This window comes from Urtica dioica, chromosome 5, assembly GCF_054948205.1.
Source record: "Urtica dioica subsp. dioica isolate 48M chromosome 5, U.dioica_male_clone48M_v1_H2, whole genome shotgun sequence".
NCBI lineage: Eukaryota > Viridiplantae > Streptophyta > Magnoliopsida > Rosales > Urticaceae > Urtica > Urtica dioica.
Window position 1 is genome coordinate 42,195,958 of NC_142760.1, and position 69,833 is coordinate 42,265,790.

A 69,833-nucleotide genomic window follows, 5' to 3' on the forward strand; every position below is an offset into this window, starting at 1 on the left:
AAGTGGTGTTGTGAGTTCTACATTTGTTTGAAGATGCACTTGTTTTTTTTTCTTCTTTCTATTTTCATGTAATATGATCTGAATGGACCAGAGGATTTGCCGATTCTTCTCTGTTCTTTTTAAGTGTAATCAAGTTGAACGTAATTATCTACCTTAAATTTCTAAGAAAAAAAAATATCTACCTTAAATTGGGTCTTTTATTTATTTTGATGGGAAGCTAACAAATATATATTCTCGAGTTTGGTCAAAATTCACTTTTTGTGCTTGTAATTTCAGTGTCAAATAATTAACCCCCGACTCTGTGATAAGGATGTGAAATATATATACCATGCATGAACCAATTTTATCATTATATTTTATCATGCAAAAAGCATAAATCCTGACTAATTTACATTTTTTAATGAATGAAAAAGAAAATCGACGGCTTGATGATATTTCACAAAATCCGTTACGCAAGTATTGTATTAATGAATTTCGACAAAATTACTGAGAGGATATATTTGTATTTTCACATGTTGTCTTTTTGTACATATCTCTCCTATTGTCACAAGTACAAAAAATAGCATTGTGTGTGATTTTTTTCGCACATAAAAGTCAAAAGTCGCACCAAATGATACCTTTAGGTGCGACTTTTCCGCACCTAAAAGTCTTGGGTGCGAAAAATCGCACCCAAAAGTCTTGACTTTCGGGTGCGACATTTAGGTGCGACTTTCCGCACCTAAAGTCGCATCTAAAAAGTCACAAAAAAAAATGGCGACAATTATCCACAGCCACACGGCCAGAGAATACACACACGGCCAAATCCAAAACCGAAACCAAATCATCAACAAATCCGAAAATAATCCATCATCAACTAAATCCAGCAACAAATCACTTCAACACATCACAAAAAAAAAAACCGAAATCCCAAAAATTCAATACCCAAAACATACGGCCAAGTGACACCCAAGAAATTACACGACCAAAACAAACTCAAATCCACATGAATAATCTAAAAATCTCATTTCACAATTTCGAGTCCAATTCTAATCATAATTCTAGCACAAATCGAGTCTAATGCATAGAGAAAATCAGGAACCAACCCACAAAGATAAAAGCCCTAAATTAACTTAACCCTAATTCTTTGAATTCCAACCTGGGTGAGAGATTCTCACCTCCTTTTTGGTGGATTTGAACTCTCTGGCGCTAACCCTCTCCTTCACTGGCGTCCTCTCTAGCTCGCGGCGACTCGCACTTCCCAGCAGTGGCTCTTCTCCCCGGCCAAGACGCGAATTAAAGGAATAGGAAAGCAAATATTGAGCAAAGAATTGGGAGGGTTTCCTTGGGATTGGGAGGGAACAAGACTCTCCAAAGCTTGTAAAATCTTGTATTTTTCAGGCGCGTATCATTACCAATATAATAATCTTTTGCTGAAGAACATAACCATTATTACGTATTCATTGTTATTACTGAAGTTTTAACCACTATATCATTATCAATATAATGTTTACAAGGAGTTTTTCTTATATTTCTAACACTAGATGATCCTTATAGTTATAATATGTACTTAATTAAAGTTATACTTATCCCGACATATGTGTTTTGCCTTGCATGAGAAAGATGTTCCTCTCTTGTATTTTTGTGTCATTAGATCTAAATTTATTAGAATGTTTAGTAGAAGTAGAAAAAAAAATAGATAATTAACTAGTCTTCCATTATCAATTTTGCTACCTGTTGAAAAATTCATTGGACACCCATTAAAGATGTGGTCCAAGTGATATTAATCCTAATTGAACGGCAATCATCCTTGCTATGTGAAGCTCTCTCTACTCTCGCCCTCTGATCATCGTCATCATGGTGGGCGGGAAGAAAAAGATCACTCCTGTGAAGCTCGTGAGAGAGCAGTTCATACGCTTCTTCTATAAGAGAGTCTTCTCAGGTCACGCTGAACTCGTGAAGATTCGGGCGTCTCATTTGAACAAAAAAAGAGAGACTCTTCTGAAATCTGCTCACGGCAAGATTTCCAAGATGAGAAGACAATCAACAATCATCAGTGCTGCAACGCGCATATATATATATATATATATATATATATTATATATATATATATATATGGAACTTATATATATATACATATGGAACTTATTATGTTATTTTGACAATGTTTTAACAATGTTGGACTATAATTCACTCAAAAATTCAGTTATAACAACAGAAGTTCATTTATTAAAAAAAAATAATAAAAAAAATCAATCTCTCTCTCTCTCTCTCCCCGTGATTCAGAAAAAGAAAAACAAAACAAAATAAAAAAAACATCTTGAAGACATCGGAGCAAACAAGAAGACTATAAAAGTGTTCCGTTCGGTGTTTCAATAGCACAAATCCGAAGAGACAAAGAGGTAAAACGATTTGATGAATCCATCTTGATCTCTCTTTTTTTTTTTTTTTTTTTTTACAAATAAAGTATCCAGATTTTAGGAAGTTGATATTCAATGTTCTGGTACAAAAGGGCAGAGCTCACCCCATTTCAAGAAGTCTTATCTTGTAAAAAAACACATGAGATTTTCTTAAAGAAGAACATTCGGCTCCAAAACAAATCTTCATAAACGATCCTCCTGAATGCGCTACTGTAGGGTCGTTGTTTTTGGCTGAATCCCCTGATTCTGATTCCGACTTTCCGAGAACACCGAGGAAAGAAAACATAATGAACACGACGATGGTGGAAGATTGATTTTAGATACATGCAAGCTTGAAATAAATGGTTTATTTTAATGGTTTTATATCTAATATTTTTAGTCTTTTTATTTTGCTCAATCATTTTAAAAGAAGTGTAAATAATATTATGAATTTGAAAAATCTTGACCGTCCATTTTAATTCTAAGGGCTAAAGTAGTGACGGAGATATAACTTTGTAATATTGAATATTTTTCCCGCAAATTTTAAAGAATGAGTATTAAACTGCAACAAATCGTAACTTTTAAGTATTTTTGCCGCCAATAACTCAAAGATGAAATTGAGAATCAAAGAATTTTTTGATAAAAATTGAACTTACCTAATGTCGCATGGCATTACACTATTGGCTTTATTATAAAGGGTTATTGAGTTATATAACCACACGACTATAGTGAATTGAGATATAGCCAACCTTTGGTTAATTTTTTGTAAATAGTCAAGTGGACTTATTAACAGATTAGTAAAAGACTTATTTAACCCAGCCAAACATGTAAAAAATAGGTAGTTAATAGGCTGCCATGTATGCAAGTTGGCTATTTACAAAGTATTTACTAAAGGTTGGCTAATTTACAATTCTTATAGTTTAGGTGGCTTGTGTAGCCAATTTTTTGTTATTATAACACATATGCATTTTATGAACTATTTACGGCAAAACATTCTATCGATCTTGATATTTTCACACCAGAAACTTAATAAAGTTTCAAAAGGCGGTAAGATCGGAAAGTGCTTTTGGCCCTATTTTTCAATTCATCATGACAAGTTTTTGGAATTATGAAGTCAACAAATAATTGAAGTCAATCGGTAAATTATATATGAGATGTACTCAATTTGTATTTCTATTCGTAGCCATTCATATCTCGGAGTGTCGCACTAGATATATTTATATCTTTTTTTAGGAAAAAAAACTCAGTACCATCTATTAGAAAGTGAGCATAACATCCGCAAATACAGCTTTAGACCTTCTTGATTCAAAGAATAATAAAGATCTAAATCGAAAAAGATCTACCGCTAGCGCTTACGCCAGATACAGATAAGCCCAATTTGTGCACAAGAGGCACAATAAGAATGGAACATAAATTAAGCTCTTTTCAGGTAACCTTCAATGGATGGTGGAGACCAACATAATGACATGTCTTCAGGCTTTATAGGAATAAGTCTAAGAGAACTTTCTGAGCGGAAAAGTGGACGACGGTTAACCTGTCTCCAATCCAAAACATAACACAATAGTACCAACTTAACTTCCTAAGATGAACGGGATAATGGAAAAACATAAAACAAAAACAAATGCAAAACCCAAGGGTATTATCCACAATATGAACCCAAGTCCAGGTCTACTACCACACGGAACCCAAGTTCCCCACGAACCCTCATAAGGCGAAGACCACCAGAGAGCGAGAACCAACGCCGCTAGAGACCACATGAAGTCGAGAGTCATAGCTTCCGTGAGTCTAACGAGGTTGGCAAACGGGAGCTCGCCGAGACCCTCAACAGCGGTGACTCAGACCCACGACGCAGTGAACACCCGACACGCAACGTCAACAAAATCGCGAAAATCGACAAGGGAGATGACGGGAGCTAACGCAGAGGTTCTTGCGGGACGAGAGCCAAGGCCAAGGAGCGAGGTGGCGCGTGGACCCACGTGGCAAATCTTGAAACAGTGGAGGCGCATGAGCTTTGCGGCGTCCCGAGAAGCGGATAGACGGAGGACCATGATGATGACACCGAATGGAGAAGAAAGAAAATCTCTAAAAGCGACAAGAGACGTCGTGAGGAATCCAGGGTGTAGGGTTTTTAGAGGGAAAAAGGGGTTTCAGGAAAAAAATAATATTCTCTATTTATGTGTTATTTTTATTAGTATGTCTTAACAAATTTATTTTCCTGGGTCAGATTTTAAGCTATAATCCTAGAAAAAAAAAACCTCTAGATCTAAATCTTTTCAATATACAAAGTTACAAAATCTCTCCATAAAAGTTAAAACATGAACATTTAAATTTGGGAAAATATCATGAGTATCCCTCGTGTTTAATCGAAATACGAGATTTATCTCCTCTATTTCTAGAAATATCAGACATATCCCTTCAGTTTAATATAAATGACATATACATCCCCTAAAAAAATATTATATTACAAATATCACCCTTTTTCGTTTATTTTTTACAAAAAAATAATTTGAACTCACCAAAATACCCTTAATGAAATAGTTTTTTATTTTCTATTCTATATACAAAAAAATTAAATTAAAATATTTCTTTATAAAAAGTTAAGGATTTTTTTTTATAAAGAGAGATTTTGATTTTTTTTTTAATAAAATAGTAAATAAATATTTATTCTATTAAGGGTATTTTGGGGAGTTCAAATTATTTTTTTGTAAAAAATAAACGAAAATGGTGATATTAAGGAGGAACCTTGGGAATGAAATGAGCACATATGAGCCTTGGTTACATAATGTAACTTACATTCATGCATTAATTCGCACGTAACAATTCAAAACATATGTATAAGATTAATTAAGTAACACGTTAATGTTACAAAAGAAACTAATTATATTATGTTTCGAAATTAGCTGTCACGACCCGCAGGACACCCGTCGTCCTCGGAACGCGACCTTTCCCATAACATTTTCATAAACCATTTATATTTTCAAATGGAATGAACATAAAACATTTTCAAACGTTTTTTACAAAACGTTTATTAAAAAACAGCGGAAATAAAATTAATTTACATATAAGGAATAACAAGGGTTCCTAGAGCTAGTCCGCTAAAAACCGGTAAAATTTTTCGTTTTTAGAAGAGTTACAAAAATACGGACTACTCTAGCTTGCTATTCGTAAGCACGGGCCCAAAATCGTGCTTACCGAGTAAAGTGTTCGGATCATTGTGCAATGTCCTAGTCAAATGCCTAGTGGCATGATCAAAGCCGATGATCGTAAGCTATGTCCTCCATCACGATGTCGAATGAAACTATCCATGAAATCGTGCGCCGTGTGAAACGTAGATAAGGACATGGAAGACATCATTGCCGACTTTACAGACATTCCATCAAACATGATTGAACAGAAGTTGATTCGCCGTTCTTAACCAAAATTTAGGGTCAAGTGTTTGGGGGACCCGGTATTAATAGGGCCGGCCTCCGGCCGGAACTACCATTATAGAGGACTACGGAAAAAAGCTCTCTTAGTCTTCATGAATACTTTCATTGATTTCATGCTAAGTTTCATATTGGCTCTTTTCAAATGCATTTGAATCGATGAGTGGAATCCTCTAACTATTACTAGAGAGCCTTTCAGTGAAGTTAACGCTAGATTTAATTGATACAATTCTTCTTTATTTCCGGTCCTCTCAATTTTGTTTCAAAACATAAAAAAGTTTCAGGCCAATTATCTAGACGTTATTATGTTATAAAAGTTCTTTAAAAAACCATATAAAAACTTTCACGAGCGCATAAGCTCAGTTTTAAAAACCTGATACTCATTTCCCAAAAAAAAAAACCACTTCCTATGCCACAGGTTGTCATGAGATCTACCTTGACTAACACTCTTGCTTCGCCTGAGCTTTTCCTTTATCTACAAGGAGAATGATTTATGGGGTGAGTCACACCGACTCAGTAAACAGGATATCTAACCTAGCACTACATGAGATGCATGGTTGCAGATAATAAAATGCAGATGATAGATTCAGAGGAATAAAGAAGTTTCATTATTCAATCATGATAACAAAATCTCATTCAATCAACATAGACATATTCAGTTTTAGAACCCCGTTCTAAAACAATCAAACACATAATCATATAGGAATCCGGCTAACAACCGTCTTCCTAGAAACCCATCCATCTCACTCATACCGGCGCCTTACATCAGTGGACTGGCCAATCAACACTTTAGTCCGCAGCCGTTCATGAGAGATGAGTAAACCATTCTGAGAACTTGAGCCTAGCCCTCAGAAGGCCGAAGTTTTAATGTCTGGGATCAACTAGCACATGTAGGAGGGCCTTGACACGCGTATGGTAGAGAGGAGCAAACCCTCACCAATCCCTGGTTAGTCCAGGGTTCATATTTCCCTCAGGACAGGTAAGCCACCCGTCGACTTACCTGAAGCCACCCGTCGAATTCTCACTAAAGGGCCTTTGGGGATGCCATCGCTACATTGCCGACAAGAGTTCATTATGTTTTACAGGAGCTGTCTACAGCCTACCTGCCTATCCTATTACAGGAGGAGATCTTATCGGGATAAAGCCCGTCATTAACATTATTAGTTTCATTGTATGGCTCTTTAAGTATTTTAGAAGGAGTTGTCAACAGCTGTGAGGCTGGACCTTCTCCTAGAACAGTCCATCTCGGGGTTGAATCCGGAGGACACCGTCTTTCCTCCTCTTGTTGTCATCCTCATCAGGACAAAGGTTAAAAACCTATTACAGAAGCTCAACATAGTTTTAAAGGCTTCAAGGTTCTTAACTTGCTAATCGTTTAACCCTACCCTTTTATCATCTTATTAGTTAGTGGCCGAAGCCTTATTCGGTCATCTTGTCTAACTGAGGGTTTCTCTTTGCTTTAGGATTAAACGAATAAACATAAACAATTACTCTACTAGGCACCATTCCCCTTTTGGCGCCTCAAACTTAAATCCCACTTACCCGGAATAGTTCGTCGGAGAACTCGATGGATTCCGGAGTTTTCTTACTTTACACGCTTTCCGAGACTTTACACGTCTTGAAGCGCTAACACGTTCCGAAGCGTCGAGAAACTAAAACCCAAAATTGAGATCTCATTAGTCAATGATTCGAGAGGTGATGTCAAGCTTAAGGTTTGTTATCAGGATTCACTGCGAGTCGATTCAGGGGTTCGAGAATTTAATTCACTTATTTCTCGGCTTTTCGGAATTTAAACTTATTCAAGACTCGTACGAATTCGTACCAGAGAACGAGTACGAAATAAAATCCAAATCATTGATTAACGAGTCTTAAATAAATTAAACGAATAATCCGAAAAATCATACAAACCGAGAATTCCAAAGCGTCATAAATTATTTATTTAAATACAGGATATACATCACATAACCAAATCCAAGAGTATTTAAACGCTATAAGCGATTTAAAAAACTCACGAGTTTATCGAGATTTAACTACGATAACTCTTTTCTCGAAAATTCCAAATTACGGCTTCGCTGCCTTCGACTCTGCCGGTTCTCGTTCGTCCCGACCTGATCTGTGACTGAGCTGTGAAATTCAGAAAACGAACCCCGAGTCAATTCACAAAATCCAACTCCATACTCGAAAACTTAGAACCCGAAACGAACAACTAACACAATTCTCAACTCGTCACAAAATTCCCAAACTTGTCAACAAACCAAGTAACTTGTCACAAAATCCACATTTCAATTCTAACCCTCAAGTCATCATCCCCGAGGCTCAGAATTGCATCACCCAAGCTTAGCAACGATAACCATTTTACAACTCATAACAGAACTTTCAGCCGAGAACACATACAAATACCCACACACACACGGCCAAACTAAACCAAAACAAAACTCGTCAACGCTCTCAAATTCATCACAGCCTCGATATAACAACATCAACAAAACAAATTCACCTCAAACCAGAATCTCAAAACATTACACAGCCACAAGCAAGAGGCATTTAGAACAAAAACCCCATTCGGCCAAAATCAAATTCATGAGCAAAATCAACAAAAATCCAAAACTCATCACATCAATATCATCATTAAGCAGCAACCACTCCGGAAAAACAACTCAAGATCACCAAACCACGCTCAGAAGCAAAACCCCCAAATCAATTTCATGAAACCCTAACATCACGAAATTAATTTTGGGTTTTGATTTCTTACCCAATTTTTTCATGGATTTGGACTCTCCGGGGTGTATCCTCTCTCTCCCGGCGCTCGCTTCCCGTTCGGCCGGCCACAGCGTGCTCGCGGCGGTGCTCGCTCCTTCTCAGCCCGCGCGTCCAGTGACTTCGGGTCTCGGTCTCGGTGGTTGTCGGCCGAGCTCTTCCTCCGCGAGCTCACTCCCTCGCTCTCTTCCTCTCTCTCGCTCGCTCGGCCGTTCTCTCTCTCTCTCTCTCTCTCTCGGCTCTCTCTCTCTCTCTCCCGTGTTTTCTTCTTCTCTCTTTTTTTTTTTTTTTTTTTTTTTTTTTCTCTTCGTGGGTTTGTTCACTCTTTTAGGCTGGTGGGTTTTATTTTCTTCGGCTAAGGCTTAATGAAGAAGGTAATTGATGAGGATAAATGAAGAGTTGGCAAGATAAGAACAAGTCTCACCAGGACACATTTGTGATGACGAGGCAAGTAAAATTGATTCCTAAATTTGCCAAAGAATCCTCAAAAATATCTATTTCTTACAAAACCTTCCAAACATCTTTCCTTCTGTTGCAATTAACTCCTGAAAAAAATTGTTACAACCACATCCTTTTCATATAATTATTTAATTAAATCCATAACCGAACGGATTATAATTACAAAAAATTGGCTACGTAAGCCACCTAAACTATAAGAATTGTAAATTAGCCAACCTTTGATAAATAATCTGTAAATAACCAACTTGCATATGTGGCAGCCTATTAACTACCTAAAATATATGTTTGGTTGTGTTAAATAAGGCTTTTATTAATTTGTTAATAAGTTTATTTGGCTATTTACAAGAAATTAACCAAATGTGGGCTATATCTCAATCCACTATATCCGTGTGGCTATATAACTTAATAACCCTTGTAATTATATGATTCGAATTGAGAATTTTCTCGTTCGTTCTCGATTAATTAAAATATATTTAAGGTTTCTCGGAATTAATTCTCGTCCTTGAGAATTTATTTTCTTAAATTAAATTCCTGAATATTTCCTCGAAAAATAATTTATTATTCGAGACGAACCCGATAAATCCTTTATTTATTCCGAGATTTTCCATTACCTTAAAATATTTTAAATTAACTCGATAAACTTCAACGTCCATAATTCATTCAAATCGAGAGAGATATAATCTCATTTATTTATTTCCGAGAGAGAGAATCATAGAGAGATGACATTCATGCAGCTGGGTTGTGCGGTTCTCACATTAGCAAAGAAAAGTTAAATCATATATATATATATATATATATATATATATATGGATATATATAAATTACTTATCTCATTTCAATATTAAATTTATTATTTTATTATTTATTAAAATAACTAACATACTAAGAAATTAATAGGGACTAGAAGACTTTTTTAGTCCAAGAATTAACTTAGCGACCACACAACATGCACTATTTGTTTCGTAAAGGAAAAATGCATTTTTGCGGAGAAGGAAGAAATCAGATGACGATAATAGTGTGTATATATTTAAGTAGTATTTGTTGCAATTAACTAATTTTTTATTTTTATTTTTTAAGATTTAGTTCAAATTTTATTTGATTAGGGAAATAACCCATCAACTAAAGTTAATTAAATTAATTGTTCAATGAATTCAATTAATTTTAATTTGATGGACTATTTTTATTAATAAAATGATACTTGGACTATTTTTATTAATAAAATGATACTTGGACTATTTTTAAAAAAGAGGCTGGATTATTGGATTATTGACCTAATTATCTCTTATATATTTGTCCTAAATCACGTAACATGTTGACTTTGACCAGAATATAAATAGATTTTGCCCCCCCAAAAAAACCCTTCATTTCGACATTGTTCAAATACAAATCCGCAGATAACACGAATTCCGGGAAGTTTTTTTCTCCGAGGCTCACGGAACTAACCATGTCCGTACGAATGGCTTCGAGCTCTTCTTTCTCATCCTCTCTTGACTCTTTCACTTTCTATAAATCCTTGGACCTCTCAGAGATTCTCTCCACACATTCCGACGAGAATTCGAAGCTTTCAAAGCACTGGAATCGCCGATCACACGAAGTTTCTACCTTTTTCGTTAATCTCCGGCGATGTACGCCTCACGCTCTTCTTCTCTGGTTTTACTTTCTCTGCTTCATTTGATTGTCGCGCTGGTCTCTGCTCAGGGTTCATGGCAGACTCTTTCAGGTATGGTTTCGACTCGAATTTTTAGAATATTTTTTTTCGTCTATTTTGTTTCGTAGCTGAGAAAAAAGTTGCAATTCTGTGATGTGATTGTGGCTCTGAATCTCTGTATTGTAAGTTTTTGGTTGCTTTTTTGAATCTCTGTGCTTGGCGGTATTTTGTATGATTTGTTTATTAGGTTAGAATGAAAAACTCGGTTCAGAAAATACCTGTTTTGTGTTTGGTTGATGATACAAGAAAATGAAACTGACAACTTTTTATATTGATATTAGGTTGAACCTGAGCTTTATGTGTGATTCAATTCAAGCTGTGTTTGAATAGGCAGTGCTTTTTGAAATACATATTTCGCTTTTTTATTTTTGCTGACTTTTTTGAACGGTTCATTTTGACCACATAAATTGCTAGGCCTTTTTTTTTCTCTCAGAGTACGAGTAAAGCTAAATGATATGTAGCTGATCAATATTCAATATGACCTTGGAATCCAAAAAATAAAAAAAATCTTCTTGCTGTTTTGATATGATGGTTATACTAGTGAATTTTCAGCGTCAAAGCTTGCTTGATTTTTCCAGGGTCTCATTATTATGAAATGAAAATAGTTTCGCGACAATTCTTGTTTTCGATTTGCGAAGAGAATATGGTCCCGTTTTCTTCGGCTTTTGATGCCTCTAATTTTTTTTTAATTTTTTTTATCATTTACAGGGAAAGCACCTTTGGTCATAGCCCGCGGTGGATTTTCTGGGTTATTTCCCGACTCGAGTTTCGCTGCTTACAATCTAGCATTGCAAGTTAGCTTACCTAATACGGTCTTATGGTGCGATGTCCAACTAACAAAAGACGCTAAAGGAGTCTGTTTGCCAAGTGTCAAGCTCGATAATAGTACCGAAATTAGAACTTACTTCCCCAAAAGGAATAAGGAGTACGACGTGAACGGGGTTTCAACCAGTGGATGGTTTTCCGTCGATTTCACTAGCGACGAGCTGTCAAATATTGGTGGTAAGCATTGACTAGTCGGGGAATCGTGTCTCGTTACTTTTGCCCTTTTTTATGATGCTTTGTGTCAATTGAAATTAGTGGTGTTTTTTTTTTTTTTTTTTTTTTTAATAACTTGTCTTAACAAATTTTGTTTTGTTTCACGGGACAGTTGAGCAAGGAATATATACTCGATCCAATAGATTTGATGGCAATTTCTTCTCGATTATCTCTCCCGAAGACATTTTGAAGGACCTGAAAAAGCCCGCCATGTGGTTGAACGTTGAGGTATGTGATAGACGATGCATTTTGATCAGCCGGTTTATGTGAACTTGTAACGTTTGTTTCGTACGCAGAATCCAATACGAATATTAATTTGAAAGAATTCGTTGCGTGTTCTTATTATTATTTTTTTTTTCAGCACGATGCGTTCTTCACTCAACACAATTTGAGTATGCGAAGCTACATACTTTCTCAATCTCGGAGTATGGTTATCAATTACATCTCATCTCCAGAGGTGGGTTTCTTGAATAGTATTAAATCAAGCATTCCAAAGACAACAAAGCTGGTCTTTCGGTTTCTTGAAAAGGATCAGATTGAGCCTTCAACGAAGCAAACATATGATTCTCTCTCGAAGAATCTCACGTTCATCAAGACCTTTGCCTCTGGAATACTTGTTCCTAAAGACTACATATGGCCTGTTGATTCATCGGCATATTTGCTACCTCATACCTCTCTGGTTTCGGACGCTCACAAGCAAGGATTAGAGATATTTGGATCTAATTTTATTAATGACTTCCCGTTAAGCTTTAACTATAGCTTTGACCCAATTGAAGAGTACCTAAACTTTGTTGACAATGGTGAATTCAGCGTTGATGGTTTTCTCTCTGATTTCCCATTGACCGCATCGGCGGCCATAGGTAATTTCTATTTCGTCATAATTATGCAAAACTTACCTAATCTGAAATGTCTTATATTCTGTCAATCTATTGCACTACTGCAGATTGTTACGCTCACCTACCAAAAAACGCTCCAAAAACACAAGGTATATTTCCTTATTATTTCTGTAAGAAAATTGGGGAGTTTGACACAAAAAAACATTGTTATCTCATATATTTTTATGGCCTGTAAATTATTATCCAGCAAAGCCTTTGGTTATCTCGAAATTCGGATCAAGCGGAGATTACCCTGGTTGCACAGACTTAGCGTACACAAAAGCAATTCAAGATGGCGTTGAGGTGCTCGATTGTCCAGTTCAGTTGTCAAGTGATGGCATTCCATTTTGCATGAGTTCTATTAATCTCAAAGAGAGCACAAACGCCGATAAATCCCAGTTTAAAAAGCTGGAGATGAAAGTGCCCGAGAACAAGGCCGGAACTGGAATATACGCATTTAGTTTGAAATGGAATGAAATCCAAACCTTGAAACGTAAGTTCAAATTATTTTAACATCTTTTTTACCCTGGTTTCTGTCCTGCCTATTTTATTTTTTTTTACAAAGAAGTAGCCTTCGTATATATCTCTACACAATGTTTTCAAATGAATCTGAAGATATGAAGTTGTACCCTCTTTTTTTTTTTTTTTTTTTTTTTTTAACATTTGTTAGCTCAGAAATGCTAAATCTAGGCTTGGATATGAAGTACACATAGGAGCTATTATATTTTTATTTTCTCCTTCTTCATATGCAAAGATGCAAAGTATTCGGCATTGGCCATGAACGAAGAGAAACTTATATAAAACCTGAGAGAAGTTTTATTAAAGTACTCTCTTTAATATTTGACTCAAATCACTAAATCTGCAGGTCTGAGAAATTGTATATAAAACCCTGTAGTCATTCGTTACTTTTTTACATTGCAGCTGTTATAGCAAGCCCCTCATCAAGATACACAATCCTCCGAAACCCGAAGAATATCAATGCCGGAAAATTTATCACATTGTCCGAATTTTTAGACTTGACCAAGAAAACCGCCTCTCTTTCTGGCATCTTGATCGGCGTAGAGGTGAGACGAAATGCATGATTTTTCTAGCTAAAGCAATTAAATCCACTCTTTGAAGAAAAAAAAAATACTAAAACATTATAATGATTGTTGTATCTTTCAGAACGCCACGTATCTTGCTCAAAAGCAAGGCTTGAGCGTCACCGACGCTGTCATCGCCGCCCTGAACAAAGCCGGGCCCACCAACCGTAAAGTCTTGATTCAGTCTTCCAACAAAAACATTCTAGAGAAATTCAAGGGAAAAGGCTACGAGCTCGTGTACAAGATCGACGAGGAGATTCGTGACATCAACGAGCCCACGTTGAAGGACATCGCTGGCTTTGCGAATTCCGTGGTCCTTACCAAGAGCTCGGTCTTTCCAGACAATCTGTTGTACTTGACCGGTGCCACGAAGGTGGTGTCGAAGCTTCAATCGCACAAGCTCGCAGTTTACGTGGAAACCTTCAGCAACGAGTTCGTGTCTCAGCCGTGGGACTTCTTCTCCGACGGCACCGTGGAGGTCAACAGCCATGTCAGCATAGCCAACGTCGACGGTGTCATCACCGACTTCCCTAAAACATCGGCGAGATACAAAAGTAAGTAACACATTCCTTACCTTGCGTTTCAAATTCAGTACACAAACTTTTCGGCTAGTTTGGGACCCGGATTTTATGACCGAAAATGTGAGGGGAAATCAAAATTCTTTTTTTTTTGTGTGTGCTCGGAAGTCAAGGAAATTTCGAGGGAAAATCTTTAGTATCAAAACATCCCCACAACCTATGCGAATTTGCTCAGATTTTCATGTTCTAGACTTTCCATGAAAAAAAAAAAAAAACTCCCGATTTTACTTATACACTTTCCTTCAATCCAAATTAACTACACTAAATGTAACAAAAAGGAGGTGAATGGACTGGTTTTTTGGTGGACTCATTAGTCCAAAAGGAGGGGAATTCTTTGGATTTGGAGCGGAGAGCTTTACAACTAATTTTCGGTAATTAGTTAAAAATCAACTGACGATTCTTCGTTGTTGTCATAACTCAGGAAACCGATGCTTGGGAAAGGGAGACAATGTGCCTTCTTACATGAGCCCGGTCGAGCCCGGGAGCCTAATTCAGATCATCACTCCTAATTTCATGCCGCCTGCCGAGGCTCCGTCCCCGATCCTCGAAGAGGGCGACGTTAACGAGGGACCCTTACCTTCGTCCCGTTCGTTACTCGAGTAAATTTTTTTTTTTTTTAATTTTTTTTTATACAACAAATTATAGTAGAGGTAACTTGTAAAAGAAGAAAGAATGAATGTAATAGGCAAAAGTCACAAGGTCATGCATCTATTTAACATTGTGATTGTAACATTTGCTTTTGCTAGCACATTGTAATTGGTAACATATCAATAAGCGTTCAAAGCCTTATTATTTACTCTAGTAAGGCTAAGCCTTGTTGTATATGTGTTCTTATTGAATAAAGATAAGACGAAATTACCTTCACTATATAGACCATTTAACTTTATTCCAAGTATATCGTCATAATTAATTTTAATTTAATTAAGGAATATTGATTTTTCATTTTACATTTATTTGTTTGCTCATGAGTTGAACATCTTTACTTCGTCCAAACTCAAATTCGCCGGCTTCCATGCGGGTTCTTCAACCCCTTAGTTTTATGTCTTTGGCCTTAGATCTTCCTCGTCGCAGCCGAATCCCAAACCTCGGCCGATTTCACATATGATTTTTAGGCTGTGAAATGATGAAGGATAATGTTGCCCAAATTTATAAGGAGAAATGGTGGCAATAATACTCAATGTTTGATCAAAATACTACTTATATACTCAAAAGTTGTTTTTTTTCTTTGATAAAAATACCACATGCTACGTTATAATGGGTCCGTTACTACTCGGACCATTAAGTTCAAACAGAAATTTTAACGACAAAGTATTTACGTGTAACTGAATTTGAAACTTTGAGTATTTTTGCCCAACAAAAAAAAAAGAATGAGTATATAAGTAGTGTTTTGTCTAAACATTAAGTATTTTTGTCACCATTTCCCCAATTTTAAATAAAATCAGTAATTTGGACAAATAAAATCATATTCCACAATTGTGTCATGTTATCGAGTGAGGCTGATTTTGCTTCAATTATTGTAATTTTGTTTGTAATTGACTTTATTAGTTTGTCTTGGTTAATTTACTCTCGCAAATAAAGGATTTTGGAAAAATCATACTCCGCAATCGTCTCGATGAGTATTCCTAGTAGGCACACCCTCACGGTTCCTTAAAATCATCAAAAAATTTGTTGCTCACCGCGGCTCAACCATAAAATCCTAACGCTAGAGCAACAAGTTGATTCGGGTGTTTAGTAAAAAAGAGATTATTAAGTAGCCTAATCTCAAGCAGAGAAAGTATTAGTCGTCTTCACTTTAGAATTGTTGTTGAGTCACGAACCTTTGTTATCAAACAAGTGATACATCCTCAGTTAATTGATGTCAATTCAACACAAAATAATGAAAAGAAAGGTATATTATGACCCCAAAAACACTAGATAAAAGTCAAGATTTTTTTTTTTTTTTAATTTTAGCAAGATTTTTCCTTTAATGACACCCTTTAAAAAAGTATAAATAAGTTATTAAAATGTATATGTTTTCACGTGTTGATCTTAATTGATTAAAAAAAAAGGATATTTCATTCTATGAAAAAAAAATTGAGATATTACAAATTTATAATCTGAATACAGTCTTACTCCAAAAAAATAATGTAGCGATCATCATGGCACTATTTGTGGATAATGAAGATAACAAAACAAGATATAATAGAGCTTATCCCTTAATCTTATCAACTTTGTAGCTTAAAATGCTAAGACAGATAAACATGATAAAGAGGGCACTATTTGGTGTATTAAGTTTATTGATTTTTTTTTTTTTTTAATGGAATTAGGTTGTTATAACTTTTGTTTTATTATTATTTTTTATTAATAGACAATGAACTCATATCGTAATTTCAACATTTATACCACATTAGATAAACATTGAGTTTCTAAGTGTCATAATAAGAAAATAACCACAATAATTGAATATTTTGGAAGCTAAAACCATATCTTTCATAAAAATATTGAAAGTATTGCCAAAAAAAAAAAAAACAGAAAAAAAGAGAAATCAAATACAACTACTTTTCAAATGTTTAATTAGAGCCTAATACTATGACAGTCTTAACTGCTCTGTCGCGCTCGCCAATCGCTCCCTATAAATAGAATTTGCCCCCAAATTTTTTTTTTCTTTTCACATATCCGTTTGCCCAAAAAAAAAAAAAAAACGAAAAACAACGCAGACACACGAATTCCGGGGAAAATAAATCTCCCGAGGATCACGGATCGAACCATGTCCGTACGAAATACTCTTTCTCTTTCTATATCTATGGACCTCAGAAAATCTCCGGACGTACTTTTTCGGAGGAGAATCGAAGCTTCAAAGCACTGGAATCGCCGATCGCGAGATTTCTACGTTTTCGTCATTCTCCGGCAATGTTCGCCTCACGCGCTTCTTCTCTGGTTTTGGTTTCACTTCTTCATTTGGTTTTTGTCGCTTCGGTCTCTGCTCAGGGCTCGGGAGCCAAGAGTTCATGGCGTTGGCGGACTCTTTCAGGTCTGGTTTCGATTCTCAATCCGAATCATTGATTATTATTATTTTTCTCTTAATTCCGTTTGGTTGCTATTGAAATAACCTAGAGTCGTTACTCTGTGATGAGGTCATGCTTTTTTTTCCAGCTGAAATGTTTATACCTTTATTGCTATGAGGTCTGTTTGGTTTGGTTTGGTTTGCTTTTGCTTGCTAATATATAAGTTTTGAATGAAAGTAATGTTGAGAAAAGTTAAGAAAATGATATGCAAATTTTGATATTGATGTTCGGTTGATCATGACCTTTATGTGACAATTCAATTCTAGTTAAATTTGTGTGGAATCGGAAGGACTTTTGAAATATGTACTTGGACTATTTTTCTCATTGAATATGTAGTTGATCAGTATTCAATATGACATCGGAAAGAATCCAAACTGTCTGTCCTTTAAAATAAAATCTTGTCGCTGTATCAGCTTTCTTACCGAATGATTGGCCCGTATATATCAGAAATTTATGATCGTGAATTTTGTGTATCAAAGCTTGCTTTATTTTTTTTTTCCTGGATCTCATAATATATATGTCATGAAATGAAAACGGCTAAATAGAATATGGTCCGGTTTTCTTCGGCATTTGATGTCTCTATTTTTTTTTTTTTTTTTTTTATTTTTAGGGAAAACACCTTTGGTCATAGCCCGTGGTGGATATTCGGGGATATTTCCCGACTCGAGTTTTGCTGCTTACAATCTAGCATTGCAAGTTAGCTTACCTAATACGGTCTTATGGTGTGATGTCCAACTAACAAAAGACGCTAAAGGAATCTGCTTGCCAAGTGTCAAGCTGGAAAATAGTACCGGCATTGTGGAACTTTACCGAACTAGGATCGCAGAATATAAGCTTAATGGAGTTCCGACCAAAGGATATTTTTCATTTGATTTCACTAGCGACGAGCTGTCGAATATTGGTGGTAAGCAAGCATTAAGTTTTTGGGGGAACTGTGTCTTGTAAATTTTATTGTCTTATATATATTCATATTAAAATAACTTATCTTACTAAACCTTTGTTATGTTCCTCATACCAGTTCAGCAAGGAATATATTCTCGATCCAATAGATTTGATGGCAATTTCTTCTCAATTGTTACTCCTGAAGATATTTTTAAAGAGCTGAAAAAGCCCGCCATGTGGTTGAACATTGAGGTATGTGATAACGTTTGTTTCGTACACAGAATCCAATATGAATATCAATTTGAAAAAAAAAAATTGTTGTGTGTTCTAATTCTTTTCAGCACGATGCGTTCTTCACTCAACACAATCTGAGTATGCGAAGCTATGTACTTTCTCAAACTCGGAGTATGGTCATCAATTACATATCGTCTCCAGAGGTGAACTTCTTAAACAGTATTAAATCAAGAATTCCGAAGACAACAAAGCTAGTCTTTCGGTTTCTTGAAAAGGATCAGATTGAGCCTTCCACGAAGCAAACATATGGTTCTCTCTCAAAGAATCTCGCATTCGTCAAGACCTTTGCCTCTGGAATACTTGTTCCTAAAGACTACATATGGCCTGTTGATTCGTCAGCATATTTGCTACCTCATACCTCTCTGGTTTCGGACGCTCACAAACAAGGATTAGAAATATTTGGATCTAATTTTGTGAATGACTTCCCGTTAAGCTATAACTATAGCTTTGATCCAATCGAAGAGTACCTTAACTTCGTTGACAATCGTAAATTCAGCGTCGATGGTTTTCTCTCCGATTTCCCATTAACCGCGTCGGCGGCCATAGGTAATTTCTATTTCATCATATTTATATAAAAGTCACCTAACTAGATAAGCTAAACGTCAGGAAATTAATAAGAAAGACCTTACTTTCTCTCATTAAATTTTGTCCAGCTTCTGACATTCCCTATACACTGCAGATTGTTTCTCTCACCTATCAAAAACCGCTCCAAAACAAGGTATATTTCTATCTTATTTCTGTAAGAAAATTGGGGTATGGATGTTCGAAATTTTCCAAAGTTTGACGGACTCTATATTTCATTGTTAATTCATTTCTTTCTATGGGTTATTAACTATGATCCAGCCAAGCCTCTGGTTATCTCAAAATTCGGATCGAGCGGAGATTTCCCTGGTTGCACAGACTTGGCGTACACAAAAGCAATTCAAGATGGTGTGGAGGTGCTTGATTGTCCTGTTCAGTTTTCGAGTGATGGAATTCCATTTTGCTCGAGCTCTATAAATCTCAAAGATAGCACAAACGCTGATCAATCTCCGTTTAAAAACCGGGTGAAGCGTGTTTCCATCAACAACGTGACTGAAACTGGAATATATGCACATAGCTTGACATGGAAGGAAATTCAAACCCTGAAGCGTAAGTTCAAATTATTTAATACTCGAGCAGCTCAAAATTATTTACGCCTTTTGATGTCCCATCTATTTTATCTTTTGCAAAGAGATAGCCATCGTGCAAAGAGGTAGCTCAAAACATTTTAGGATTCCATTTTAGGAAAATTTCATTTACCGAAAATCAGATCACTGAGAGTGGTATTAAACCATGCAGCGACAATGCATATGAGCCAACACCTTATACTAGGCCTATATACAAAGTATATCTAGGGGATATTATATTCTAATTTTTATGTGTAACAAGACACATATTTGAAGGGAGGTTATTTTATCGCTAGCTTATGTGCAGATAGAAGCAAGCCCTTTTATATTGTATATCCTGTTTCTAGACTTCTTGTCTTCTTGTTATGCAAATATGGAGTATAGAAACAAATATTTGGCATTAGCCAATAACTAGGAGCGTGATGATCCCACATTTTTACAGAGAAGCTATAATCTTTACTTTTGACGGGCGAAATCAACTTTTTTATTCAATAACTGTCGCTTATTCTTTAAGTTGAAGCCCTAAATCTGTAATTATGAGAAATTATACATAAAACCCTGTAGTCATTGATTTTTTTTTTTTACTTTGCAGCTGTATTAGCAAGCCCCTCATCAAAGTACACGATGCTCCGAAACCCAAAGAATCTCAATGCCGGAAAATTTATAACATTGTCCGAGTTCTTAGACTTGACAAAGAAAACCGCGTCTCTCTCTGGCATCTTGATCGGCGTAGAGGTGAGACTAATTTTGTATTCAGTGAAATGCCTGGCTTTTCTAGCATAAGCATTGAATTAACACTCTGTGAAATCCTTGTCTCTTTCAGAACGCCACGTATCTCGCTCAAAATCAAGGCTTGAGCGTCACCGACGCTGTCATCGCCGCCCTCAACAAAGCCGGGCCCGTAAACCGTAAAGTCTTGATTCAGTCTTCCAACAAAAACGTTCTAGAGAAATTCAAGGGAAAAGGCTACGAGCTCGTGTACAAGATCGACGAGGAGATCCGCGACATTGACGAACCCACCTTGAAGGACATCGCTGGGTTTGCGAATTCCGTGGTCGTTACCAAGAGCTCGGTCTTTCCAGACAATCTGTTGTACTTGACCGGTGCCACGAAGGTGGTGTCGAAGCTTCAATCGCACAAGCTCGCAGTTTACGTGGAAACCTTCAGCAACGAGTTCGTGTCTCAGCCGTGGGACTTCTTCTCCGACGGCACCGTGGAGGTCAACACCCATGTCAGCATAGGCAACGTCGACGGTGTCATCACCGACTTCCCTAAAACATCGGCGAGATACAAAAGTAAGTGAAATACTACTTTACCTTTTAAATCAAATTCAGTACCACAATATATTTTTGTTTTTTGGCTGTGTTTGGGACCCGCGTTTTTACGATGAAAAAGAAATTATGAGGGGAAAGGGAATGGATTCCTTTGTTATCTAAATGCATCACACTTTGTGAATTTGCATGGATTTTCACATTCCACACATTTTCAAGGAATATGATATCCAAATTATAGGTACACACTATTTCATTTTCCCTTGAATTTTCCTCGATCCAAACAACACAAGAAAATACATATTTTCCCCTCACATTTTCCAGTTTCCGAAACATTCCCTAACGTCTAGGTAAAAGTTCGATAATTAGATAGCATAAGATAGATTTATGGCTCACTTTTTCATTGAAGCTTTGAATAGTTTAAACAACAAACATAATAGTTCAACTCCATAGCATTGGTACTAGACTGGTTTTGTTGGGCTCTTGAGTCCGAAAATAGGGGAATATTTGTGGACTTACCACGTCATTCTTTCTGACATACAAAAAAAAAAAAAAAAAAAAAAAAACGATCAACGACCTCTTCTTTTCACCACGATCAACGACATCTTTCAATCCGATAAAATAGCGAATGTCTTCGGTATTTCTTACGGTATACATTTTTATTCGACTTATTTTCTTTGCTCTTTACAAAACCGCTTACTTCGTCGAGTTTTTTTTCTACAAAAAAAAAGTACGTAAATGAAAAACCGACTTACAATGCTTTGATGTCCCGTGATTAACTCAGGAAACCGGTGCTTGGGCAAAGGAGACAATGTGCCTTCTTACATGAGCCCGGTCGAGCCCGGGAGCCTAATCCAAGCCATCACTCCTAATTTCATGCCGCCTGCCGAGGCCCCGTCCCCGATCCTCGAAGAGGGCGACGTCAACGAGGGGCCCTTACCTCCCGTCTCCGCCAAGGGCCCACCTTCCATCACCAAGTCCGCGGCGGGCCCGCCTCACAGCCCAAGATAATTTCGACCCGTTGTTCACTCGATTAAAATGTTTTTTTTCGGGATTATAACAAAACTATGACCATTCAAAACTCTTTTGACCAAAATTCATTAATTACTTCTGATTTTAAAACTATGATTACTTATTGACAAGTTTTTCAATAAATAAAGGTGCTATAGTTTTGGAATTAAAAACAATTAATGGATTTTTGTCAAAAAAGAAAAAAAGAATGGTTATAGCTTTGGAATTATGTTTTTATTTTATTTTATTTTATTTTAAACGCCTATAACATGCCTTATTTAATTGTAATAAAGGTAACTTAAAAGGGTAAAGAAGATTGTTATAGGCAAAGGACATGAATGTATTACATCTAATTTTTTTTTCTTCTTTTATAAACATGTCAATAAGCATCAAAGGTTTGTAACTTCTTTCTTCTATTTGTATGGTGGCCATGTGCGGAGAGTGAGGGAGACTATGCCTTGTTGAGTATTACTAGTATATGTTCTTAATAAATACAGATACAGTTTAAATAAAGAGAACCATTTTATTAGGGAAACTTGATAAAGCAAGCTTGATAAAGCATGTGATTTGAAAACCAAACCATGTTTTGGTTCCCTTAGGAAAATCAAACATCTCACCATGTAAAATGTCCAAATTACCCTTAAATGATTTTTTTTTTTCAAAATCAATCCTTCACTCACTCACTCCCCTTCCCTTCCCTTCCCTCACGTGTGGTTTTTCAATTCTGAAACAAAAAAAACGCACAGCCCTCCCATACCTTCCCTTTTCAATTCAAAACCCAAAAAAAAAAACCCGCTCATCCCGTCCCAAACCCCCACGCACGGCCAACCTCCACGCACGGCAAACCCCCACGCACGAATGGGTAAGTTTCGATCCCTAATTCGACGATATTTTGTAAGAGATTTGTTTGATTTCCTGAAAAAAAGAGTTTGAGTTCGTCATGTTGGATCCAGAAAAAAGTTCGAAATTGTTGTCTGTAATTTCGAACTTTATAGCTGTTATTTCGATTGCATTTCGAAGGTTACGATGCCCACGCCCTAAGCCTTCTATGTAGTTAAACAGTTGAGAGAAGAAAAATGGGTAAGTTTCGATCCCTAATTCGATGATATTTTGTAAGAGAGATGTTTGATTTCCTGAGAAAAAGAGTTTGAGTTCGTCATGTTGGATCCAGAAAAAAGTTCAAAATTGTTGTCTGTAATTTCGAAGTTTATAGCTGTTATTTCGATTTCATTTCGAACTTTTTAACTTGAAATTGTTGTCTGTAATTTCGAAGTTTATAGCTGTTATTTCGATTTCATTTTGAACTTTTTAACTTGAAATTGTTGTCTGTAATTTCGAAGTTTATAGCTGTTATTTCGATTTCATTTCGAACTTTTTAACTTGAAATTGTTGTCTGTAGTTTCGAAGTTTATAGCTGTCATTTCGATTTCATTTCGAACTTTTTAACTTGAAATTGTTGTCTGTAGTTTCGAAGTTTATAGCTGTTATTTCGATTTCATTTCGAACTTTTTAACTTCTACAGATTTGACTTCTAATGTATACTTTTTAACTTCTTAACGGGTTCAAACGTTAATATATGTTGTTTATTTGATGGTACTTGGGTGAACAAAGGTACAAAATGGGAGTATACTAATGAATCGCGATTCGAACTGCGTGCACTCGCGAAAGACGTATCTCGGGCGGAGCTATTAATCGCTATGTACGAAGCTTTTTGTGTCGATGAGTCGTTATACGATTTGAAACTTGAAGCTGCGTATGTTTGGGCTGGAAGGGGTGATGAAAATTACTTTGATAGTGTTGGAGACTAGTTTTTTGGATGAAAATTGGGTTTGTAATGTTTCTTGATAATTACTTTGGCAGTTTTGGAGACTAGTTTTTTGGATGATATTTTGGTTTGTAATGTATACATGAATAACCCGAAATGTCTGAAATCCTTGACAAAAAATAACTGAAATGTCTGAAATCTATTACAAAAATGAACTGAAATGTCTGAAATCCAGCACATAAACTAACTGAAAACTCTGAAATCAAACACATAAAATAACTGAAATGTCTGAAATTCATCACATAAACAAACTGAAAACTCTGAAATCCTTGACAAAAAATTACTGAAATGTCTGAAATCCATTACAAAAATGAACTGAAATGTCTTAAATCAAGCACATAAACTAACTGAAAACTCTGAAATCAAACTCATAAATAACTGAAATGTCTGAAATCCATTACAAAAATTAACTGAAATGTCAGAAATCCTCAGCTTGGAGTGACCAGAATTCTCTAACATAAATGACGTCACACTAGCGTCCGATGCCAAAATGAGAGGAGGCATTGGTCTTCCAGCCCAAACATACGCAGCTTCAAGTTTCAAATCGTATAACGACTCATCGACACAAAAAGCTTCGTACATAGCGATTAATAGCTCCGCCCGAGATATGTCTTTCGCGAGTGCACGCAGTTCGAATCGCGATTCATTAGTATATTCCCATTTTGTACCTTTGTTCACCCAAGTACCATCAAATAAACAACATATATTAACGTTTGAACCCGTTAAGAAGTTAAAAAGTATACATTAGAAGTCAAATCTGTAGAAGTTAAAAAGTTCGAAATGAAATCGAAATAACAGCTATAAACTTCGAAACTACAGACAACAATTTCAAGTTAAAAAGTTCGAAATGAAATCGAAATAACAGCTATAAACTTCGAAACTACAGACAACAATTTCAAGTTAAAAAGTTCGAATGAAATCGAAATAACAGCTATAAACTTCGAAATTACAGACAACAATTTCAAGTTAAAAAGTTCGAAATGAAATCGAAATAACAGCTATAAACTTCGAAATTACAGACAACAATTTCGAACTTTTTTCTGGATCCAACATGACGAACTCAAACTCTTTTTCTCAGGAAATCAAACATCTCTCTTACAAAATATCATCGAATTAGGGATCGAAACTTACCCATTTTTCTTCTCTCAACTGTTTAACTACATAGAAGGCTCAAAAAATTTGAGTTTAAACGAATTAGGGCGTGGACATCGTAACCTTCGAAATGCAATCGAAATAACAACTATAAAGTTCGAAATTACAGACAACAATTTCGAACTTTTTTCTGGATCCAACATGACGAACTCAAACTCTTTTTTTCAGGAAATCAAACAAATCTCTTACAAAATATCGTCGAATTAGGGATCGAAACTTACCCATTCGTGCGTGGGGGTTTGCCGTGCGTGGGGGTTTGGGACGGGATGAGCGGGTTTTTTTTTTTGGGTTTTGAATTGAAAAGGGAAGGTATGGGAGGGCTGTGCGTTTTTTTTTGTTTCAGAATTGAAAAACCACACGTGAGGGAAGGGAAGGGAAGGGGAGTGAGTGAGTGAAGGATTGATTTTGAAAATAAAATCATTTAAGGGTAATTTGGACATTTTACATGGTGAGATGCTTGGTTTTCCTAAGGGAACCAAAACATGGTTTGGTTTTCAAATCACATGCTTTATCAAGTTTCCCTTTTATTATGTCTCCTTATTGCATGTTGTCATTGTATCAAATTAGAGTATAAAAGGCCAGGCCATGTAACGATTTTATATGTTTCTTTCTGACAATTTCTATTGTCGTTTTTTCATATATGTCTCTTTCTGACAATTGCTATTGTCGTTTTATCATAATAGAGAAAAGGCCACGTGAGCTATACCTATATTATTGCTTATCCTAACTTTTCATTCTCCTTTTTTTATTAATAAAATTAATTTAACTTGTACTCTATTAATCTATGATCGTCAAATAATAAAAAATATCTTCATATTTTTGTATTGTTACTCTAAAATCTTTAATAAATAATAGTTTAGTCTCGTCTACTTGTACTAAATTTTTTAAAAAAATGACGGTCTTATTTATGAACTGCATTTTTTTAGATTTAATGAAGATAAAATGATAAATACATCACTTAAATTTATGCAAGACTATGTACATCAACTCATAACTATGTATTACCTAATTTTATTTTGAATGTTACATTTTCTTTTATATATACATCATTTTATTTTTCTGGCAACTCCAGCCGATCTTTTCATTTGGGATTCACTAATTGAGCTGTCGCATTATCTTATATTTAGTTCCATAATAGTTCTTTTGTACATTTCGTAAAGTATTCTCTATCTTAATCGTTTTTTTTTTTTTTTTTTTTTTTAAATTTGCCTTCTGTCTGCAACATATGAGTTACTTTTAGACATGGTCCAATTAAAAAATTCAAATACATATTTATAGAAAATAGTGTTAGTGTTACGTATTACAGTTGTTTATTCTTTTTCCATGTAGCGCCGGTACAGAGACATAAATATTAGAGTTCTCATTATTTCTCTTTCATCTCTCTCTCTCTCTACTCTATACTCTATAGTCAGACCTTGGAAAGTCTCTCTGCACATTTTCCTATAAAAATCAAAGCTTGGAATCTTTGGAATCGCCGGAGAAGAAGATTTCCGTTTCACTCTCCGGCAATGCACTACTCGCGCGCTTCGATGGTTTCACTTTTTTTGCTTTCTTTGATCGTTTCTTCAGTCTCTGCTCAGAGTTCTGGAACCAAGAGCTCATGGAAGACTCTTTCAGGTAGGGTTTCGACTTCGAAATGTTGATTCCTTTTTCTCTCTCTCTCTCTAAAAAAATTGGTAGCTGAGAAGAAAAAAATGGACGAGATTATACTGAAAGAAGCTCAGAATCGTTATTACGTGTGTGATTGTGGTTCTGTATCGCTGTTTTTAATCTTTTTTTATTTTTTATTATAGCTTAAATGCTTTTTCCGTGATGTGTGCGGGTTATATAAATTGGAACGAGAAATTCATTGAGAAAAAATAATTAAGTTGTTGGCTGAAGAAACAGACAAGAAAATGAAAGTGACATTTTGAGCTCTGAGCTTTTGTATTTAGGCCGAGAAACTAAATTCAAGGATTCATGTACGGATGAACCTGAATGGTTTGCGATCCAAGTAATTGGTGTTGAATTGGACGAGCTGTTAAAATGGACCTTTTGAGCTTTCATAACTGAACGGCTAACGAAGTTTTGCAACTCAATACGCATGGATTTTTTGTTTGAAAACTCATTTGGAATAAATAAATAAATAAAAACCTGAACAATTTTGTGGGAATTTCGTCTATTGAACTGTGCTTTATCCTTCCAGATCTCATCCTATGTTCTAACCTCTTTTTTTTTTCTTTCTTCGGCAGCCTAATTCTTAATCTCTTTTTTTTTTTTTTTTTTTTTTTTTTTTTAATTTCTCCATTGTTTTTACAGGGAACGAAGCTTTGGTAATAGCCCGTGGTGGATTCTCTGGGCTATTTCCCGACTCGAGTGTTAATGCCTATGGTTTAGCAATGGAAACAAGCTTAGCCAATGTGGTCTTATGGTGTGATGTCCAACTAACAAAAGACGGTGTGGGAATTTGCTTACCAGATCTCAAGCTGGACAATAGTACCGATATTTCGGAGCTCTTCCCAAAAAGAGACAAAGAGTATAGTGTGAATGGGGATTTAACCAGTGGATGGTTTTCCGTTGATTTCACCGGATCCGAGCTAGTCAATGTTAGTGGTAAGAATGAAACTAGAAGGGAATTTTGTCTTCTAATTCTTTTCCCTTTTGTGACAGCTTATATGAATCCCATAATTGAATATTTAAAAAAAAAAATAGATAAAAATACAAGCTGTTCAAAAAATTTCTTACCAAAGTTTTTTTTTTCTTCTTTTGCCGTACAGTTAAGCAGGGAATTTATTCTCGATCCGATAAATTTGACCGGAATTTCTTTCCGATTCTTACTCCCGAAGATGTCATTTCGCAAGTGAAAGCGCAGAACTTATGGTTGAATATTCAGGTATATGATAGACAATGCATTTTATTCAATACGAATATTACTTTGTAATGATATGCTCTACTGAAACTGATTGCATTGATCGAAATGGAAATACAAAAGATATCGGACTTTCGAGAGGTCCGTGCTCTCCAAATTTTGACTATTTCTTCCTAACCAAATCTTTCCGATACTTTTTTCATACCTATTCCTGACTCATTCTCCTTATTATAGGCTAACCCTTCCACATATACTAATTACTCTAATTCCCTTAATAACTCGGGTCCTAACATGTAACAATTTGTCTCTTCTATTGTTCTTCAGCACGATGCGTTCTTTACTCAAAACAAGTTGAGTATGAGTAGCTATGTAATTTCTCTGTCTCGGACTCCGGGTATTATTATCAATTATATCTCATCTCCCGAGGTGGCTTTCTTGAACGGCATTAAACCAAGATTTAATCCCAAGACAACAAAGCTGGTCTTCCGATTTCTTCAAAAGGATCAGATTGAGCCTTCAACAAACCAAACATACGATTCTCTCGCAAAGAATCTCACATTCATCAAGACCTTTGCCTCTGGAATAATCGTTCCCAAAGACTACATTTGGCCTATTGATTCATCGTCGTATTTGCAACCTCACACCTCTCTGGTTTCGGACGCTCACAAAGAAGGATTAGAAATATTTGGAGCCAATTTTTTGAATGACTTCCCGTTAAGCTACAACTATAGCTTTGATCCAATTACCGAGTACTTGAACTTTGTTGACAACGGTGAATTTAGTGTTGATGGTGTTCTCACCGATTTCCCAATAACCGCATCGGCGGCCATAGGTAATTTCTTTTTCATTATAGCTAAATAACACTCGCCTGATTCGAAACGCTAATTCTCTCAATCAGTACTGTCTAGCTTCTGACATTTCCTTAACGCTGCAGATTGTTTCGCTCACCTAGGCCAAAACGCTTCAAAACAAGGTATATTTGTATTTAATTACTCTAGAAAGAAAACTGATTTATAAAACAGAATGTCATCTCATTTCTTCTTCTGGCTTATAAAATTACGATTCAGCCAAGCCTTTGGTCATCTCGAAATTTGGATCAAGCGGAGACTACCCTGGTTGTACAGATTTAGCGTACACTAAAGCAATCGAAGATGGCGTGGATGTTCTTGATTGTCCAGTTCAGTTGTCAAGTGATGGGATTCCATTTTGCATGAGTTCTATAAATCTGATCGATAGCACAGACGCTGCTCAATCTCAGTTCAGTGACCGTATAATGGCTGTTCCCGAGATCAAGACCGGGAATGGAATATATGCATTCAACTTGACATGGGAGGAAATCCAATCCTTGAAGCGTAAGTGTTTTATTTATAGCGATTATACTTGCTTACCCTGGTTGCGAAGAAATATCCAGTTACTATGATTTCAATTAGAATCTTTAAATAAGCTACGGTCGTTTAGTTTGTGTTGCTTTAATCCTTTGATTTGATGCACCAAGTCTATTGTTTGAGAAATTATTTATAAAAATAAAAAAAAATAATAAAAAACTGAACTCATTCATTACTTTTTTTATATGCAGCTGTTTTAGCTAGCCCGTACTCTTCACGATACACGATATTTCGAAACCCAAAGAATCTCAATGCCGGAAAATTTATCACTTTGTCCGAGTTTTTAAACTTGACTAAGGAAACAGCGTCTCTTTCTGGCATCTTGGTGGGCATAGAGGTAAGAGTTTCTCCAATTCCTAGCTCGGCTTTCAGGGAAATTCGTGGCCTTTTTAGCATAAGCATTGAATCAACTTTCAGATTCATTTCTTGCACGCTGTTTTAGCGACTTCTGTTTGTACGTCGGGTCTGTGTCGATCTTGTTCCCAAGCTGACGCTTAAAGTAGACCTATTTATTTGAAGTTCAAATTTATATGTAAGCTTTTGAGGCGTTCATGTGACGAGATATACGAGCTTGTTGCATTTTAACATACTTTAGTTGACTTGCATACCGAAAATATACGCAAATATACTTTGTTGGTTTGGTTTATAAAGAAAGTATTCAAATCAAATGTTATGATGATACACGAAATATTATCCTTTTTTTTCATTTTTTTCAGAACGCTGCATATCTCACGGGAAATCAAGGCTTGAGCGTCGTCGATGCTGTAAATACCGCCCTGAAAGAAGCCGTGTTCGAGAATCAAACCGCCCATAAAGTCATGATTCAATCTTCTAACAGCAACGTTCTAGAGAAATTCAAGGGCAAAGGCTACGAGCTCGTGTACAAAATCGACGAGGAGATACGTGACATCGACGAGCCCACCTTGAAAGACATCACGGGCTTTGCCGATTCTGTGGTTCTCTCCAAGGCCTCGATATTCCCAGATAGTCAACTGTATTTGACCGGTGGAACAAACGTAGTGTCTAGGCTTCAATCTCACAAACTCCCAGTTTACGTGGAAACGTTCAGCAACGAGTACGTGTCTCAACCGTGGGACTTCTTCTCCGACGCCACCGTGGAGATCAACACGTATGTCAGTATGGCCAACATCGACGGTGTCATCACCGACTTCCCTAAAACTTCGGCAAGATACAAAAGTAAGTTTTATCTTTCATTTCGAATCCATTACCAAAGTTTACTTGTAATGTAAAGTTGTAAACTACATATCATAATAGGTTTGGTTTTGGTAACCATGACGGTCGATAGGAATATTATCTTGTGGGGTTTGGTTTCGGATATTCCGGGTCCTGAATATAATATAAAATAAAATAAATAAAAAAAAGTTAAATCACCATCTTGAAATGTCTTGAAAGCAGAGATTCAAAAAATCGGGGGATTTTGCTGAAAAATTATCTCGTCAATGCATACGGACAGGTAAAAAAAACATTTAGTTTCTTTCGTTGTATAAAATCATCAAAATTTCGGTGAAAACAAAGAAATGTACTTGAAAGAAAGCACATCAATTTTTACCTTCTTATACCGAAAAGGTGAAAAATGGAAACCTGCGAATTGTTTCCATCGATAAAAACAGAAAGAGGGAAACTCCATCCTTATTCGATCTTCTCGCCGAGAAAACGACACAGATATTTTGAACTATCTGACGAATTTGTTTGTTTGATCTGCTGCTAAAAACTCAGGAAACCGATGCTTGGAACGCAGCGGAGACGACGTTCCTACTTACATGAGCCCCGTCAAGCCCGGAGGCTTGTTGGAGATCATCTCTCCCTCTCTCCTTCCTCCGGCCGAGGCACCGAACCCGATCCTCACCGAGGCTGACGTGGCAGAGGGCCCACTCCCGTCGGCCTCCGCCAGAACCCCGCCTTCCGGCCCGGGCCCCACTAATGGCCCGAAGAACAACGCTCAGTCCGAAACGGCCTCGCTGCTTCGCTTCTCGTCCATCGCGGCTCTTGTCTCCGTAGCCGTTTTCGTGTTCTGAGACGATGACGGGTTAGTAGGGTTTTTTTTTTGGCTAACCCATCAATTTATTTATTGCCTTCCCTTTTACTGGCTTGTCGGTGTTTGTAGTTATGCTCATTCTTCGAAAATGTAGTTTAGGGATATATAATATACAAGTATCTTATATTTATACACCCTTGAGAGACATACTCGCCAAGGATGAATGAATGCAGCGATTCACTTGCCTTTGCCTCTGCGCTTCGCAACCGTTGTTTTTGTTATGACAAACAGAACAGAACAGGCTAGATAATTTTGAAGGATTTTTTTTTTTTTTTTTTAGTTAATTGCCCTCTATGTTCATTCTTCCCAATATGCAATTATATACTCTCGAGAGATGTCCTTATCGGATTTTAGTTGGTATCTTTTTCTTCTTTATAATATGATTTTTATTTTATTTTCGCGTGTTATAATATTTATTTTTTTGGATCACATTCTGTGGGTCAGAGTCAGACCTTGACGTATGAAGAAAAGAAAAAAAAATATGAGCAAAAAGCCCTTTGACAGAGGACCAAGCTTATATTACTAACTCTGGATTTCCTAATTACACTAAAATATATCGAATCCAGTGAGAGAAGTACCTCGAGCAAGAATAACCGTTGCTGCTTTCACCGCCCGAGACTCCGGCCAGTGGTACATTCCTTGCAAGAGTCCCCAAAACAAGAAGCGATCGTATTTACGATAATACCCTTGCCCTCGACGACATATTCACGGCCAAGAAATGACGCGACTTCCTTGACGTGATCAAAGGAGTGATGGAACAGAACTAGGTTTTACTTTACAGTGAAAATCGGCGAGCAAGGCCAGTCATTTTTGTTTCATTGCCGGTTTATTTTATTTTGCTATAATTCGGCCGGAAACCGCAAAAACTGCCATCTTTTCCAATGGAATTCGAAAAAAAATTTCGAAGATCAAAGCTACAAAAAATTTCTGAGTAACTAGCATTTCAATTTTTAATATTGGGTTACACCGTTCTCTGGCTTCATTGGAAGGTCATAAACAATACAATTGATCCCCCAAAAAAAAAAAAAAAAAAATCAAGGAATTATTATTTACTTATCCTACTACCGTATTATATAATAACCAGTCACCAAAAAGCATCGATAAAAAAAAATAAAAAATAAAAGAAATTGAACATAGCACCTGAGCTACATCACTAACCCTAGAATTCCTAACTAGACAGTGAGAGAAGCACCGTTGTCGGCGGCGGTGAGAGCGAGGATGATGGTGGCGGCTTTGACCGCCCAAGTCTCCGGCGACTGGTACATCTCGGCGGTGGTTCCGAAGCAAGAAGCGAGCATATCGGTGTTTATCACGCCGGGATTCAGAGCCACGATCGCCATTCCCTCCGGCAACTCCTTCGCCACCGACCTCGTCAGCCCCTCCACCGCCCACTTCGACGCGCAGTACGGCGCCACCAGCGCCGCTCCCGATCTACCCCAGCCCGACGACATATTTACGATTACGCCCCTCTTGCTCGGAACCATCATCGGAACGAGGTGGCGGAGGACATTCGCCACGCCTTTCACGTTGGTGTCGATCACGGCGTCGAACTCCGACGCCGTGACCTCCCAGATCTTGTTGTTGGCGTTGATCGCTCCGGCGTTGTTCACCACGATGTCTGGAACCTGGGCTTTAATGGAGGTCGCGAGGTCTCTGACGCTGGCGTCGGAGGACACGTCGGCGTTGATCAGGAGGTGCTTTGGATCGGAGAGGTGGGATCGGAGAGAGTCGAGGTTGGGCTGGGATCGGGAACAGCCGATTACGGTGTGGCCTCGGTTGGCGAGCTCGATGGCTAGGGCTTTTCCGAGGCCTTTGCTCACGCCTGTTATGAGGACGGTCCGGGCTGGGGATTCGGAGCCGGTGGTGGACATTCTTGCGCCGGAGAATAGGCGGCGAGTGGCGGCGGAGATTGTCGCCGGACTGGTTCGGAGCATGTAGAGAGAGAGAGAGAGAGAGATGGGGATGAGGAGAAAGAGAGGGAGTGGATTTTAGTGATGAGACTAATAACGAAATGAAATGATTTTAATCCCCGCTCAGAAAATTTCAATTATCCCCGCAAAATATTGAAGATTTTAATATTTCAGAAAATTAAAAAAAAAAAAAAAAAATCTTAGTGTTATCATTGTGGGATAGCTAGATGTCGTTTATTATATACTCAAGTCTTTTACTTCATTCCGATAATAATAAATAAAATAAATAGTCTTTTAAAGACTTCACATGAGTTGTTATTTCTCTTTTACCATTTGTCAAAAGTTACTTATGTGATGGCTAACAAAGAGAATCATTTTTTCCCAAATGAAATACAACACTATGAAAGAAAAAGTTTTGGATCTCTCTCTTTATTATTCTCTCTATATTTTCTCCACTCTTTACACTTTATCATCTCATCTTATCTCCTATCTTAATTCTCTATATATTAGTTTGTGTGATACCTATTAGTTGCAATTCTCAACACACGTTATCTTAGTTCTCTTTATTAAATGGATGCTTTTGAAGATTTCATGTGACAAGAGATATGAGCTTATTGCGTGATAATAAGACGTTAAATGTTATCTTTTTCTTTTTCAGAATGCTGCGTATCTCGGGGGAAATCAAGGCTTGAGCGTCGTCGATGCTGTAAATACTTCCCTAAAAGAAGCCGGGTTCGAGTATCAAACCGTCCATGTGATTCAATCTTCTAATATCATCGTTCTAGAAAAATTCAAGGGCAAAGACTACGAGCTCGTCTATAAGATCGATGAGGAGATCTGCGACATCGACGAGCCCGCCTTGAAGTACATCGCGGGCTTTACCAACTCTGTGGTCCTCTCTAAGGCCTCGATATTCCCAGATAGACAACTGTACTTGACCGGTGAAACAAATGTAGTGTGTCTAGGCTTCAATCGCACAAGCTCCTAGTTTACGTGGAAACGTTCAACAACGAGTACGTGTCTCAACTGTGGGACTTCTTCTTCTGTGGAGATCAACACGTATGTCAGTATGACCAACAACGACGGTGTCATCACTGACTTCCCTAAAACTTCGGCAAGATTCAAAAGTAAGTAATAACACATAGTTCTTTATCTTGCATTTCAAATCCATTACCAAAGTTTACTTGTAAGCTATATATCATAATAGGTTTGGTTTGGTTTCGGTAAACATGACAATCTCTAGGAATATTATCGATAAACAGAAGAGGGAAGCTCCATCCTTATTTGATCTTTTAACCGATAAAGGACACGAAATTTGAACTAGATGATACTTTTGTTTGTTTGATATATTGCTAAAACTCATGAAACTGATGCTTGGAACACAACGGAGACGATGTTCCCAAGTTACATGAGCCTTGTCAAGCCCGGGCGCTTGTTGGAGCTCATTTGTCCCTCTCTCTTTCCGCCGATCGAGCCACCAAATCCAATCCTCACCGAGGCCAACATGGTTGAGGGCCCACTCCCTCCTGCCTCCGCCAAAACTCCGCCTTCCAGGCCGGGACCCCCTAATGGGCCGAAGAACAATGCTCAACCCAAAACGGTCCCCGCGTGCCTGGTTTGGAAGATTTAACAAATTCATTGTGCAACTCAACTACAAGCAATGTCAATCCGATCACATATTGTTTGTAAATCTCGCACAAGATGGAAGATGGTTGTTCAGATAGTATATTTGGATGATATAATTTTAACATGAAACAATGAAGAAGAGGATAGAAAAATCATTTTTGTTTCTTTTATGCTTTCCTAGTTTTTAAAAATAAGTCGTAACTACTCCTAAGTCTTTGAAGACTATAATAGGAGATGGGCTCTATGTATTATGAAATAAGAAAAACAATTATTCTTCTCAAAATTTGTTAATACACGTCGCGAACTCGCACCACCGACACATGTCTCGTGAATGTTGTCAGAGAAATCGCATTGACAGCCACTATATATGTTGGTTTATGAAACAAGTAATCAAATGTAATTATGATACATGAAATATTATTCTTTTTCGGAAGGCTGTATATCTCGTGGGAAATCAAGGCTTGAGCATCATCGATGCTGTAAATATTGCCCTAAAAAAGTAAGGTTCGAGAATCAAACCGCATATAAAGTCATGATTCAATCTTCTAACATCAATGTTCAAGAGAAACTCAAGGGCAAAGACTACGAGCTCATGTATAAGATCGACGAGGAGATCCGCAACATCGACGAGCACACCTCGAAGGACATAACGGACTTTGCCAATCCAAACTAAACGATTGCATGCATATCTCATCACTGTGGCACAATTGTAAATACGCTATGAACGACTTCTATCATAATCCATATGCACGACAAAATTCTCATTTATCAAAGAAATGACTTTAGACATATCTCACCTGCATGACACAAGTGTAATTACTTTCAAAACGAGTTTAAGAGACATGTTATTCGAATGGCGCAGTTGTATTAACCGACTAATGCCATATTTATTTGTGTGGCTCATTCATAACGAGTCGGACCTAATCTCGAGTGGCCTTTGAATCCCTCTTCATCGAGTCTCTTAGAGAGAATCCACACAAATCAGAAAAAGAAAAGAGATTCGAGTACTAAAAACGGATTTTTTTTAATGAATCAGTTACATAGACACTATATGAACAAGTAAAATAATATGCAACATGTACACTCACCCTAATAGGTTCGTGGAGCTAAACTTAGGAGTTCAATATGATATTTTGTTTAATGCCGCATATACTTTGTCCAAAAAGCCTGTAAGTCGGCTGTTTTTTCATTATCTTGGAGAGTAGCCAAAATTTTGAGAGTTTGAAGGTTTTTATTTTTAGGATGGAAGAGAATGTACGTTAACTAAGTCTATATTAGTTTCCAAAAATAAAAAGTAACTTTTTTTTTCTCTAGACACGACATTCATTAGATTTTGTGCTCCTAACATTTTTTTTAACTCTAACCTAATATAATTGTATATGCCTAAACTTATTCAACGTATGAATCCAAGATAATGAATACCGGGACGTTCCAAATATCAATATTGCAAATCAAGCGTACAAACCTAAAAAAAAAAAATCTCAGAATAATTAGTTAAAAAGCTTAAAGTGGCATAGGGGTCATTTAAGTAGTTCAGCAGATTTCGAGCAAAAAAAAATTAGTTCACCAGGTCCTACTTTGCTTTTAGTTTTTACCCATACCAAACGGTGCGTTTTATTTTACTGGGATACCACAAATATCCCTATTCTTTCAAAATTATTTTTTTTTGCAACTTGGGACAGTTGAGATTCAGCTTTTATTCCTTCGTTCTCCAAAATAAAGTTCTTCACATCCTGCCATTATTCACTGGTTTGATTATCAATGCTATAAAGAACCCAAATAAGGCCTTATAGTTTCTCGTTTTTTTTTTTTTTTTGGCATAACCGGAATGGGATTTTCATCTTTGGGTTTCGTCGGCTCTAAGATTTTTGTGGGGAATTGTGAGGCAAATAATGTGAAGATTCAACGCACGAGTGAAGTGAGTAAAAATGGGATTAGTTTCAACTCCAAGCATTGTTACAACAACAAGGTTGGTCGTTTCTCAGGACCCATACTTTCAGTTTCAAGCAAGTTTGAGTCCTTCAAGTTTGAAGAACGAACTAGCCCTAATGAGGTAAACCCAGTTTCAAAGTTTTGATCTTTAGCTTGATCATTTATTAATGCTATCAAACATTGCACAAAGTTTGTGATTTCAAAGTTCCATTGATGATGCTTTGAAGGTGAAACAAGAGATAGAAAAATGCTATGAACTCATTAGAAGACTTGGAAGAGGTGTGGTGTATTTGGGTTCCTCAAGAATTGAAATTGGTCACTCACAATACTCGCAGTCACTGGAGTTGAGTAGAGAAGTAAGTTCTTTATTCAATTCATTCTTGACTTGTCCAAGGGAAAAAAAAAGTCATTGGTTGAAACCTGAGACTTTCCGGTAAATTTCAATTTTTTATAAGAAATTTATGTAGAACATCCACAGAAAATTGGCGAAAAACCATGAAAAGCCGACGAATTTTTCGGAAATTCCGGTGAAAAATAAAAATCAGCCCTAAAACATAACTATTGGTCGATTATCGACGACCAGAATTTTAATCATTGGCTCTGTGTCCCATCAACAAACCTGTGGTTCATTTTTTTTTTTTTTTTTTTTTTTATTGTATGCACTCAAAAAAGATTGCCACACTTTTGGACTGCACATCTTGGTCCGGGGCGGGCCCGGGACTAATGGACGCAGTGACGAAAGGCGCTTTAGAGGCGGGAAAACGGGTCGGCGGTTTCAAAATCGGTAAAGAAGCTGGTGAGTGGACCGCCTCGAATTTTCATCCCTACTTGCCTTCTGAGGCTTATCTCACATGTAGGTGAGTCAATTCCCACTGCTAAATAAAGGGTTTCAGTTCGTAGTGGTTTCAATATTAGGTACTTAATAAGCATAGAAATGATAAGTATATGTGTTTTTGTCATTCCTTATTAATCTGAGTCTGCATTGTTGGATCGTTGTGAAAAAAATTCAATTGGGTTGTATGTTGGTTATTTTTATCCCATGAGTTATTGCATTTGCGCCTAATTTTATCAAAATTATACGATGAATTTAATTTATAGGTCCTTAAGTGCAAGGATTAGCTGGCGGAAATAAAAAGGGACCAAATTGCAAGAATTTAATCGCGATTCGCCAACATTCTCGAAATAATTTATGCAATTTGTGATTTTCTTAGTAGACTAGAGGCCTTGAGACAATATATGCAAGTGAAGATTTTGGGGTTTTTTTTTCCCGGTTCTCGTAGGTTCTTCTCGGCCAGGAAACACGGGTTGGTCGATGCAGCGGTGAGGACCACTAGCGGCGATCGGACGGCTGTGGTTGCTCTACCCGGTGGGATCGGAACTCTGGACGAGATGTTCGAGATTTTGGCGCTGATTCAGCTTCAGCGAATCGGGTCGGAGCTTCCGGTCCCGTTCTTGCTGATGAACTACGACTCCTTCTACTCGAAGCTGCTCGAGTTTCTCGACGATTGCGGGGCCCACGGAACGGTGTCAGAGGGTGAGGTTGGGTCTCTATGGAAGGTCTGCGATAACAACTGCGAGGCCTTGGCTTACTTGGCAAGCTTTTATGGCCTTCCTCTTCTCGGTGAGAGTGAGTTGAAAAGCACAATTTCTTGATAAAGCTTAAGCCGGAAATAGAATGTACCTTTCGATAAATTGTGTAGCATGATTCATTACTCATAGCTCATACAATCAAAGACATGTCATTCAATTATAAATCTAATCAAAGACATGTCATTCAACTATAAATCAAAGTGCCAAAATGAGATTCTACTTGACAAGTTCTGTGCTCACCAAGATATATATGTCAATCTTCATGTTTTTAATAGTGAATTGTATCAAACTTAACCGTAGATATAAACTTTCATGGTGAAGTATATCAAACTGATAGTGAATTCTTATGCGAACAACACAAGTTATTTGGATTCTTCTTGGAGTAAATGCTCATATATGTAATACATTCCTCAACTTGATACATACACACCTCAGATTCTGCAACTTGCTTATAATATATTCCGCGGGCCCTTTCGACCAATTGAAATGGCTACGACGTAAAAAGGTTAGGTTCCTCAAGAATTTTCGAGTGATTTTCGAACCCTACAGATATTTGAGTTCTGATTCACATCACCGGCTGCCTCGAGATCATCCTTAATGGCTTTATAATCATGGATGGGTTCCTTGTCAGACTCTCTTAGCTCTGAATCCATGGCCTGATATATATATATATATATATATATATATATATATATATATATATATATATATATATATATATATATGTACGCTTCCTCGGATTCTTCCATCATAGTGTTCCTCGAGATCATATTCAATGGCTTTATAATTAAAGTAAACATAGGCAGAGTCAGATTGGCTTTGCTCCGAATCCAATCTATTCATACCATTAGCTGCGTAGTCTTCCTCAAGATCATAATCAATGGTTCTATATTCAGAGAAAATAGAGGCGGCACCAGATTGGCTTTGCTTCAAATCCAATCAAATTTCCTCGAGATCATCCTCGGACTTTGCATCTCATAAAATCAACGGGTCATTTGAGTAAATGAAATTGTGAAAGATTCCCTTCCAATCTATAACTCCACTGAGCGTCATATTATTTTTTAATTTTTTTCAATTTTTTTTTTCTTTCTTGAATTTACATCGTTTGTGTGCTTGTGTAGATCGGTGACTTGGTCCCTAATGCTTCTCGTGATGTAACTCCAATCTTAATGTTGCTTCTTTTTTTTCTTTTTCTTTTTTTTTTTTTTTATGCTTGCACGATGTCCTTATTTGGAATTTCCTCGACACCTTAATTGTATTCTAAACACCCTAGTTTTGTTGAAAACAAAAAGTACAACATTGAATATTAAGCATTGAGTGATGAGCTCTAAGAAATATAAAAGAGGGCTAGTAACTTGTATTTATCTCATGTATGTATTTTAATTTTTAGCATATTACTTAAAGTTCGAAACGTGTTCCACATTTCAACAATATGATATTGGAAATCATGTTACCGATTGAAATGAAAGAAGGACTCTGATCATTTGGAATCTCTATTAGACACCACTGATCCCCATCATGCTGAGGTTACCGATCGCTTGCCCTCTATGGAGACCATTGTCCAGGAATTTCTGGAGATGAGAAGAAGTCACGCTCGAAGAAAGGTCTCATTCCCTCTGCCTTCCTCCCTCCCAAGTATTATGTTCTCTAGAGAATTGGCATTGCCATTTGGGCTCCCTCTTCTCATGGCTCTGGTGTCACTCCTAATCTGGCCAACCTCTTGTTCCAAATAGGTACACGCCCATCTTTTGACTTTGGAAGGTTTGTGTTTGAGCACTTGGTCAGGCATGCCAAGTCCTTCGCTGTGAAGTTGCCTATAGGTTTTCCTTCCTTGATTACTGGAATCCTTCTCTCGAAAAAGAAGGATATCATGCATGTTGATGATGCTGTTGGGAAGGCTCATAGTGAACTGACTTTCAGTCACAAGTTGTTCGAAGGAAAACATGTTCATGATATTGTTAAGCCATTCTGTGCGACATCTATCGCCTCTGGTGACACTTTGAAGATGGCTTCTCTTTACGAGACTGTGCAGAGTGACATTCTCAAGGCTCTCATTTAAGACGTCTCTGCTCTGAAGGAGATTATTGACAACTTCTTTGGCCGGAAAGCTGTTTGTGAGGGATTGATCAACGTGATGACCCATCTACCTTGTTCTGATAATACTTCCACTTCACAGCCTGCTCCGCCTGTGCCAGAAGAGGAAGCTGAAGAAGATGAAGAGAAAGTTGAAGAAGAAGACGATGCAGATGAAGAAGAAGATGATGCTGTTAGTGGTAAGTTCGATAATGAAGAAGGAGATGATGATCATTCTGCTGGCACTACTTCATTCTAGTGTAGATATTTTTTTTTTTGGTTTGTACTATCTGAATTGTTATTTAGATAGTTGCTTTGGTTGTTTATGCTCTGGTTGATACACTCTTATGGGTGCTTTGTGTGATTAGCCTCGTTTCTTTTCTGGTATGTGTGATTCAGACTTCGTTGCTACGTATTTATTATGTTGTTTGCTTCAGTACTCTATGTGTTTTTTTTTTCCAGATATTTGCCTCCCCTTGAGTTAGTCTATCCTTGCCTTTGGTATGTTTTTTAGGGAATCAAGGGGAGAGGTAATTAATTTGTATTTATTTTGACTTGTCTCTTGTTTGTATGTCAATTTATTTTGTACCGAGACTTTATCTGAAGAGTACCGCTTTGGAAGTGCTTACCTAAAAAATAGACAAATTGGAAGTTTGTTGTTACGTTTGTCTTGGCTTTTTTTACTGCAAGTTGTTATGGAAAGATGTTGGTCAACATATTTCAGGATATGTTAAACATCTTGCCTTCTGTGCGCACACTGTATTTTTGATAAGTTTTATGTTTTTTCATAATGATTCACATAAGACTTTATTCGATGGATCTTCACGCGTGTATGGGTAACAAAACCCTAGATTGACTTTCAGCTTTGTACGACTTTAGTAGTTGTGACACACACATCAAACTTCTAGGGTTCTTAGACGTGTAAGACGGCGGACTGAGAAGCTAATTGTTTGATGCGTATGGTGTAATTCTCTAAACATTTTTTTTCTAGAAATCTGAGTTTTTGAGAGGCATTGAGTTTGTGATTGCGTGATTGAAGTCTTCATGCGCGTTGACATTGAATTTGACAAACATCGGGAGGTGTTTGAAGAGTGAAATTGAGAGGGGTCTCAAATTTAGGGGAGTCCTGATTTGGTATTCACAGGTAGTAATAGGAAAAGGGCATTGAGACTGATGTTGTTCATATAAGCCCATTGTTGCACTATTGACTACGTATTGATTTAGTGAATTCCTTTCCACTGGGCTGAGAGCCTCCCAGAGTAGGTGACGTTGCACCGAACTGGGTTACCACTCTTTTTGTCATTTACTTTATGCACTATTATTTTAATATCCATCGCTTGCATTAGAACAGGTTGTCAAACACATTGATTCTACATTGTGTGCGACATCTTGTCTCTATCTGAATAGAATTTCAAATGGCTCTAAAACTCTAGACGTTATGTGTGTACAAACTTTGGAATTTATGATCATATTACTTCGCTCTATAGACTTCATTCTAAACCCCTTAACACTCAGCTTATGTTTAATTTGCTAAACATTTATCTATATCTGATAATGTTTGCTAGGGCAAAGAAGCTTTAGAGCTGAAGATGGTTATGAGAGCGACGGGAGTGGAAAGTGTTTTTTTCTACTTGACATTGGAGGCCACGAACGGCAACTTCTACGAAATCAAAATAAAATGGGCTTCTTACTTTCCCGTGAGAGAAGAAAACGTACAAATGTTTAGGCATGCACTGTATTATCCGAGCCTCCCTAATAATTAATTGTTGATAATTCAAGAAATTAAGTTGCAACAACTAATCAGAGGAAATAAGTGAGAGCCTGGCCCAAAAATTATCTTCGGGGTCACCATTATCGATTTGAGCAAATAAATTTTATAATACCAGAAATCCTCACCCTTAGAAGAGCTCAGATGAGGATTCTGGCGGGGACTGAAAGAGAAGGAAAAACAATTACAACAAAGGAATTTAGGTCTAAAAATATACGAAGGAAAACAGAAAAGACATACCGCTCTCAAGTCTCGCAAGCGAGAAAAAAAAAATCTAAAGTTTTCGCAAGAAGGAAAATGTGAAAAAAAACGTCTTATATAAGCACAGACTTGCATAATGAGAAACTTTCGTGGGATCAGAAAATGCAACATATATGTGCGCAGTAGAAAAGAGCGTGAGACCTATACTGACTTGATCAGACTTGTAGCGTGCAAAGTCGTCCTTGCTCGATCAAAAACTACTTTCAATATATGTAGGTAAAAACATTAGCAAGTTCGGATGCGTCACGTAGGGTTCTACAAACAACAAGATGAAAACCGGTGAGTGAACAGAATCTGACTATTTGAGTGATGTTATACATAACTAAACAAAATGTCTATGAGAAATACTTTTTATTTTTCTTCTTTTGATTTTTCATCAAGAGTTTGCTGAGACTCTTATTGCCACCATTTCTAACGTTAATTAATGTGTTTTTAGGATGATCATCATCACTTATCCAATTTTTGCAACTCATAATCGATTGAATTGGTTAATCTAAGCGAGGATGAAACGGTTTTTGACATGATTGGATCCAAACGAAACGTAGCTGAACGGTTCAGGGACGTCATCTTCTTTGAGATTAATATCCGATACTAGAAGTGGTATTTTATATATTATATCAATTAATTATATATATATATATTTATATATATATAATGTTTTTTTTTTAAGATTTACCATTTACCTTTACTTCGAGAGGAGTGATTCCACCAAAAAAATTTACAACCATGCCGCGCAAATATATTTAGAGACAGAGCAATGATGACAAGTTATTTGTCATTTGAGATTTTTTTTTCTTTATACTCATTATGCTTACGTGGACTTCATTATGCTAGGTTGAAATTTTCTTTTTTAATCGATTTTAGTTTAAAACATGTGTTATTAATGTGTTTTTAGGATGATCATCATCACACGTGTTATCCAATTTTTGCGACTCAGAATCGATTGAATTTGTTATCCTATGTAATACTAATATAATTGTAGCAAAGTAAAAAAATAATGTATAAAAACATTCTTCGTCTCATTTAAGAGGAAAAAAAAACTGGCATTAATTTTTAACGTTAAAATGGAAAGAAGTCACTGGTACTAGTTTCTCTCTTTTTTGTTCGATCAAAAACTACTTTCAATAAATGTAGGTAAAAACATTAGCAAGTTCGGATGCGTCACGTAGGGTTCTACAAACAACAAGATGAAAACCGGTGAGTGAATAGAATCTGACTATTTGAGTGATGTTATACATAACCAAATGTTGCATAATCGATTGAATTAGTTAGCCTCAGCGAGGATGAAATGGTTTTTGACACGATTGGAGCAACAAGAAACGTAGCTGAACGGTTCAGGGACGTCCTCTTCTATGAGATTAATATCCGATGCTTCAAGTGTTATTTTATATATTATATCAATTAATTATATATATATATAATTTTTTTTGAAATTTTACCGGTTACCTTTACTTCGAGAAGAGTGATTCCACTAAAGACTCTTTACGACCATGCCGCGCAAATATATTTAGAGACAGAGCAATGATGACAAGTTTATTTGTCATTTGTGATTTTTTTTCTTTATAGTCATTATGCTTACGTGGACTTGATTGTGGTAGGTTGAAATTTTCTTTTTATCCTTGTTTATTTGATCCGTTTCAATTTAAAACATGTTTTATTAATGTGTTTTTAGTATGATCATCATCACACGTGTTATCCAATTTTTGCGACTCTAAATCATTTGAATTTATTATCCCATGTAATACTAATATAACGGTAGCGATGTAAAAAAATAATGTATAAAAACATTCTTCGTCTCATTTAAGAGAAAAAAACTGACATTAATTTTTAATGTTAAAATTGAAAGAAGTCACTGCTACTAGTTTTTCTCTTTTTTGCTCGATCAAAAACTACTTTCAATAAATGTAGGTAAAAATATTAGCAAGTTCGGATACGTCACGTAGGGTTCTACAAACAATAAGATGAAAACCGGTGAGTGAATAGAATATGACTATTTGAGTACATAACTAAACAAAATGTCTATAGAAAATACATTTTATTTTATTTCTTTTGATTTCCATCAAGTGTTGGATGAGAGTCGTATATTCACCATTTCTTACATTAATTAATGTGTTTTAAAGAGGAACATCATCACACGTGTTATCCAATTTTTGCGACGTAAAATCGATTGAATTGGTTAGCCTATGTAATACTAATATAATGCTATTGATGTTAAAAACAATAATGTATAATAACATATTCTTCGTCTCATTTAAGATTAAAAACTAACATTAGTTTCTAACATCAAAATTGAAAGATGTCACTGGTACTAGTTTTTCTCCTTTTTGCTCGATCAAAAACTACTTTAAAAAAATGTAGATAAAAACATTAGCAAGTTTGCTTCGACTCTCGGCAAGGTTGGAGGAATGGTTAGAGACGATGTATATATATAGTATATTGAATCATTGTAAATTAAACTTAGAAATCATTTTTCCACTGGCTTCAATTTTTATTTTTAAATATTAAAAGTTCCCACAAATATTTTGTTGCTCGTCTAATTTTATAGATAACCATAACAAAAGGCATGCGTGGTAAAAAAAAAAGTTAATGAACTTGTGGAATCATGCCCAGAAAATGTCTTTGACATTGAAGATATGTGTGGTAAGTGTACTATTTATCTTACTCGAACTTTTATAAGAATATGGAATTTTGTATTTAATATTCCTTTAACCTTTTGATTAAGCACTCTAGTCCCCGTTGTAAAACACCGACTGATTGCTTGCTTTGTATGAAATGGCACCGAATGACCAAATGTTACAATTGCAGAGGACAACTTTCGATGTAAGTATCATTATCCGATGCAATTGTTTTCTCTTTATAATTTTTTTTTTGAAATTGTACCAGTTACCTTTAGTTCGAAAGGAGTGATTCCACCACAGATTCTTTACGACCATGCCGCGCAAATATATTTAGAGACAGAGCAATGATGACAAGTTTATTTGTCATTTGAGATTTTTTTTTCTTTATAGTCATTATGCTTATGTGGACTTGATTATGATAAGTTGAAATTTTCTTTTTATCCTTGTTTATTTAATCGGTTTCAGTTTAAATATGATATTAATGTGTTTTTAAGATGATCATCATCACACGTGTTATCCAATTTTTGCGACTCAGAATCGATTGAATTTGTTATCCTATGTAATACTAATATAACGGCAGCAAAGTAAAAAAATAATGTATAAAAACATTCTTCGTCTCATTTAAGAGAAAAAAAAAACTGGCATTAATTTTTAACGTTAAAATGGAAAGAAGTCACTGGTACTAGTTTCTCTCTTTTTTGCTCGATCAAAAACTACTTTCAATAAATGTAGGTAAAAACATTAGCAAGTTCGGATGCGTCACGTAGGGTTCTACAAACAACAAGATGAAAACCGGTGAGTGAATAGAATCTGACCATTTGAGTGATGTTATACATAACCAAACAAAATGTCTATTAGATATACTTTTTATTTTACTTCTTTTGATTTTTATCAAGAGTTTGCTGTGACTCTTATTGTCACCATTTCTAATGTTAATTAATGTGTTTTTAGGAAGATCATCATCACTTATCCAATTTTTGTGTTGGATAATCGATTGAATTGGTTAGCCTCAGCGAGGATGAAATGGTTTTTGACACGATTGGAGCAACAAGAAACGTAGCTGAACGGTTCAGGGACGTCCTCTTCTATGAGATTAATATCCGATACTTGAAGTGTTATTTTATATATTATATCAATTAATTATATATATATATATATAATTTTTTTTGAAATTTTACCGGTTACCTTTACTTCGAGAGGGGTGATTCAACCAAAGACTCTTTACGACCATGCCGCGCAAATATATTTAGAGACAGAGCAATGATGACAATTTTATGTGTCATTTGTGATTTTTTTTTCTTTATAGTCATTATGCTTACGTGGACTTGATATTGTGGTAGGTTGAAATTTTCATTTTATCCTTGTTTATTTGATCCGTTTCAATTTAAAACATGTTTTATTAATGTGTTTTTAGTATGATCATCATCACACGTGTTATCCAATTTTTGCGACTCTAAATCATTTGAATTTATTATCCCATGTAATACTAATATAACGGTAGCGATGTAAAAAAAATAATGTATAAAAACATTCTTCGTCTCATTTAAGAGAAAAAAACTGACATTAATTTTTAATGTTAAAATTGAAAGAAGTCACTGCTACTAGTTTTTCTCTTTTTTGCTCGATCAAAAACTACTTTCAATAAATGTAGGTAAAAATATTAGCAAGTTCGGATACGTCACGTAGGGTTCTACAAACAATAAGATGAAAACCGGTGAGTGAATAGAATATGACTATTTGAGTACATAACTAAACAAAATGTCTATAGAAAATACATTTTATTTTATTTCTTTTGATTTCCATCAAGTGTTGGATGAGAGTCGTATAGTCACCATTTCTTACATTAATTAATGTGTTTTAAAGAGGAACATCATCACACGTGTTATCCAATTTTTGCGACGTAAAATCGATTAAATTGGTTGGCCTATGTAATACTACTATAATGCTATTGATGTTAAAAACAATAATGTATAATAACATATTCTTCGTCTCATTTAAGATTAAAAACTAATATTAGTTTCTAACGTTAAAATTGAAAGAAGTCACTGGTACTAGTATTTCTCCTTTTTGCTCTATCAAAAACTACATTAAAAAAATGTAAATAAAAACATTAGCAAGTTTGCTTCGACTCTCGGCATGGATGGAGGAATGGTTAGAGACGATGAGACTTTGGATCTTGTTTAATTTTTTCTTCTCTTTCCTTTCCTATAGCTTGTACTTTTCTTCGGTCTATATTTGAATAATATTTTTTTTTATCTTTAAATTTTACTGAGTTTATTATTAAAAAAAATGTTTATGGTGTGTGGTGATGTATATAGTATATTGACTCGTTGTGAATTAAATTTAGAAATCAATTTTCCACTGGCTTTAATTTTTTATTTTTAAATATTAAAAGTTCCAACAAATATTTTGTTGCTCATCTAATTTTATAGATAACCATAACAAAAAGCGTGCGTGGTAAAAAATCTAAGGAACTTGTGGAATCATGCCCGAAAAATGTCTTTGACATTGAAGATATGTCTGGTAAGTGTACTATTTATCTTACTCGAACTTTTATAAGAATATGAAATTTTGTATTTAATATTCCTTTAACCTTTGGATTAGGCGCTAAAGTTCCCGTTGTGAAAGACCGAGTGATTGTTCGTTTTGTATGAAATGGAACTGAATGGCCAAATGTTACAATTGCAGCATACAACTTTCGATGTAGGTATCATTATCAGATGCAATTGTGTAATCTGACATACACACACACACACACACACACACACACACATATATATATATATATATATATATATATATATATATATATATATATATATTTGAAATTTTACTAGTTACCTTTACTTCGAGAGGAGTGAATCCACCAAAGACTGTTTACGACCGTGTCGCGCAAATATATTTAGAGACAGAGCAATGATGACGAGTTTATAGAAATGTTTAGGCCTGCAAAGAATCAACCAAGGCTCCCTTTATCAGAAATTTTGATGCGATGTACTTATGTCATTGCGGTATTATACTTGTTACAACTTAAAAATGGCTTTAAACTCTAGACGTTATGTGTGTACAAACTTTGGAATTTATGATCATATTACTTTGCTCTATAGACTTCATTCTAAACCCCTTAAACACTCAGCTTATGTAGTTTTAGGGAATATTGACTTTAATTTGATTGTTTATGTAGAAGAGTACGGTTGTTACTAGTTTAACAAACAAAAAATAATACTTTGTTTCGAATAATTTTATTTTTATTTTTTCAAAAAGAAAAACGGTACTGACTGTATGTTGATGTTGGACTTCGCCCTCCTAAGATGCATAATGGTTTCGGCCCAGTACAAGTTTGTTGGGCTCAAGCCCACGTTGAGCTTCGAATCGGAGAAGCATTAATTGTGCAATAATCTTCAAAACTAGTTACACATCACCACAATAATCTCACTCAAGGTCTTTACAAGCTCTCGCGCTATTCACGTCAGGACGATCAAACACTTACAAGAACCACTCGAAAAAAAACTATAAGAGAGTTTGCAGATTCATCTGAATACATTACCCTCTCTCTTTTGGGCCCCCCAACAAATTTTATATATTTTTGTATATATAGGATAATTTACTAAATAAATATTTGAATGAAACAATATAGATGCAATAGGAATAGGAGGGAAAAAAACACAACAATAGCAACATAAATAACATCAGGTGCTTTACAACATAAAACACAACAATTTCATGTTTTTCGAGAACGACCGACAACAAAACTTATTTTTCGAAGATCAATATATATTTTTAAAATTGAAAAGCATGTATTTTAGTCCAAAATGGAAAAGCAAAAGCAAGTTAGAGAAGTTAAATTTTAGTCTCAAATATTTTTTAGTTCCTTACTTGAATTACTAAATATTATACTTTACAACTCAGAGTATAAGAAGAAGAGACGAGTAGCAAAGGAAAATATCATATTTCTTCTATGTTTAATAGAAATACTTTGTTTATTCTCACAAATTTTATAAATATCAAAAGTCTCCCTTAACATTTCTATTCATATCAATTATATACCTTAAAATGCATTACAAGATTTTGTTGATTTTTCTTCAAAATTAAAAATTGAACGGCTCATTCTACCCTTAATGAATTCGTTCATTTTATACCATGTATTGTTTGTATAGTAAAAAAAAATAACAAAATTCTCGTTTGGCTCGTGCGTTTGATCTTCCATTTCTTCTGCATTAAGGACTTAGCAAATGAGAGAGAGCTTCAAGGTTTCGAGCGAGAAAAATCACACATGGAGCTTTTGATCATGACGACTATGGAGAGGTTGATTGAGCTAGTCAACCGAATCCAGAGGCTTGCACGATGTTCGGCGATTATGGTGATGGGGACAATACTGTTTTCTCTTCTCTTATGTAAGCTCTTCCTGCTATCGCCGTCGTTGGTGGTCAGGTAGGATCACTTCCTTTGTGCCATTTAATTTTTAATTTTTGAAAAAAATCCACAAAATTTTATATAAAAAAAGAGGGTTTTGATATGTAAACGCATTTAAGGAATATAATTGATATCAATAGTAAGGTCAAGGGACTATTCTCATATTCTCTTTAGATTCTATGACGCAGCATTTTGATCGAAGCACACATGATATTTTCCCTAATTTTATTGAACGGCGTCGTTTTAAAGCAAACATGGTTTCGTTTTATGATATCCCTTTTATTTTTGATACTTGAGAGTGAAATATCGGCTTTTTAAAGGAAGAAGATAGTGTTTGTCAGAGAGAGATACTCAGCCATGGCTTCCTCACCGTCGTCTGATTCTCCGAACACCGACGCCGAACCAGAAATCCGGTCAAACCCTAACCCTAGCTCTTCTCCTTCCGAATCAGCCATCGTCCCCTCTGGACCGGCCGTTTGCCTCGCCCGCTTCGCCGGCGACTCGGCTGCCGGAGCTTTCATGGGCTCCGTATTCGGATACGGTCTCTCTATCTCTCTATATTTTTTTGTGTATTAATTTTATGGTATATTTCTGTTTGGCTTTTATTGAGTTTGTAATTTTATTTTATATTTTGGGGATGAAATTGCTTTACGCGATTACCGTAATTTCTTGATATACTTCAAATGCTGGTTCTTGTTTGATCATAATGCTATGCAATGCTGGTTATATTAGAGAGAATATTATAAAATCTGATTCGAGTATTCCGATTGAGCTTTGACCTCATTGTTGAAAAGTTCGAGACTTCAATAGAAGAAGAAAAAAAAATTGTTCTTGAGAGTGAGTGTTTGATATTAGGGATTCTTCTCATTACCCAGTTAATGCCTGGAATTAGTTGAGTAATAGAAAGAATATATTGCTTATCACTCTTCTGAATTAAAAAACAAAATGATGTCTTTTAGGTGCTGGGCTCGTGAAGAAAAAGGGATTTAAAGGATCTTTTGCAGAAGCCGGATCGTCGGCTAAGGTATACTCGATCGTTAGTGATGTCTCTTAAATCAATTTTTTTTTTTTTAATTTAGCGAATTGAATTTCTCTGCTTTTTCTTTATTTCATTGCTAGACGTTTGCCGTTCTATCTGGAGTGCATAGTTTAGTTGTGTGTATTCTGAAGAGGATCAGAGGAAAAGATGATGGTATTGTATCAAAAATTTAGTAGCTCAAATTCTGTCTCTTCTTGATGCAATATGTATTATTCGGTCTCTAATTTTTTTTTATTCTTTTCCAGTCATTAATGCGGGAGTAGCCGGGTGCTGTACAGGAATCGCTCTTAGTTTACCGGGTAATCACGATTTCGCATTAAGGAGTACCATATTAATTTTTTTTTATTTATTATTTTTTTTATATAGGAACTGCGATAATTAAGAGCACAAACTTATGTACTTTTGTTGATAAAATTTTCGATGTCTAGGCCATAATCGGCCTACATTTTTAGAGTTAGACCAATCTCTCCCTCTTAACATACCTCAACTAAAAGATTCACTCAATTCTCACGCCCTAATGATCTGTTAATACTAAAATATGATTATATAAATTAAAACATGATTTTATTAATAAGACTCTGGGATTCGTTCAAGTATAGGTTACTGTTAGATTGAGTATTAGAATGGAAAAACAAAGGCCATTTGATACTGTACTCTTGGTTCTTAACATAAGCTGTCTCAGGCGATGAATCGGCAATTTACTAATCTACCCATCCACAAAACCGTATCTGTTTCCTGTTCTTATATAAGCTTATTTTATTCCGCTTTTTTTTTTCTTTTCTTTTTTTGCTGGAGCACGCTAATTATCTTATTATACTTAGGTTATTAATTCACTCGATCCTCTTGTGAACCCTGATGATCATTTTATAGATAAATGAAACGCGATTAAATAGGAACAACTTTGATAACAGTGAGAACTGAGAAGAGTATTAGTATGGAAAAAAAAAACTCATTTGTTGACGTACTCTTGGTTCTACTTAGCCATATCTGGTGATGAATCAACAATTTACTGGTAATATCGCGAGTCTTGACATGTTTCCACGAGATGGTGATAGGACTTTAGACAGTTAAAGAATTACAATAAGTTAAATGTTTGGGGCAAAATTAGTATTATTATGAGTGTAAGCCTATAAATATAAGCTGATAAATTACTTTTAGTCAGCAAATTACATTTAAGTCTCTCGAATACCCATAGTTTTCTACCGCTTAATGGAATTCGAAAGTTTTTTGTTTGGGAAAAAATTAGTATTATAAAGAGTGTTAGCCTATAAATAAAAACTGATAAATAATCATATAGGCAGAATGTCAGTTCTGGGTTAAGGCGTAGCCTTTCGGGAGAGTTACGGGTCTCTCGAAATTTCTTATCAGCTCGTATCCATTTTCTTTTTATCTTTCAGTGATACACAGTTCGCTGAACAATCTCTTCGATTCCATTTTTTTTTCTTTCTATTTCAGGAGCGCCACAGGCACTTCTGCAGAGCTGCGTGACGTTCGGGGCGTTCTCGTTCATCATCGAGGGTCTGAACAAGCAACAACCAGCTCTGGCCGAATCTTTTCAGACGAAGAAGAGGATCGAGCACGGAGACAATCCTCTCCGTTCTTCGGCTGTAGCGATTCCGCTGCAATTCCCTCTTCCGGCCGAGCTACGAGCCGCTTTCTCGTCGTTCTGCGAGTCCTTGAAGAAACCAAAAAGAGGTGCTTTCCCAACAGCCTGTTAATCGAAATCAATGTTCGCCGTCGTTTATGGCTTTGCTTGTTGCTTATCGAGGGTAATTTTTTTTTATTTTTGGTCTCTTTTTGTTGAGATCATAGAGACTTCTTGGACTAAAGAGAGAGCCTGGCGTAGTTTTGTAAATTTTGTTAGCCTGAATTTTATTTGCTAGAAAGCGTTATGAGAATTATTGTTTTTTTTTTTTTTTTTTTTTTTCCCTTTTCCTGGTGATATTTGACCTTTCCTAGTATTATTTCATGAAATCCCAAGTGCAATTTGTTGGCAAACTTGAAAGTTAAAGAGGTTCAAGTTCTGGTTCATTTTTTCTGTCTCAAGATGTGCTTTTTTTTTTTTTTTTTTTTTTTTCTAAACAGAATTTACTCGGAATGGAATTTTTTGTATTGAACTTTGTGAAAGAATGTAATTAAAAAGTGAATAATTCAGTTAAAATTGGTTTACCTAATTGAATTCCAGTTAATACTTTATTTTAAAAAAATAGTTAATGATTAACAAAAATGCAATGACAATGAGTAAAGTGTAGCTTGTCCTCCAAGTCTACCATATTCAACGACGTATAAATATTAGCGAATTGTGTTATGAAAAACGGGAGGAATAAGTCTGAAATTTATAGATTACGGCTTGTTTTCTAAGTAAAATACACTGGAGTGATTCTAAAATTCTATTTTATTTTAGGCAAAAAAAATGTGAAATTATGGCTTTCTTCTAAAAGCAATCTTGATGTCAAACAGAAATCAAGTACAAACTATACCAAATTACGACTAAAATATGCAAGTATTAGTACTGCGCCTTTAATTTTGATTTTAGTAGTCTGATTTGTTCCTCTATAACGCTTGATTTATTCTTACTTGTAGCACAAGTACGAATTTGATTTAGGAAAAAGATCAAACCGAAAATATGGAATTAGTGTGATGATATAAATTTGGCAATGGGTTTTCTGTATATAAGCAAACATTCCTCTCCGACCCTTGTTTATATAAACGCAACAAATCTGAAAATGGATAGTATTTGTCACATGGTCAGATCAATCACAACTCTTCTTTTCTCTTCTCAATTCCCAATTCCCAATTCTTATCTGAATTATTATTCTTATTATTATTATTATTTTTTTTGGGGGAAGCAGACTTGTGAGATGAAAGTGGACACAAAATCACCCGGATGGCACAAAACCATGACAAGGATACTAGAGCGCATTAAAGGGGTCTGAGTCAAACGAGCCACACAAAATAGTCAACCCTTCTTGCCTTGTGTAACAAGTTTCCTTTTTTCGATGAAGAAGTGACTTATACGATCGACACGGGAACCGGGGTCGCTTCGATTTCGGGCAGAAGCAACCCAACGAAGCTTCTGAACCTGCTTGAGAAGGCCGAGAAGCACACTAAGATAATAAAAGTTGAGTCGGGTTCGAACAAGCCGTACGAGCTGGTCAAAGAAGAGGAAGAAAAAATGAAGTTCGATGGAATGAACCACAAAAATTTTGGTCACCCTTCTCATGTCTATCATAAAAAAAAAGTCCGACAATGGTGATGGAACAGCCTAATTATTACTACTATGACGATTACAATTCATGCTCTATTACATTACCGCCTAACCCACATTGAGTTTTTTGTCTCTTGGCTTTGGTGTTTTGCTCAAATTGAATGTGAATTTGAGGAGACATTTTTTATTACTATTTTTATTGCTCAATTTTTATTTTATTTTTTTATACATAGATGAAGAAGATAGGAATGATATATTTGTAGCTTTTGTCCCTCTTGAATTTGATTAGCATCTGAAATGTCTTCCAACTATCTTCTGTTTATGATTCAAGCTATTTTTGTTTTTGGAGGGTATCTCGTCTCGTACCAAGTTATTCCGCAGTAATTGAGAATGTTCGGGGTATTTCGTACCGCTTGGTAAACCGCATTCCGCGGGATATACTGCAAAAAAAGGTATCTCCATGTATTTGAACAATAAATAAATTTTTAAAAAATATTTTTTCAATTTTCATACATACATAGAAAATTTAAACATAAAATTTTCATAAATAAACATAGCTCTTAATTTAAAAACATAAGAGTTTCGGACACATAAAACTATAATTCAGTCACGAAATTATAAGTAACTACGATAGTTGAAATGTTTGAGATTGTTCAAAATCATGCAATACTCAAATGAAATGATGTGAAATATAATGATTGTATTGATCTAAGCCAACATAAAGAGAGTGAAGTGGAGCTCTACATGACGTCGAGTTGCAGAGACATGGTGGCCGTGGTCGACAACACCGCGAAGACCGAGCTGTGGCACCGCAGACTCGGACACATGAGCAAGAAGAGGATGAAGATGCTGGTGAAAGACGGCATGATCCCGGAGCTGAAGACGGTGGAACATCACCAGTGCGAGAGCTGCATTCTCGGGAAGCAGAAGCGAGTTAGCTTCACGAATGCGAGCAGAGAGCTGAAGACGGAGAAACTCGAGCTGGTACATACCGACGTATGATGACCAGCTCCAGTCCCTTCACTTGGGGGATCTCGCTACTATGTGACATTCATAGAAGACTCCACGAGGAAGGTATGAGTTTATTTTCTGAAGAATAAATCTGCCGTGTTCGCTACCTTCAAAATGTGGAAGACGATGGTCGAGCTGGAGACGAGCTCGAGAGTGAAGTGCTTGAAGTCCGACAATGGATGGGAGTACGTCGACTCCGACTTCAAGCGGTATTGTGCCGAGAACGGGATCAAGATGATGAAAACGATCTCAGGAACCCCCCCAACATAACGGAGTAGCGGAGCGAATGAATCGCACGTTGAATGAACGAGCTCGGAGTATGAGGATTTACTCCGGCCTGCCCAAGACGTTTTGGGCCGATGCAATCAACACGGCAACCTTCTTGATAAATCGAGGACCGAGCGTTCCTTGGATTTCAGAATTCCAGAAGAGGCATGGAATGGGAAGAAGGTAAACCTTTCTTATCTGAAAGTGTTTGGTTGTTTATCATATGTTCATATTGATGAATCTGTTCGAAGTAAGCTTGATCCGAAATCTAAAAAGTGTTATTTCATTGGTTATGGTGACACTGAGCTCGGCTATCATTTCTGGGATGCCCACGCAAGAAAGATAGTCCGGAGCAAGAATGTTGTCTTCAACGAGCAGACGACGTACGGGACGAGCTGAAGAGGAGCTGACGGGGAAAGCTCCTGAGGGCGAGAAGTCAATGATCGACCTGAAAGACTTCTCGACGACCGAGCTGGAAGAAGAAGACACTTCGATGACCGAAGTGAGATCAGGCCGAGCTGATGGCAGTCAAGAGATCGAAGAAGAAGACACTTCGATGACCGAGGTGAGATCAGGCCGAGCTTATGGCGATCACGAGATCGAAGAAGAAGGAGCTGATGAGAACACCGAGCTCGAGGTGAATCAGCGGACTCCGATCACCGAGCTGCGGAGATCGTCAAGAGTCAAAAAACCGGTACACAAGTTTTCCCCGTCTCTCAACTAAATTCTCCTTACCGAGAGAGGAGAGCCAGAGTGCTATGAAGAGGCTATGGAGGTCGACACCTCGACCAAGTGGGAGCTCGCCATGAAGGACGAGATGGATTCATTTATCACGAATCATACTTGGGAGCTGGCGAAGTTACCAGCTGGGAAGAAAGCACTGCACAACAAGTGGGTGTACCGGATAAAGGAGGAGAGCAATGGAAGTCAACGATTCAAGGCGAGGCTGGTGGTGAAAGGTTTCCAGCAGAAGGAGGGAATCGATTTAACAGAAATCTTCTCTCTGGTCGTCAAGCTCGTGACGATCAGAACCGTGCTGGGGTTGGTTGCCAAGGAAAATCTACATCTTCAACAGATGGATGTGAAGACGGCATTTCTTCATGGTGATCTCGACGAAGAGATCTATATGAGGTAGCCCGAAGGCTTCGAGGTGAAAGGAAGAGAGGAGCTCGTGTGCAAGCTCCAGAAAAGTCTCTACGGGCTGAAACAAGCTCCACGACAGTGGTACAAGAAGTTTGACAACTTCATGAAGCGAGCTGAGTTCGGCAGGTGTGAGGCCGACCACTGCTGCTACTTCAAGAGACTTGAAGACTCCTATGTGATTCTTCTGCTCTACGTCAACGACATGCTGATTGTAGGTGCCGACCTACACGAGATTGACGAGCTGAAGAAGAGATTGTCCGAAGAGTTCGCGATGAAGGATCTAGGAGCCGCGAAGCAAATCCTCGGGATGAGGATCAAGAGGACGAGAGAGAGCATCGAGCTCTCACAGAAGGAGTACGTGAAGAAGGTGCTCCAACGCTTCAACATGGAAAACGTGAGGTGGATCCTCCGATAACTGAGAGGCAGCTCGACCTCGGCACTAGTATTCAGGAAGACCGAACTGGGACTCCAAGGTTACGTCGATGCTGACAATGGGGGCGACGTCGACAGCAGAAAGAGCACGACCGGTTATGTCTACACATTCGGAGGGACGGCTATCTGTTGGGTGTCGAGGTTGCAGAAGATTGTTGCCTTGTCGAGCTACGAGGCGGAGTATGTGGCCATCACCGAGGCCACGAAGGAGATGATATGGCTGCAGACGTTTCTGGCCGAGCTGGATCAAGACTATGAAGGGAGTGTGTTGTATAGTGACAGCCAGAGCGCCATCAAGTTGGCGAAGAACCCAGTATATCATGCTAGGACGAAGCATATACAGCTGAGATACCACTTCATCAGGTCGGCATTGGAAGATGGTGTATTGGTGCTTGAGAAGATCGCAGGAAGTCAGAATCCCACCGACATGTTTACTAAGTCTGTGTCGTATGACAAACTGAGGTTGTGCTCGACCCCAGTTGGACTCATCGTCTGATGAGTTGAGTCGCCGCTGCAAGATGGAGACGCGTGATGAGGATAGTCTCCAACTGGGAATTTGTTAGTAGTGGAGCCTATTGAGGAATTGGAAAAAGTCCCACATCGGTTAGGGATAGTAACTTTGATCAATTCCTTAGTATATATAAATGATGCTATGTGTTGTATTCCTTAGAACAAAAAACAAGAAACACTTGTACTTGTAAACTTTTCCAATTGGGTTTATAGTTTTGCAGCGGCAAAGTGGATGTAGTTTTCTCATTGAAAGTGAACCACTATAAATCTTTGTGTCTTTTTTCGCTATTTAATTTTGTTTTATAGAGAGAAGGGTTTGACGAAGTAAATCCAACGACATTTGGACGAACTGACGAACTAAAACCCAACAGCTGAGGCGAGCTGTTAGGACGAAGTGACGAGGTCAAATCCTAACACCAAGACTGAGTGACCGTCTCAATTCCTGCAGATTTCCCAGATCGAGTTCTTAAACTCAGTTTCTTTACGGGCTCTAATTCTCTCCCGAAGAATGGGGCTTGTAGCCCTTTTATATGTGTTGAGAATTTCGTCGCGTGATTTCAAGTTTGGCACTACTGCCATATAATTTTCGAAATCCGTCGTACACCACCCATATCCGTCTTTGCCAAAGTCTTTTCCATGGTTATTTTGATATATGAAAAATTCTTTTCCAGATCGGACACCCAAGGCCGCGAGTACCACCGCATGGTTGAATGTAACCGTGGTATTTGGAGGTAATGGGGAATGTGGAATAAGCTGCATGTTAATAGCATTGATTGAAATTATATACATTACCTGACTGCTATGCAAGTCTGGGTCAAAGAAAATTTCGTATAATACCGGACCGGCTCTGAGGGCTTCTTTCACTTCCTCAAGACTGCGAGGGTGATAAAAAGGATTCTGCTGCTCCAAGGGATATACTCTCGAACCATACTAAATTTTTTTTTTAACATAAATGATTATATATCTGTAAAAATTAATAAAATAAAATAAAAAGACAATGCCCTAGCTACGGGAAACCACTTACATTTTGACTTGTTTTCATGTTGTCTGACACGTCTACGAACGGGTTTTCGCGGTGTAGAGTTATGCCAAATTCGGCAATGTAAGTCAAAGCCTCTACAAAGCTTGATGACTTTTGAAACTCTTTCTTGCGATCTTTGTACGGAACATTGTCCACCAATTCTTGAATCGAAAATCTCATCCGCAATCCATACCTTTGTTGGATCAAAGACTCGATACATAGGACTGTCGCCGAAGCCCAACATACAGCTGTATGAAAAATAATATAATATTATTGTGAGCAAACTAAAGGCGGAAATCAGGGTATTGGAATGGAATTATTTTCTTCTCAAACTTTTCATGAGTGTTACTAACACAAAGGTAGTCATTAACAAATGAGTTATTCGTTTAACATAAGTTTTGTTTCTTTTTTACGGTTCACTAGAAAGACCTGCGGCAATGCAACAAAGATCAACATTACACTCGGTCTATAGAACCTAAATCTATACTAACTAGTTGTTACAGAAAAGATATTTTAAATTTTTGCTTTAAATGTAGATAGAGAGGTACATGTTTTTTCTTTAATTATCATAATAACAAGAACTTACGAAATTCGCCTTCATCTCTTATTTCCCTCAAAAATCCCCGCGGGGGCCGGTGATCGTAGAAAATTCTAGTTCTCTGCAACATAAAAAAAACAAATAAATACATATTTACTAATAAACTAAATACAAATTTCATAAGCAGTGCAATCGGTCTATCGGTCAGTAAATTTTATAAGATCATTTGATAGTCTACGAACACTTAACCTGAAATAACTAGCCTTATTTATTTAATTTAGAAAAAAAAAAAGAGAGTTTTAGGATATGATACACTTGTAGATCTCGTGCTACTGTACATAATCTTCTGGATCAGAAATCCTCAATCCTATTAGCCTGAAAATGAATACAATGTCTGCATTGACGTAGTAATTTCATTATGTAATCATTGATGTTCTGTAGATCGAAGTTGTTCCAACTAAATAAAGTTTTAATACGATTACCCGGTAAGCTCAGAGCGATTCAACACCCAGCTACTTATGCATCAATGACTGAAAACGAATAAAAAAAGGGAAATTTGTTGTAACTAGCCAAGTTTGTCATTCTTATTGGGGGAATAGCCCAAGTTTCATTTTATTAAGCAAATAACACATATTTTCGACTCAGACCATAACGCCCTTGGTAAATTCGCGAATCGGTTCATTTAATTAATCTACTGGAGTGAGTTAGGTTAATTAATTAACTTATTGGTTGAATATTAGTTTAGGTTCTGATTTTTTTGTGAGTAAAGTTAATTTACTAAATGATTGAATTCGGAATTAGGTTAATTAATTGAATGCTTTGAATATCAATTGACTTAAGTTATGATTTTTGTAAATTTTTTGTGAATTTCAAATCATTCACGAATCAGTTAATTAATTAACCTAACTCACTCCAGTAGGTTAATTAAATTAACCGATTCGCGAATTTACACTGAATCAACAAAATTAGAGATTTTTCTCTCTTCTTCTTTTTCTACGGCGAGGATTCGCCGAGGCCTCCGTCGAACCGGTTCGACTCGAAGCGGAGAGTCAGCAGTCTCGGGAGACGAGCGAGCTCGATCGCCGAAATCTCGCCAGTGAAACGGTTATGCGAGAAATCCAGTCTTTGGACTCGCCGAAGCTTCGAGATCCCGGAGCAGGAGAGCGTGGCGGCGACGGATGTGGTGGAGGAGTCGTCGTCGGAGAGGTTTGGGGCGGCGGTGAGAGGGAAGTAGTTAGGGTTAAGGGAGGTTGTGGATGATAGGGGTAGTTTAGATAGTCTATTAAAGTTGGGCTATTTACTTAATAAAATGAAACATGGACTAGTCCCTTAATATTGTTGAGCCAATTTGGCTATTCTTTAAAATAGCCCATTTTCGTTTAAGATGATAATAATTTTCATTTAAGAATACAATAACTCTTATTTTAGGAGACAAAAACTTTAATTTCAAGAGAATAATTTTCACATCCAAACACAAAATAATTATTAACTTTAAAAGAAACTGAAGAAAAAAATTGTTATATGTCTTAAAAAAAATGATAGATCCAATTATCATGTAGTTTATCATATGTATTTAAGTTTATTATACTAAACGTAAAAATTAATATATATTATCATGTAGTACTTTATATTATTTGAGTACTAAATAACATATTATTATTATGAATATTATTATTATTATTATTATTATTATTATCATTATTATTATTATTTGAGAAATTGCTTAATTTGCCACAATTTCATAACATTTTCTCACTTTCCACCAAAATGCTAATTTTTCTCAAAATGTCACCATCTATGTCAACAATGTTGACATCTATGTTTGCACTTCACTATTAGATGTCAACATTGTTGAAATAGAAGTGGCATTTTGGGAAAAATTAGCGTTTTGGTGGAAAGTGGAAAAATGTTATGAACTTGGTGACAAATTATGCAATTTCTCTTATTATTTCTTGTCTGTATAAAATATTAATATATATGATCAGTAAAGATACTTACGTGAATATACATGAATTCATAAATAATCGAAGGTTGAAATGATAAACAAGAAAACTTACTTGAAAATATAGGATTTCTTAATAGGTTTTTTTAAATTTGAAGCATCGTTATTGGATTGTACCATAAATCACAATTTTGTCTCTTTATATATATTACTAAAGGAGTCTTTCAAAGTTGAATTACTCTTTTCTCCCTGATGTTTTTTTATCTCTTATGTGGTTGGGATATTTTGGTCCAGACATATTTTGTAACCGACGTTTATGAACATTCTATATATAATTAGATGCAGTAATTACTGTTTTGTCACCAAATATTTGGTTTTAACCAACTATTGTCTTGCAGTTGGTACAAGTGTAATTATGTATGAGAAATTTTATTAATTAGACTTAAAAAGTGATTAAATATCAAGATTATACCTTAATTTTGAAAAATATCTAAAACTAGACTTTTGACCCAAAATCAGACAAAAATACCCCTCTGAACCCTATACATCTCTCACTCTTCATTTTTATCATTTCAATCTTCTCTCATACACTCAAATCCACTCAAATCCTCTCTACTTAAGCGGATTTCAAAAGAATCATGGGTAAGATTACTAACTTAATCGAACATAAGAGTTTCAGACACATAAAACTACAGTTCAGTCACGAAATTATAAGTAACTACGATAGTTGAAATGTTTCAGATTGTTCAAAATCATGCAATACTCAGATGAAATGATGTGGAATACAATAATTGTATTGATCTAAACCAACATAAAGAGAGTGAAATAGAAAACCGTGATATTGACAACGTGAATGTTGTTAACGTATTTTTAGGGCTGTTAGACTTAGTCAGATAGTCAAATATTAGATCCTATACTCTAGGATTTAGTTTCCTAATTTCTAGGATAATATCTTGTAACTTCCGTGTATAAATATATCTGATGTATCTCTTCATTATATCAGGAAATTAAAAAATATCCCTTCTGCAGTGTTATTACGAATTATTCTCTCAGTTAATTGTTTTTATGGTATCAGAGCCATCAAAGGCAATTTTTCTGATTGAGATAAATTCAATTGTTTTCCTATGGAAACTAATGGAATGAGCAGAGATGGTTCTGATGCCCCTTTGGAGGCGTCTCTACCTGTCTCTAAAATTGTTCCCACTGCTTCTGAAAACTCCCTTTCCTTACAAATTACTAGCTTCAAACTCACTGGCCCAAACTATATTCACTGGTCCCGCTCAGTCCAGCTAGTCATCCGAGGAAAAGGAAAATTTGGCTTCATAGATGGTTCCATCACACCACCACCAACTGCTGATCCCTCGTTCGCCGATTGGGACATTCAGAACTCAATGGTCATGGCATGGCTCATCAACTCGATGGAAGAAAGCAGAGCCGAGATCTACCTTCTTTATCCCACGTCCAAATCCATCTGGGATGCTGTTGCTTTGGCGTATTCTGATCTCGAAGATTCCTCTCAGATGTTCCACCTCCGAACTCGGTGCCGAAACCTAAGGCAAAATGAGAATTCTGTTACTCACTATTTTAATTCTCTTACCAGATTATGGCAGGAATTAGATCTCTTCAACCACCCTACCTGGAAAGATCCATCAGATGCGGATCTCTACAGGAAAATGCTCTCCAAAGATCGTGTCTATGACTTCCTTGCAGGCTTAGATTCGTCCCTTGATGATGTGCGTGGAAGCATTCTCAGTCTAAAGCCATTGCCGATTATCGATGTGATCCTTGCTGAGATTCGGAGAGAAGAACATAGGCGTAAAGTCATGTTGGGACCCCCTAATTCTCTCCTGCCTACTTCAGATGTCTCAGCTATGATAGCTCGGAATTCTGACTCCCGGGGACCGAAGAAGACTGCTCTCTGGTGTGAACACTGTAGCCGGCCGCACCACACTAAAGCTACTTGCTGGAAGCTCCATGGAAAACCAGCAGACTGGGTTCCACGCAGCCAGCGTTCGTCTGAAAATCGAAGTAATTCCAACAGCCAGAAATCATAAACAAGTGACTCTTCAGAGGCCATGTTCTCAAAAGCATAGATGGATCAAATTGGTCAACTCTTTACCTCTTCCACATCATTAATGGCTCATGGTAAAACTGCTTCCGCTAGCACTAATCTGCATCTTATTGGTGAGTCTTGGATTGTTGATTCTGGTGCTTCACAACATATGACAGGAACTCGCTCTCTTTTTTCATCTCTTCACCCTTATTTTGGAAATCATACGGTCATTTTCGCTGATCAATCTAGTTCTCGTGTCACTGCCATTGGCACAGTTCAATTATCCCCTGATTTTATTCTCAGAAATGTCCTATATGTGCCTAAATTGTCATACAACCTGATTTCCAGTAGACAAATCACATTTGATTCCAATTGTTTTGCTTACTTCTCTCCCACAACTTGTCTTTTTCAGGATCGGGTCTCGGGGAAGACGATTGGGCGTGCTGATGAAAGTTCTGGGCTTTACTTCTTCTTAAGTGCGACTTCCATGTGTCACACGGTTCACACATCAACCACCCTTAGCCGTAATGAAAAAATAATCCGTCTTCATCAAAGACTTGGTCATCCTAGTTTTTCTTATTTAAGACGTTTATTTCTGTTGTTATTTCATTCCTCTGATGTTTTTGAATGTGAAGTCTGCCAGTTTGCAAAACATACCCGGGTCTCTTTTCCACTTCATAATTATCGTGAGTCTTCTCCGTTTTCTTTGATCCACAGTGATCTTTGGGGTCCTTCACGGATTCCCTCTATTTCTAATAAAAAATGGTTCATTTCTTTTATTGATGATCATTCTCGTGTTTCTTGGATTTATTTACTACGAGATAAAACCGAAGTGGTATTTTTGAGCAATTTTATACCATGGTCTGTACTCAATTCAACACCAAAATTAAAGTTTTACTGTCTGACAATGGTACCGAATATTTCAACTCAAATATGTCACAATTTTTAGCAAAACATGGCATTGTTCACCAAAGTTCTTGTGTCGACACACCGCAACAAAATGGTATTTCGGAAAGAAAAAATCGCCATTTACTTGAAATGACTCGTTCCCTAATGTTCACGAGTCATGTTCCTAAATCTTTTTGGGGTGATGCTTTACCCACAGCTTGCTATCTTATTAACTGTTTACCATCTCGTGTTCTTGATTTCAAAAAACCTATTTCTGTGTTACAAGCTGCATTCCCACAAAATCCTATTTTCTCCGACCTTGATCTTCGTGTCTTTGGGTGCTCAGTGTTTGTCCATGTTCATGATCACAATCGGTCAAAATTTGATCCTCGTAGTCACAAATGTGTTTTCGTTGGTTATTACTCTGTTCAAAAGGGTTTTAGGTGTTATTCCCCGATTAAAAAGAAATACTTCACATCTAGAGATGTAACCTTTTTTTAATCGAATTTTATTATCCAAAAACTTCCACACCTGAGAATGCTATTTTTCCACATAAATCAACTCACTCAGGTGTTTCAGATTCTAATCTCAACTGGGAATATTTTTGGAATTCCAATCCGGCGCTGCCACATAGTCCTCCACAGAATTGCCACACATTAACATCCACTCCCATGGACCAGCCTGTCGAAAATAACCAGCCCATTATTGTCTCTGCTGATCCAACAACTCCACCAAATTCTGTACAATCTAATACTATTCAGCCACGTAAGTTTATACCACTGAGTCCTTTCTAGCAGATCTACATTCGCAAGGAGAAGTGCTCCATCCAAGAACTTCCAGCAGCCCCGTCTGAACCGAGCTCCGATCCTCCTCTTGAGCCAGAAAATACAGATCTTCCCATAGCCCTCAGAAAAGGTACAAGGCTTGCACCCAACACCCAATTTCAAATTTCCTAAGCTACTCCAATCTTTCATCTTCTTTGCGAGCTCTTGTCACTAATCTTTCAGCGAGTAAAGAACCCGAGACAGTTGAAGAGGTGTTGAAGTCTTTGCGGATGCAGACTGGGCTGGCTGTCCAACTGATCGTCGATCTACCACCGGTTACTGCTCGTTTGTTTTTGGGAATCTCGTCACATGGCGTAGCAAGAAACAACCGGTTGTATCTCGCAGCAGTGCCGACTCTGAACTACGATCCACAGCTCATGGGATTTGTGAAGCTCTTTGGCTCAAGCGTCTGTTACAAGACTTGCAAATTGAGATGTCGTCTTTGATGAATATCTGGTGTGATAACAAGGCTGCAATTTCGATTTCTCACAATCCAGTGCATCATGATCGCACCAAACATGTCGAAGTTGACCGGCATTTTATCAAAGAAAAAATCGATGACGGAATTCTCAAAGTATCCTATATTCCGACTACTCAACAGACGGCTGACGTATTCACCAAAGCTCTACATGCACCAACGTTTGGGAAGCTAATAGACAAGCTTGGAATGAAAAATATTTATCATTCAGCTTGAGGGGGAGTGTTGTTAACGTATTTTTAGGGCTGTTAGACTTAGTCCAATAGTCAAATATTAGATCCTATACTCTAGGAGTTAGTTTCCTAATTTCTAGGATAATATCTTGTAACTTCCGTGTATAAATAAATCTGATGTATCTCTTCATTATATCAGGAAATTAAAAAATATCCCTTCTGCAGTGTTATTACGAATTATTCTCTCAGTTAATTGCTTTTAGTGATCCATTTCTAATCAACCAAATCAAGTGAATAAATTCGCAAAATCTAATGATTACCCACTAATTAAATATCATTCAAATCAATTTATCAAACTCGAAATCCATAAAAAAAAATCCTCCAATAAAGGGTTTGTTTGTTATTAAAGGATATATCATCCATCATTGTTTGAATTCATGATATCCTAATCGATCATCAACTATGAAATGAAATATATAAAAGTGAGAAAATAGTTCGTGCATCCAATAATTTGAAAGAGCGTGCCCAAAGGGACTTTAGAATGTTATTCCGGCCGGTTATTACTATGAGTCTCATGAATAATGTTTCAATGGGACAATAATGAAGATATGAGACTATTAATTCCGTAGTTAGTGATCATACGGCGAGGGTGGAATTCGACTGTATCCGATCTTGTATTTATAACTCTGCATAAGAATAGAACTAATACCAATACAGTCATTCCAGCTTCATTCAAGGTATAGCTCTATATTTCCTTAGTCTATAGTTTGTTTGCCGAAATCAATCATCTCTATGAGTTAAAATGGTTGAGAGTCTTTTATTTAATTCCGGCAAAGAGATAAGAGTCATTATAGAGAATTCATCATGCCAATTGAATTGAATGAAGAGTGAGTATTTAATGTCTTAACTCCCTAATCAAACATGAATTTAAATATAGAGTTTTCATACATACTGATATACCTCATCTCGCGCGATATTTAAAATTTTGATAATAATACATATATACTGATATACCTCACTTCGCACGATATTTAAAATTTTGATAATAATACATACTAAAATGATATAAACATCTTAAAAGTTCTCATAAATTAGAATTATGATAAGTTCTTTAAGTAATTAAATAAAATTATATTTATTTTTTGAATAATTGAAAAGGAATTTAAATGACACTTGAAATTTGCCTAATGAATATATATGACAATGTTTTGGAAGTTTAATTATATACTATAAGCATATATATATTCACGTTTCCTCGGTGAGAGTCTTTCGGATTGGTGAATATCTTCTCGTTGCCTCCTTAGTTGTTCTTGTTGGATTCTTAGTCTGTTATTCGTTGTCTTTGTTGGGTAATCGGATCTTCAGTCTTTCTCTTTTTCTTTCTCGTCGAATGGTAATTGGATCATCGGTCTTTGTTTATGAGTTGAGAGAATTCTTGGTTGAGAGAATTATGAGTTTAGAGAGAATTATGAGTCGAGAGAATTACTCATCTTCTGGTTTGTGTGAGTGAGCTATTTATAAGATATTGGCGCTTGGTGCGTGGCGTGTGGCGCTTATCGCTTGGCGCGTGAAGCAGGGCACATGCCATCATGAAATAGCTTGCAAGCATGTTTACCGGTCTTTGTTTTGGTCAAACATATTTCCGGCCCGTGTTTAACTGAGTTATCCTTTTGCATTATGACATCGTTTTGCAATTGTAACGTCATTTTAGCAATTGAGGCGTCGTTTTTATCATAAAAAGTGACAGTATAACATAAAGTATTTTTTTTACGAGGCTCTTAAGTTGTTACCGTTGGTAAAACTTTAGTAAATAGAGTAAAAGAAATAAAATAAAAATACAGAATAAAAGAAATAAAAAGAGTGTTTTTTTAGTTGGTGCGCGAGATTTCAATCCAAAATTTTTGGCGGCTATCAAACTCGATTTCAAAAACTTCATTTTATATCAAGAGAATAATATTACTGTTCTTGACACTAAACTAAAGCAACTGAAAATATCAAGATTAACTAAAACAGTTCAATCTGACAAAAAAATCAATACACGAGATATATTAATGAAAAAGCCAAAGAGCGTAAAGATGAACCCAAGCAGGGTTTTTTTTTTTACATGAAATTAATTGAGACGAGTCAGCTCAATAATGGTCTTGATAAATGGCTCCGAACTCGGCTCTCCAAGCCTGATCATCGTCTGGGACGGTGCTCGGTGGCAGCGAGTCCTCACGGTAAAGTGGTTCCAGCGCAGACTCAGGCAATCTGCTCTCAGCCATGTACTGCTTCATTGTCACCATTTCCATTTTGTGCTTCCTCTTTATCTTCTCCAATTGTTTCTTCAACTTCTCGTTGTCTTGTTGCGCGTTTGCAAAGTTATCCTGCGAAAAACAAATCACCAGAAAAAGAATCGAAATTTATCAATGTCTAAGGTCAATCACATTCATGGCTACTAATTCTGAATAGAATATTTAAATTTGTGTTTGAAGCTTAACGGTTGATTATTATACTTTGAAATGAATATCAGACTTCAATCACTTCCAAACGGAATACTCAAATGAGTCGTTTGAAAAGAGTATTTGATTTCATTCTATGAAAGTTTAGACTTAAATCACTTGAAATGCAAAGCTTTTGATCTACTTAAAAATAAATAAATAAATAAAAATTCCTATGAACTTTCAGCTATACTGATCTATCTAGTTTTAGATAACAAACACTGATTATGTAAACAGAATGGAAATTGATTATGTAAATATTTACTAAAAAACAAAGTATTTGCTCACTTTCAGTATTCTAAATGAATGTAAATTGATTTCTCATTTTACCTCTGCAGCAGAAGCTGATTGTTCGGCTTCTCTGAGCCGGACGAGCAATTCTCCGGCGGCATGGACGGCCTCGGCGGTGTCTCTGAGCTGAACTTTGAGGCTCTTGTTCTCCTTCTTCAAGAACTCTCTCTCCTTTTCCCTCTCGACCCTCATAGCCGAGAGCTCCGCGGCCAATGACTTGGCGAACCTCGCTCCTTGGCCTTTTTTCCCGGCCTTGGTCGCGGCTCTCTTCACGTCGGCGATCCCTTCCATGATCGCCCGGTGCTTCGAGGCGAGCTCGTTGTACTTCTCTTGAAGCTCGACGTAGTGCTCGACCATTCTGGCGTGACCAAGGACCGCTCTGTGGAGCGCGTCGTCGAGCTCTTCCGTGCACTGCTTCTCCGATCTCAGCTCAGTCTCGAGCTTCTCCGCTCTCCGGCGATGCGCGTCGATGTCGATCCTCAGCTCGTCGGTCAGAGATATCCACTCGCTCTCCATTTCGGTCCATCGCTGCCTCTCTTCCTCCAGCTCTTCTTCTTCGATTTTGCTCTTCTGGAAGACCGCGCTTTTGCGGAACTGGATCGATCTCGTGAGCAGAGAGGACCTCAGATTTTCGGTTGACCTGGCTGGACAAGCCTCGGACTGTGACTGCAATTTGCTTTTTAGGAGTTGAATCTCGTTGAGTAGCGCTTCTTTCTCGTTCACGCCGAACACTGACTCGTCCTGAACTTCCTTGATCTTTTCCTCATTTCCGGGTTCTTCATTGTACGGGACTATTTCGCTCTTCATTTCCACCGCAACATAATTTGTTTCTTCTTGCTTATATTGCTCAACCTGAAATTTGCACTTGCCAGCGTAAGATTAAAATATTCTAAAGAAAACCCCTGATTCATATCAAGTTGCAGGATTACAAAGACCGTACCAGCTTTGTTAGCTGCTCGATTTTAGATGCTTGTTCTGCGCAACGATTTTGAAGCTCCTCTTTAGTGACAGCTTCTTCAACCGGGGTTTTCAGATCCTGATTGACAAAAAAAAAAATTAAAAAATAATACATGACATGTTAGTGGATAACCGATACAACACATGATTGATAGAGTTAACTTAGCATTAAGAGCCGAAAGATGGTACCTTTTTTGCTTCCTCTCTGGGCTGGTCAGAGTTTCCTTCTTCATCCACTGGTACAATCCATGTCTTTAGGCTGTCCTCGACCTCATTAGAATCTTTGTTCTGAACCTGCTTTTTGCACGAAGCGCAAATGAATTTCTGACTAGGTGAATTGGCTTTGTCAACTTCCGGGCAAGGCTGGAGCGTCAAGTGCTCAAAAGAGAAAGCAGCGGAGTTTCTTTGGTGGTGGTCGATAATGTCTAAGCCCCTCTGGAGACTGGCTGCCAAAGACTCCGCCGGAGCTGAAAAGATCTTGCTTGACCTCAACGAAGAGCCGAGACCGAGTGACCGTCTCAGTTCTTGTGGTGTACTCTTGGAAGTCTCTGCTGGAACATTATTATTGCTGTGACCGATCGAAAAATTCGAAAGGGCCATGCTTTTTCTCAGGTTCTTGCCGATCTTCGGGGACTCCGACAGTGCTGGCTCTTGGAGAATCGCAGGCTTGAATTCGCCGATCGAAATGCTTTTTCTGAATTCCGAATTTATAGCTCGTGACCCGTTCGTGGAGCCTCTGATGTCATCACCACCCAATGCCAAACTGCTCATTAAAGGAAGCTCGTGAGGATCTCCAAGGTCCAGCTCTTCAAACTCAGTTTCTTCCGGGCCATCCACAGCGTCGTCTTCGCTCAGATATTCTGTCTCACAGCTTTCCGCTATTTGTGTCGAATCTGTATCACAAGGCTGGTCTCTCACGTTCTCTTCACAAGATTTACGCATCTTATTTATTTGCTCTTTCAGCTCCTTGACATCATCCTCGCTGACATTGACCTCCTCGTCGGATTCATTGTCAATACTAGGTAATAGCAGCGAACGATTGAGACTCACCCTCAACAAATTCAAGCTGTCTCGTACATTTCTTCCTTGAAAGTACCCATGATTGCTTACAACTGAATGTCCACTTGACTTTGCTCTAATAAGCTCGTCCTGCAGAAAAAAGAAAAAAAAAATC

The 69,833-nt window shown here is 36.8% G+C and overlaps 9 protein-coding genes across 10 annotated transcripts in view; 7 read left to right on the plus strand and 2 right to left on the minus strand.

Annotated features, from left to right (window-relative positions):
• LOC149398673 (receptor-like protein 54) overlaps window positions 1–318 on the plus strand; it is a 3,289-nt gene extending 2,971 nt beyond the window's left edge. Inside the window, exon 2 of the mRNA XM_089616075.1 lies at window positions 1–318. This exon is cut by the window's left edge and continues 13 nt beyond it. The gene's annotated coding sequence lies outside the window, so the exon portion shown is untranslated.
• A 10,077-nt stretch (window positions 319–10,395) lies between these two features.
• On the plus strand, window positions 10,396–15,150 carry LOC149398674 (glycerophosphodiester phosphodiesterase GDPDL4-like). Its single transcript, XM_089615715.1, has 9 exons — window positions 10,396–10,736; window positions 11,433–11,726; window positions 11,875–11,990; window positions 12,124–12,622; window positions 12,706–12,747; window positions 12,846–13,130; window positions 13,559–13,701; window positions 13,802–14,273; window positions 14,719–15,150. Exons 1-9 carry the CDS (start codon window positions 10,640–10,642, stop codon window positions 14,898–14,900), a joined length of 2,130 nt encoding a protein of 709 aa, XP_089471841.1. The 5' UTR covers window positions 10,396–10,639; the 3' UTR covers window positions 14,901–15,150.
• Window positions 15,151–16,952: 1,802 nt separating this feature from the next.
• Window positions 16,953–22,412, plus strand: LOC149398675 (glycerophosphodiester phosphodiesterase GDPDL4-like). Its single transcript, XM_089615716.1, has 9 exons — window positions 16,953–17,307; window positions 17,952–18,245; window positions 18,360–18,475; window positions 18,565–19,063; window positions 19,197–19,235; window positions 19,361–19,648; window positions 20,258–20,400; window positions 20,489–20,960; window positions 21,721–22,412. The coding sequence occupies exons 1-9, from the start codon at window positions 17,187–17,189 to the stop codon at window positions 21,945–21,947; spliced, it is 2,199 nt and encodes a 732-aa protein (XP_089471842.1). The 5' UTR covers window positions 16,953–17,186; the 3' UTR covers window positions 21,948–22,412.
• Window positions 22,413–26,306: 3,894 nt separating this feature from the next.
• LOC149398676 (glycerophosphodiester phosphodiesterase GDPDL4-like) lies at window positions 26,307–32,015 on the plus strand. Of its 2 annotated transcripts, XM_089615714.1 has the most exons (10): window positions 26,307–26,541; window positions 27,223–27,516; window positions 27,681–27,796; window positions 28,097–28,604; window positions 28,707–28,745; window positions 28,840–29,124; window positions 29,349–29,494; window positions 29,874–30,354; window positions 30,895–31,204; window positions 31,780–32,015. In XM_089615714.1, the coding sequence occupies exons 1-9, from the start codon at window positions 26,433–26,435 to the stop codon at window positions 31,191–31,193; spliced, it is 2,277 nt and encodes a 758-aa protein (XP_089471840.1). In that variant the 5' UTR covers window positions 26,307–26,432; the 3' UTR covers window positions 31,194–31,204; window positions 31,780–32,015. The 2 variants fall into 2 exon arrangements, with proteins under 2 accessions (XP_089471840.1, XP_089471839.1); XM_089615713.1 differs by lacking the exon at window positions 31,780–32,015 and having other exon boundaries at window positions 30,895–31,759.
• A 118-nt stretch (window positions 32,016–32,133) lies between these two features.
• On the minus strand, window positions 32,134–33,240 carry LOC149398677 (NAD(P)-binding Rossmann-fold superfamily protein). The gene has a single exon (XM_089615718.1). The coding sequence runs from the start codon at window positions 33,145–33,147 to the stop codon at window positions 32,386–32,388; it is 762 nt and encodes a 253-aa protein (XP_089471844.1). The 5' UTR covers window positions 33,148–33,240; the 3' UTR covers window positions 32,134–32,385.
• Window positions 33,241–36,559: 3,319 nt separating this feature from the next.
• LOC149398678 (Putative lysine decarboxylase family protein) lies at window positions 36,560–38,624 on the plus strand. Its single transcript, XM_089615717.1, has 4 exons — window positions 36,560–36,802; window positions 36,909–37,037; window positions 37,354–37,538; window positions 37,962–38,624. Exons 1-4 carry the CDS (start codon window positions 36,578–36,580, stop codon window positions 38,332–38,334), a joined length of 912 nt encoding a protein of 303 aa, XP_089471843.1. The 5' UTR covers window positions 36,560–36,577; the 3' UTR covers window positions 38,335–38,624.
• Window positions 38,625–49,688: 11,064 nt separating this feature from the next.
• Window positions 49,689–52,485, plus strand: LOC149398679 (Mitochondrial import inner membrane translocase subunit Tim17/Tim22/Tim23 family protein). Its single transcript, XM_089614004.1, has 5 exons — window positions 49,689–49,945; window positions 50,364–50,428; window positions 50,524–50,596; window positions 50,689–50,742; window positions 51,899–52,485. Exons 1-5 carry the CDS (start codon window positions 49,762–49,764, stop codon window positions 52,159–52,161), a joined length of 639 nt encoding a protein of 212 aa, XP_089470130.1. The 5' UTR covers window positions 49,689–49,761; the 3' UTR covers window positions 52,162–52,485.
• Window positions 52,486–61,654: 9,169 nt separating this feature from the next.
• LOC149398680 (uncharacterized) lies at window positions 61,655–62,569 on the plus strand. The gene has a single exon (XM_089614641.1). The coding sequence runs from the start codon at window positions 61,655–61,657 to the stop codon at window positions 62,567–62,569; it is 915 nt and encodes a 304-aa protein (XP_089470767.1).
• A 4,339-nt stretch (window positions 62,570–66,908) lies between these two features.
• Window positions 66,909–69,833, minus strand: part of LOC149398681 (kinesin-like protein) — a 5,883-nt gene continuing 2,958 nt past the window's right edge. The window contains exons 12-15 of the mRNA XM_089614904.1: window positions 68,849–69,808; window positions 68,643–68,738; window positions 67,742–68,554; window positions 66,909–67,297 (exon numbers count right to left, since the gene is read on the minus strand). Of these exons, the coding sequence (XP_089471030.1) occupies window positions 67,061–67,297; window positions 67,742–68,554; window positions 68,643–68,738; window positions 68,849–69,808 (2,106 nt within the window). The 3' untranslated portion in view covers window positions 66,909–67,060. The remainder of the gene's footprint in view (window positions 67,298–67,741; window positions 68,555–68,642; window positions 68,739–68,848; window positions 69,809–69,833) is intronic.

Bases quoted from the DNA above. Each gene is read 5' to 3' on its own strand.
- LOC149398680 (XM_089614641.1), top strand. From the start codon at position 61,655: ATGAGCAGAGATGGTTCTGATGCCCCTTTGGAGGCGTCTCTACCTGTC.
- LOC149398677 (XM_089615718.1), bottom strand. From the start codon at position 33,147: ATGCTCCGAACCAGTCCGGCGACAATCTCCGCCGCCACTCGCCGCCTA.
- LOC149398674 (XM_089615715.1), top strand. From the start codon at position 10,640: ATGTACGCCTCACGCTCTTCTTCTCTGGTTTTACTTTCTCTGCTTCAT. The intron at 10,737-11,432 runs GTATGGTTTCGA...TATCATTTACAG, and splicing joins TTCATGGCAGACTCTTTCAG to GGAAAGCACCTTTGGTCATA. The intron at 13,702-13,801 runs GTGAGACGAAAT...TGTATCTTTCAG, and splicing joins GCATCTTGATCGGCGTAGAG to AACGCCACGTATCTTGCTCA.
- LOC149398679 (XM_089614004.1), top strand. From the start codon at position 49,762: ATGGCTTCCTCACCGTCGTCTGATTCTCCGAACACCGACGCCGAACCA. The intron at 50,597-50,688 runs GTATTGTATCAA...ATTCTTTTCCAG, and splicing joins GATCAGAGGAAAAGATGATG to TCATTAATGCGGGAGTAGCC. The intron at 50,743-51,898 runs GTAATCACGATT...TTTCTATTTCAG, and splicing joins AATCGCTCTTAGTTTACCGG to GAGCGCCACAGGCACTTCTG.
- LOC149398676 (XM_089615714.1), top strand. From the start codon at position 26,433: ATGCACTACTCGCGCGCTTCGATGGTTTCACTTTTTTTGCTTTCTTTG. The intron at 27,517-27,680 runs GTAAGAATGAAA...TTTGCCGTACAG, and splicing joins CGAGCTAGTCAATGTTAGTG to TTAAGCAGGGAATTTATTCT. The intron at 28,605-28,706 runs GTAATTTCTTTT...TTAACGCTGCAG, and splicing joins AACCGCATCGGCGGCCATAG to ATTGTTTCGCTCACCTAGGC.
- LOC149398678 (XM_089615717.1), top strand. From the start codon at position 36,578: ATGGGATTTTCATCTTTGGGTTTCGTCGGCTCTAAGATTTTTGTGGGG. The intron at 36,803-36,908 runs GTAAACCCAGTT...GATGCTTTGAAG, and splicing joins AACGAACTAGCCCTAATGAG to GTGAAACAAGAGATAGAAAA. The intron at 37,038-37,353 runs GTAAGTTCTTTA...CACTCAAAAAAG, and splicing joins CACTGGAGTTGAGTAGAGAA to ATTGCCACACTTTTGGACTG.
- LOC149398675 (XM_089615716.1), top strand. From the start codon at position 17,187: ATGTTCGCCTCACGCGCTTCTTCTCTGGTTTTGGTTTCACTTCTTCAT. The intron at 18,246-18,359 runs GTAAGCAAGCAT...TCCTCATACCAG, and splicing joins CGAGCTGTCGAATATTGGTG to TTCAGCAAGGAATATATTCT. The intron at 19,064-19,196 runs GTAATTTCTATT...TATACACTGCAG, and splicing joins AACCGCGTCGGCGGCCATAG to ATTGTTTCTCTCACCTATCA.